At 44.9% G+C, this 69,672-nt stretch overlaps 5 protein-coding genes and 1 long non-coding RNA gene across 8 annotated transcripts in view; 2 read left to right on the top strand and 4 right to left on the bottom strand.

The window, feature by feature from the left end:
* Positions 1 to 13,281: 13,281 nt before the first annotated feature.
* Positions 13,282 to 22,305, bottom strand: LOC310644010. Its single transcript, XR_014493209.1, has 4 exons — positions 22,123 to 22,305; positions 20,631 to 20,755; positions 18,199 to 18,295; positions 13,282 to 14,943 (listed from the first exon to the last, which is right to left on the bottom strand). It is a non-coding gene; the product is annotated as an uncharacterized lncRNA (long non-coding RNA).
* A 120-nt stretch (positions 22,306 to 22,425) lies between these two features.
* On the top strand, positions 22,426 to 23,788 carry LOC310644008 (pre-rRNA-processing protein TSR1 homolog). Its single transcript, XM_083368759.1, has 3 exons — positions 22,426 to 22,647; positions 23,084 to 23,187; positions 23,286 to 23,788. The coding sequence occupies exons 1-3, from the start codon at positions 22,545 to 22,547 to the stop codon at positions 23,313 to 23,315; spliced, it is 237 nt and encodes a 78-aa protein (XP_083224885.1). The 5' UTR covers positions 22,426 to 22,544; the 3' UTR covers positions 23,316 to 23,788.
* A 7,662-nt stretch (positions 23,789 to 31,450) lies between these two features.
* Positions 31,451 to 35,510, bottom strand: LOC310643942 (uncharacterized protein; the record flags this gene model as incomplete). Its single annotated transcript, XM_083368642.1, has 3 exons — positions 31,451 to 31,765; positions 34,690 to 34,852; positions 35,071 to 35,510. 3 exons carry the CDS (start codon positions 35,508 to 35,510, stop codon positions 31,502 to 31,504), a joined length of 867 nt encoding a protein of 288 aa, XP_083224768.1. The 3' UTR covers positions 31,451 to 31,501.
* LOC310644002 (germ cell-less protein-like 1) lies at positions 35,483 to 53,177 on the bottom strand. Of its 3 annotated transcripts, none has more exons than XR_014493207.1 (15): positions 53,011 to 53,177; positions 51,697 to 51,820; positions 49,087 to 49,183; positions 46,887 to 46,984; positions 45,893 to 46,005; positions 44,892 to 44,957; positions 44,675 to 44,759; positions 42,919 to 43,009; positions 42,430 to 42,570; positions 41,823 to 41,892; positions 40,397 to 40,472; positions 39,938 to 40,083; positions 38,703 to 38,790; positions 37,205 to 37,485; positions 35,483 to 35,598 (listed from the first exon to the last, which is right to left on the bottom strand). XR_014493207.1 is itself a non-coding variant. In XM_083368751.1 (14 exons), the coding sequence occupies exons 1-14, from the start codon at positions 53,160 to 53,162 to the stop codon at positions 37,375 to 37,377; spliced, it is 1,458 nt and encodes a 485-aa protein (XP_083224877.1). In that variant the 5' UTR covers positions 53,163 to 53,177; the 3' UTR covers positions 37,091 to 37,374. The 3 variants fall into 3 exon arrangements, 1 of the variants encoding a protein (XP_083224877.1); XR_014493208.1 differs by having other exon boundaries at positions 35,506 to 35,598; positions 37,210 to 37,485; XM_083368751.1 differs by lacking the exon at positions 35,483 to 35,598 and having other exon boundaries at positions 37,091 to 37,485.
* Positions 53,178 to 53,313: 136 nt separating this feature from the next.
* On the top strand, positions 53,314 to 55,066 carry LOC310644007 (pre-rRNA-processing protein TSR1 homolog). The gene is made up of 3 exons (XM_083368758.1): positions 53,314 to 53,535; positions 53,972 to 54,075; positions 54,174 to 55,066. The coding sequence occupies exons 1-3, from the start codon at positions 53,433 to 53,435 to the stop codon at positions 54,201 to 54,203; spliced, it is 237 nt and encodes a 78-aa protein (XP_083224884.1). The 5' UTR covers positions 53,314 to 53,432; the 3' UTR covers positions 54,204 to 55,066.
* Positions 55,067 to 64,070: 9,004 nt separating this feature from the next.
* The window catches only part of LOC310644005 (pre-rRNA-processing protein TSR1 homolog), a 5,875-nt gene continuing 273 nt past the window's right edge, over positions 64,071 to 69,672 (bottom strand). The window contains exons 2-5 of the mRNA XM_083368756.1: positions 68,100 to 68,251; positions 67,733 to 67,926; positions 67,350 to 67,512; positions 64,071 to 64,325 (exon numbers count right to left, since the gene is read on the bottom strand). Of these exons, the coding sequence (XP_083224882.1) occupies positions 64,272 to 64,325; positions 67,350 to 67,512; positions 67,733 to 67,926; positions 68,100 to 68,120 (432 nt within the window). The 5' untranslated portion in view covers positions 68,121 to 68,251 and the 3' untranslated portion in view covers positions 64,071 to 64,271. The remainder of the gene's footprint in view (positions 64,326 to 67,349; positions 67,513 to 67,732; positions 67,927 to 68,099; positions 68,252 to 69,672) is intronic.

The raw sequence follows: 69,672 nt of genomic DNA on the forward strand, positions 1-69,672 counted from the left end.
TAATTGCCAATATGTTATTGAATCTTATTTATTTTTCTGCAGGGAGACCTTGGGAGGCTTTTGATGTGCAAGACATCTCCCAAGTCACCATATTTCATAATTGGGATTTCCAACTAGGAGAAAGACTATACCAAGACAATGGAGCCAGTCAGCAGTTTTTGGAATGGATCTCTGGAAAAATGGTGGAAACAGAAAATATTCCAAAGGAGAAACATCTACAAAACCATTAACATCAAGCACACCAATTCATCTTCAATTACTCTTTCCTGAAGGAAGTAGAGACGCATCACCAAGGATCAGGAAGCTCCAGAGCAGTGAAAACCCTAAGAACTTTAAGGATTTTATTATTTAACTGGTTTCTTTGTTGTATTTTTTAATTTTCCTTATTTGTGTTGCCCTTGGAGACTCTTAAAGCTGAGTAGACCAAGATTTTGCTCCAATGAAAAAATATTCTAAGTATGACAACAATTAGCTAATAACAGCAAGTATTATTGAATCATTTCCATTGGATAATTTACATCTTCCCTTCTTCTCTCTACTCTTATCCATTACAGAACTGAAAGAAACTACAGTTGTAAGAGGATTTGGGAGCTGCCTTGCAGTTTCAACCAAAATAATTACTTTCTTGGGATATACAGATAGTCCTTGACTCACAACCACAATTGAACCCAACATTTCTGTTTCTTAGTGAAACTTTTTTTAAGTGAGTTTGCTCCATTTTATGATCTTTCTTGCCACAGTTGTTAAGTGAATCACTGTAGCTGTTAAATTAGTCAAACTGTCAACTCTACAATGAGCCTAGCTGCAGCCATCTTTCTCTGTCTCATTCTAGATTGCCACATGCAAGGAGGAACTGGGGTTTCACACACTCTGCTAGTCTAAACAATATTCTGTCCCGTGGGAACCCAGGTCATCTCTTTCTCTCAGGACTAGGGACAGGGCAGTGTATTAGAAAGCCCACCATGTCATGGTTCTGACCGAGGCATTGTTTACCTTAAAGAATCTTTTATTCAGGAAACAAAGTATCGGCACTACATAGTTGAACCCAAAAACTAAATCCCCCCCGGATACAAAGTAACAAAGTACAATTCCCACCCCCAATAAACAGTCATAAAGCACATTCCCCAATTAGCTTGAAGCACAGGCTTTCTCCCCAGCTCTCCAGCCCACCAAAACGTTATCAACTCAGGACCCAGTTTGTCCTTGGATTCCCACGGCAAAATTATTATTATGACTAACTGAACTCTCATCCCAATCCCCCCTCCCAGCACCAACTAATTCTGAAAACATAGACAAAATGGCTGCATTTTCATTTGTTGTCGAAGCAAGAACATCCGATGTTAGCAGACACGCCAAACATTATTGGGAAACATAGTAAAATGCATATTCTTGAGGGTGGGACATTATACTTTGAAACTGAGTAATTTTTAGTTGGAAATTCAGACTTGGTTTCACCACGCTGATACTTTGTAACCAATAAACATGTTCTTTGAGGAATTCACAAGCCTTGGAGTTCTGCTTTTTTCATCTCTATCAGAACCATGCCAAAGACTATTTGCAGCTGAACCTATTCTCAAGCACCCTGATCCTGAAAAGCAGTTCATCATTCAGGCTGACGCAAGCAGTGTGGCTGTGTGTGCCATCCTCTTACAGAAAAATCACAGAGGGAACTTGCAACCCTGTGCCTACACCTCCAGGAAGTTGACAGAAATGGAGAGGAGATGGGCTGTCTGGGAGAAGGAGGCTTTTGCCATAAGATGGGTATTAGTAACATGGTGCCATTTCTTAGAAGGGGGAAAAATACCTTTTGAGGTGTGAACTGATCACAAAAATTTTGAGGAGTTGAACACACACACACCGTAAATTGTCCCCAAAACAGGTCTGGTGGGCTCAGTATTTCAACTGTTTTAATTTCACTTTAAAGTATTTCCCAGGCAGGATGAATTTTCTGGCTGATGCTTTGTCTAGAATGCCCCAGTTCAAAAGTCACCGAGAGGAAGTTATCAATTCCATCATTCCTTTACCACAATCAGTTTCTCAAATAACCATCAGGGCTCAGGCGCAAAGACAGTCTACCAGCACTGATGGATGTTTAAGGCAAATGCTAAAAAAACATTTGAAACTGACACCTGGTTCAAAGATAATCAATCTCTATTAACAATTCTGGATGGGCTAGCCGGTCACTTTTGGTCTCTGAAAACATTACATTTGGTGCAAAGACAGCTGAAAAAAGACATTGAGAGCTATGTGAAAAGTTGTACTACTTGTGCAACCATGAAAAGATGCCCTGGTAAAACCCCAGGTTTGTTGGAACAAATAGCTGACCCTTCCCAGCCTTGGGAGGAAATAGCTATGGATTTTATAATAGAGTTGCCCAGAAGCAAGGAAAATACTGTAATATAGACTGTAATTCATCTTTTTTCAAACAAGCTCATTTCATTGCTTTTGCAGGATTTCCTTCTGCCCAGAAATGAACCAAGTTGTTTCTGAAGCACACATATCGGCTCCACAGAGGTTCTAAGTGGATTATCTCAGACTGGGATAATCAATTCACTCAACTTATCAATTCAATTCACTACAAGGTTCTGGAGGGAGTTTATCAAGCTTTATTGGGACTATAAAGGGCCTTTCATTGGCTTTTCATCTGAATACTGATGGGGTGGCTGAACAAGCAAACTCGATGGTGTAGCAATACCTCCGGTGTTATGTCAACAATCAGCAGTTAGGCAAACCTTTTGCCTTTCGCTGAAGTAGCATATAATAATACTGTGCACAGTAGCACAGGTTTTACACCATTCAAAATAGCTACCAGACAAAATTTTGTTCCTATTCCTGAATACCCCCAGCAACCACCAACATCCCAAACTTTAGATCAGTGGGTGACTTCCTTTCAAAGTGTCTGGGCAAATGTGAAAAAAGCCTTAGCCCAAGCTACAAAACTTTACAAGGAACAAGCTGACAAAAGACGCTTTCCCCAGAGACAGTTTTACGTTGGGGAAAATGTTTTCCTTTCTACTAAATATTTAAGGTTAAAGTTACCCAGCAAAAAAATGGGTCCAAAATTCCTTGGTCCTTTTCCCATCGCCAAAATCATAAATCCTGTAACTGTTGAGTTGAAGCCTACCAAACATTTCTATTGGGAAATGTAGTAAAATGCATATTCTTGAGGGTGGGACTTTATACTTTGTAACTGGGTAATTTTTAGTTGGAAATTCAGACTTGGTTTCACTTTTGACCATGCCGATATTTTTTAACCAATAAACATGTTCTTTGAGGAATTTACAAGCCTCGGAGTTCTGCTTTATTCATCTCTGTCTGGAACCATGACACTGTTCTTAAGTAAATCTGGCTTCTCCCTTGACTTGTCAGAAGGTCACAAAAGGTGATCGATCATATGATCCCAGAACAGTGCAATCATCATAAATATGAGTCAATTGCCAAGCATCTGAATTTTGATCACATGATCATGGGGATGCTACAATGGTTGTAAGTGTGAAAACTGGTCATAAGTCCCTTTTTCAGTGTTGTTGTAACTTTGAACAGTTACTAAATGAACTGTTGTAAGTCAAAGACTACCTATACTTTTCATTTTTTTTATTGTTAGATTTAAAGTAACATCAAATTAAGAAAAATAGCCATAACCTGAAATAATTGTTTTCTGTATACAAAACCTCTTGCTGGGGACAAACTATGCATGCAAATATTACAAACTAGTTTTCCATTCTTTAGCTTCTTTAACCCAGAGCCAGATTCCTACTTCGGCTGTGCTGGATTTGGACTCAGGAATTCAAGCTGAAATTTCCACCCTCAGAAAATTTGCTGGGAAAAGAAGGCCTAGTTGCACTCTCTTATTGCACCCAACCTTATAGGGTTGTTTCCTGTGAGCTCCGTGACGAGCCTACACAATGGAAAGTCCGGGAGCTCACTTGTAGCCCAGCCGAGGTCTTCATTTGGACGGGGGGCTGGGAAACATCAGGCGAGCGTCGCTTTTGCGGTGTGGAGCCTCTCCCCCCCCCCGGAGGGCAGCAGCAACAACTGAGCGGCTTGTAATCTGCCGCCAATCCTCCGGCGCCCGAGATCAGCTGTCGGGTGCCGTTTCTGATCACTGTTGATTACGAGGAGCTCTGCGGGGCAACGGCAGCTTGGATGGCCTTTGAACCGGCTTTTGACTATTTGGCGCTTGATGCCAGCTGGTGGGCGCCGCTTCTCAGCTGCGCAGAGCCCTCTGTCTCTAGGATGCTATTCCCAGCCTTCTGGCCTGCAAAACGGCCACGGATCACCCGGTGCTGGAATCAGCTGGCGGGCGCCGTTGGCAACGTTTTTAACGTGCTTGGCTGTGGGAGGCTTCCTTTCCTTCTGGAAGACGACAGAGACCTGGCAGCATAACTGCTGTTACTGCTCATGGGGTTGGCGGCCCAAAGATCGGACGCGATTGCATTTAAATTACATTTAATGCTGGCTGGAGACTGATGCAGGGTTTGAATATCTTGATATTTACCTGCTCTCGTGACCTCCTTTTTGATACTCCGGAACGAACCCGGGACTGGACCGTAGTGAGAGAGCGGCCCTGGACTGGTCATCAACCTCCCCGCTGGTGTGAGAGGCTAGTTTTGGAGGTTCTACCTCGCAATGGTGTTTTCCCACCCCAGACTAGATCTCATAGATGAGCTCATTGTCTGGGCCGGCTCAGGTAAGAGCAGAGCCGGATTGATGGATGAAGATGTGTTCCGGACTTAACATCTTATAATATTTTATAACAACTGACTTTCCATTTGTGAAGAATGGTTTATATAGATTTACACTTTATGGCTCGTTTACAATATTCAAGATCGGACTTGTACACCCTCAGGGGGGTTTCTCCATCCTGGACACAACCAGCCTCTCTTTCTACCATCTCCATTGATGACGGGCCTTATTGCTGGGACCCCGAGAGGTGGTTGGGCTTACCTAGGGGCCTCTGGTGGAGATGCACTAAGAGGCCCCTTATACATTTTTTAGCCGGTTATTTTAAAAGGTTAGGGAGGGGGAGGAATAGTAGGGAGGGTATGGAATTTTCAACCGGCATTCAGTCCGGGCCCATTATGGGTTCCGGTAGGATGGGGTTTGGGGTGGATGCGGCTGGTTCTGCATGTGCTGGGTTGGGGTGTCAAATCCCCACGACAATAGGGAACGGCAGTAGGTGGTTGCACATCTACATCTGGGATCGCGCCCTCGCTATCTTCGAGCGGTGGCATGCTCCGACCCTCTGGTTAGCACCCTTTTGCCCAGGGATAAGGGTGATTAGGTCCCTGAGCTTAGACTGGTGTATTTTAATGCCAGATCCATTGTTAATAAGGCTCCCCTCGTTCGTGATTTGATTGAGGAGGAACACGCGGATCTGGCATGCATTACGGAAACCTGGATGGGCTCAGAGGGAGGGGTCCCTCTGACCGAATTATGCCCCCAGGTTTCTGTGTGCTACACCGGCCACGGGCTCAGGGTAGGGGTGGTGGGGTGGCGGTGGTTATTCGGGAGACTTTATGTCCGCGGGAGATCACCATTGTCCAGATAGGCAGGAGTGAGTCCCTCCTCCTGAGATGTGGCTCTCGGGTTCAGATGGGCTTGTTGCTCACATACCTGGCGCTCAGCTGTGTGGCAACAGCCCTGCCTGGGCTGCTCAACGCCCTCTCAGGGTTGGCGGTGGAGTTCCCCAGGCTTATAGTTCTGGGTGACTTCAACCTGCCTGCCCTGGGAGGGTCGTCGGAGTTAGCTCGGGAGTTCATGGCTTCCATGATGGCCATGGACCTGACCCAAGTAATTCATGGCCCGACTCATGTGGGGGGTCACACTCTCGACCTGGTGTGGTCTGAGCCACAGTCAGCTCCTGGTCTTGTTTTTACTGACTGTATAGAGCTTTTCCATCTTTGGCTGCAGAGCACATAGTCAATCTGATTTCTGTGTTGATCGTCTGGTGATGTCCATGTGTAGAGCTGTCTCTTGGGTTGTTGAAAAAGAGTGTTTGCAATGACCATCATATTCTCTTGACAAAATTCTGTCAGCCTGTGCCCTGCTTCATTTTGTACTCCAAGGCCAAACTTTCCTGTTATTCCAGTTATCTTTTGGCTTCCTACTTTAGCATTCCAATCCCCCATAATGATAAGGACATCATTTTTTGGTGTTAGTTCTATAAGGTGCTGTAGAGCTTCATAGAACTGGTCAATTTCATCCTCTTCAGCACTGGTGGTTGGGGCATAGACTTGGACTACTGTGATATTGAATGGTTTGCCTTCGATTCGAACTGAGATCATTCTGTCATTTTGTGGATTGTATCCCAGTATTGCTTTTCCTACTCTTTTATTGACTATGAAGGCTGCTCCATTTCTTCTGAGGGATCCTTTCACCAGCAGACACATCCACAGCTGAGCGTCCTTTCGGCTTTGGCCCAGTTGCTTCATTCTTTCTGGCGCTACTAGTACTAGCCTTCTGCTGTTCCCCAGTAGCATATTGGATGCCTTCTGACCTGAGGGGCTCATCTTCCAGCGTCATATTGTTTTGCCTTTTGGTACTGTCCATAGGGTTTTCATGGCAAAGATACTGGAGGGGGTTGCCATTTCCTTCTGCAGTAAATCACATTTTGTCAGAACTCTATGCCAGAGGTAGATGTGGAAAAAGGGGAAGTCACTACGCAAAGCCATATAAAGTTGCTGAGATACCTGGAAAAGCTCCAGAACCATGGATCCTCGAGAGGGCAAGATCTGCACCTCTGTGAATTGCAGCCCTTCCCACCTGACCACCTTGGAGTCTCCAATGTAACAGCTCAGACATAAGTAGTTGTCTCTCTGCTTCTGAAAGCGGCTGCATTGGTAGATGATAGGGGTCTGGGAGTTACTGGAGATGATTAGCCAGGGTTTCCCATCAACCTCCAGGTACTCCATATCTGTGTCATAGCATCAACTAACAATCAAGGGGAAAAATAAAGAGTAAAAAAAATAGGAATACAAATGTGTAAAAGCATAAAGAAAAAGAAATAGGAATACAAACCTATATACAAAACAATAACTTCCAAGTTGTCTACTGAAATGACCATGATCTGATCAATATGCTGAGGAAAGTAAGAGTTCCTTCACTGGTTTTTCTTTAATGGGGGCCAATTAACTGGCAACCGTTGCCAGTTCAGTCATCTTTACTAACCATCCCTCTATGTGCATCTCACAAGATCTTCTCCAATACTAAGGGTATAAAAGTTGTGCTACTATTATCATATACAACAATAAAGTATCGTGTGATTTTTCTAATATGTTATCCATATATCCTAACAGAAAGGTTTCTGGCCTAAATTGTACATTAATTTTCCAAACTTTTTGAGTTAGATTGCTAATTTCTATCCAATCTTGCTTAGCTCTTTTACAAGTCCACCAAAGGCGATGGAAGGTTCCCATTTGAATCTTGCCTTTCCAAAAAGCATTTATGATTGCAGGATACCCAACAGTTTGCTGAGACAAAAGGTGAGCCACTTTCAGGCTTCCATATTTCTCCCTCCTCCATATTTGCCCCTGCTCTGCTCTGCTTCCCTTCCACCCTTCCTTGCTGAGTAGTAGCCGAACTCAGTCAGCAGCTGATCCGGTACACCCAGTCAGGTTGGACTCATCTGCCAGGCTGAAAATGGGCCCCTGGTTCTCCAGGTTCTCTCCTGAAGTACCAGGAAGCACCCGGGGAGGCACCATCTTAACCCACTGTTTTCTGGTTCTTATGGCCTAGAAACACCTTGCCAAAAAGGTTGGCTGGTCAATTTGTGAATGGGTGCCACTGGGCCAGCTGACGGCATCAGGAATGTCATCCGTAAAACATAAGAAGAAGCAAGGTCATTATTCATTCATCTCTGGATCAGCCCTAACATGTTTAATAAACAGCCACGGCAGGTACAGAGCTGATACAGCTTGAAAAAGGGCATATTAAAGACCGATCATGAAACAAAATGTCTGGAAAACTCTTACCTTGGACAGCCGGTGTTTGACACCGTCGAAGATGGAATGGCCGCCATTCAGCTAGCCAGTGGCACGGTTCATTCACTTCATCTGAAAAGGCCATTAGTCATTCATAATTATTATGTTACTATTGCTGGAAAACCCCTTCAAAAAGGGGTGATGGACTTTGTCCATGGTTAAAGGGGTGCCATCCTGCCAGCTGAGTGGACAGTTCTTCCATATCCTCTGAAAGGCACAATAGAAAGGAGCAAGTCCGTTAGTCATCTCTGGATCAGCCCTAATAATTATTATTTTTTATCCAGTGTTCTTCTTACCTTCGGTGGCTTCATAGGAAAATGGCTGCCACTCAGCCAGCAGGAGGCACAATTCATTTACAACATCAGTAACACACAAAGAAAGAAGCAAGACCATTAATCCTTCATCTCCTGAGATGCCCTCATAATATACCTATCTAGTTATTTGATTCTGTGTGGAGGCCAAACATCAGCTATCCCTGAAAAATCTCAGTCAAGCATATTGTATAGGGATGATGGTCAAACAACACCTGGCATCCCTTTGGAAGTGTGTCGTACCTGTTACAAAATGACGAATGTGCCAAGCAAGGGATGGCTGATTGATCAGACAGGAGATCACATGGTTAAAGGCCTCTTGGTGAAATTGAATCTGGTCAGAGGACATATTTGGGTGGAGACCATAGCACACCACACCAGTCAGGGGGGTCCTCACTGTTAAGCTTCATCTACAAAGTCTGCAAGGACTTCTTGCTGCCAATTCACAGCCTGGAGAGGGGAAGGACTGCCCACTGGTGTCTTCATGGTCTGTTCACACATGAACATGTCACCTAACCCAAATAAAACGGAAAAGAATTTCATTAAAAAAAGTATTGGCAGAAATTTATAACACTTCCAAAAATATAAATCCATAGAAATGCTCTTCTCCAGAAATGTACCTGTAGATCTAGAAGTGGGGGTCTTGCTTTCTTTACCTACATCTGTATGTAGACACTTGATGGAAAAGGGGCAACTGATGATATAAGTCATCTTCTTAAAAAATATGCAAAAGGACTTTCTTCTGAGCAGGCTTGGACAGGATTTGATCCAGTTTCCACTTTCAATTCATGCTCAAAATGTCTTTTGTTTAGAAGTGGCACTTGGGGACCCTTTAATATTTTTAAAGAAGGCAGGAAAATGTAGCCCAAATTATCACTTTTTTAAAAAAAAAAACTGTTACTAAGATGGCATTTGGAAAGGTAATTGGGTAAGTTTTCTGAAATGAAAAGGGAAGATGACAGGACTCAAATCTTGGTTGGTATCAACACCACCCCCACACACCGTCCAAAACAGGCAGATGAATAAATGTGAATGCTTCATCCTGGCTGTCCTCCTTTAGCAACCACAAATGGGACCAGCAATTTAGTCTTTAAGCGAAGCAGTCACTAAGTGAAAGTTGACTTTTATGAAGTGTCTTCTCCATTGCATCCTGGATGTCCTCATTTAGCAATCACAAATGGGACCAGAAACTCAGTCTTTAAGTGAGCCAGCTGCTGGGTGAAAGTTGACTTTTATGGAGTATCTTCTCCATTGCCTCTGAAAAAAAACAGCTTAGAACTAGTGAAGGTGAAGGAAATATTGCAATGATTTTATCATGGCCGCATCAGAGCCCAGTTCAGAGGAGGAAGAGGAGGAGTTGGAACTGGGACCATTCGATGGGGATGGCATGTCTCCCTTGGAATGCTTGCAGAGGCCAGGTGCTGAGGACGAGGCTGTCCCAGGACTCTCAGATGTGAGGGAGGTGGTTGACCAGACGGAGAGCTGCCTGCGCTCACAGACACAGGGAAGGATTGGCTGCTGAATGGAAGTGGTGTAGATAGGCAGCAGATCCCCTCAGATGAGGAACAGCTGCCTCCCCCACTCAATCCAAGGGCACAGAGAGCTGAGCATAGGCCAGCTCAGAGAATGCTACTCACAAGGAACACCTGGGATGAACTGACTTAAGAAGATGTGGGGAGTTAGTCTTTGCCAGGAACGATTATTTATTTTCGCTTATGCTCACCCGGCTTTGACTCATTTCTTTTGCCTTTTGCCTTGCCTTGGCCTTGAGGATTGCAGTTTGCCTTGTGGACTTGCAGTCAGGTGGACTGGATTTGGGACCCTGGACCTGCCCTATGAGCATGCTCCTACTCTGAGGACTTTGTTATATATGGCTGTTGTTGAGGGACTGAGGGTGGCTGCCTGCAGGGTAGTGTGGAGTGGAGCCCTACTGGTTCTTGGAGAGCTGTTTGTTGGAACATTTACTGAGAACAAAAAAGGATCCTCTAGAGGCCTGCCTTGCCTTGACCACCTGGGTCATGAGATTTGATGAAAGTGACCGGAATGGCCTGTAAATACAAATAAACCAAATCTAACAATTTCAGATTAAAAGGTATGTGGAAGCTTCTTGTAATTATTCTGAAGGAAACCAATTGCTACCTAAGACTCCAATTCATGCAGTCTTTGAAGGAGCACCTCCAAAAGTCATTTTCATATGTCCAAAAGAATTTAATTAGCTATGAGGATATCCTAATGAAAATAGGCTATCATATGAAGATACATTAGTGTGTGTCTCTATAGGTAATTTATGTGCAACTCTTGTGGTCTCACACTTGGGCAACTAAATTTGGGCCTCACTGAAGAAATGTGTTTTCGTTGCATGGACCCAAAGGCAACCATTCCAGGGCTCTGGCAAGATAAGCCCAAGTTGACAAGATTCTTTCATATTCTTTTATGTTTACAAGGAACAGAAGGAACAGTCAGATGGGATGTAAAAGAGAGAGCCTCAGTCACCGTGTCCAAGTGATCACTCTGCTCCGTTGCCACTGAATGCTGCAAGGGCTTCAGCAGAAAAGGAGGGCTGGTGTGGTGCGTGTTGGGGATAAGTGGGGGGGAAATACTCATCCCTCCTACAGGCTGAGGTCTACGACAAGTAGTTGTCTCTCTTTATCTGGAAATGCTTGACCATCTGAACATCCAGCACGTCTGCCACATCACCCAAGTGAGCAAACTGCTTCTGAGAGCAGTTCCATTGGTAGATGATAGGGGCCTGGGAGCTGCTGGAGATGATCAGCCGGGGTTTCCCATCAACCTCCAGGTACTCCACGTCTGTGTCCCGATGCCACGAGTGCAGGTCCTGGTGGGAATAGAAGCCATTCTGGTTCCAATGATAGAGGCTGGTGGAGCCCGCCTTGGAGCTGTCAGCAATGACAAAGAACCACTCACCGTCAGTCTGGAAGGCCTCGAGGTCATTGGGCTTCCGGATCGTCTGGCTGTCTATATCTTGGATCTTAATGAACTTGTCAATGTTGGTGTCCCAGCGGTAAATATAAGAGCCTCCAAAAAGCTGAGCCACCACAATGTACAGCTGGGATTCTACAATTGGTTTGCAGTAAACAGCGGAGTGAGCTGCAAGAGAGAAATGAGAAAGCCAGAGCATAGGAACAGAAAACAGGCACTCGCCATGAGCGCCTCTGCATCGCAAGGACCAACCGTCTCTGAAGAGGGGAGCCAGCTGGTGAAAGACGATGGGAAACGGAACTGGGAAATCACTTTCACTGTCATGCAGGAGATGCCTACCTGGTTGAGTCCTCAGCCTGATGATTTGGTGATTATAACGCTGGCCTACATTTTAGGACTATCACAAGAGAACAATTAACAGTGAGAACAATTAATCGCTGGAACTCTGGAAGTTGTGGGTGCTTCATCACTGGAAGTTTTCAAGAGTCAGGAGAGCCATTTGTCCAGAATGGTAGAAGGTCTTGAGGAGGGGGTTAGACTAGAAGATCTCCAAGGTCCCTTTCAACCACCTTTTTACTCTGTATTCTATGTTCTATATTAGGCATTTGGGTGGGAAGCTGGAGTGTGCCTTTGTGCATGTGTATGTGTGTGTTTAGCCACATATACAGCCACCTAAAAATACAAAAGTAATCTGGAATTCCATTTTTTCCCCTTTTTTTGAATGATTATTCAGTTTGGGGGAGAGGGGTTAGTTTTTCAGTCCAATCAATAGGATTAATACAATTATTGAATATATTTATCTTCGTGGTTTGCACATAGCTTTGTGAAATGAGACTGCTTTTACAGTTTTATGGTTTAATTATTGACCCCTCAAATCATTCATAGTTTAGTTTAGTTTATTAGACTTATATACCGCCCTTCTCCCGTAGGACTCAAGGTGGTTCACAAGGTTTTTTAAAAGAAAACAATACTACAATTACAAAAATTAAAACAATTAAAAGGATTATATTAAACCTTGAATATAAAAATCCTAATTAAAAACCAATTAAAACCCCAATTAATACCCTCAGTCCAGGCCAGAAAGCTCAAAGAGCCAGGTCTTCATGTCCCGGCGGAATGAGCGAAGGTCAGGGGAAGTCCTAAGCTCTACAGGCAGCTGGTCCCAAAGGGCCGGCGCACCCACAGAGAAGGCCCTCCCGCTGGGTATTGTCCGCCGGCAATCTTTTACTGGCGGTACCCTGAGAAGACCCTCCCTGTGGGAGCGCACAGGATGAAGGGAGCTTGATGCCGGCAGCAGGTGCTCCCTCAAATATCCCGGACCCAAGCCATTTAGGGCTTTATAGGTCATCACCAGCACCTTGAATCTCACCCGGAGGGCAACCGGAAGCCAATGCAGCTCGCGGAGCAGAGGTGTTATGTGGGAGTATCGGGAAACCCCCATCACAACCCGCGCAGCTGCATTCTGCGCCAGCTGAAGCCTCAAGGGCAGCCCCATGTAGAGCGTTGCAGTAGTCCAATCGGGAGGTCACGAGCGCATGAGTGATGGTGCGCAGGGCATCTCGGTCCAGGTAGGGCCACAACTGGCGCACCAGGCGAACCTGGGCAAAGGCCCCCCTGGTCACGGCTCCTATATGGTCTTCAAAACTGAGCCGCGAATCCAGGACGCCCAAGTTGCATGCCCTATCGACGGGGGGCAACACCTCACTCCCCATCATTAAAGATGGAATAGGCTGGTTAGTCTGAGATGCCGGTATGCATAGCCACTCAGTCTTGGCAGGATTGAGACAAAGCCTGTTTCTTCCCATCCAGACCCGGACCGCCTCCAGGCAATGGGACATCTTGGCGAGGGCATCACTGGGTTGGTTTGGGGTGGAGAAAAAAGGGTGGGCCTCTTACCTGAGTAGGGTCTGGGGCAACCAGCCCCCAAAATGTTATGTACACTTTAATTACTCACTTGTAAACAAAAATGTGGTGCTAGAGGCATAGCTAGACTTCAGCTGCTCTGGCTGCTATTTGTGCAAAGACTCAGGAGAAGCAGCAGTTCAAATCACTGGGACCAGATGGATTACATCCAGGGCTCTGAAGGAGCTGGCAGATGTGATCTCGGAACCACGAAAACATATCTTTGGTTTCAAATAAATTTTATTGTATTTTACCGAAAGTATATAAACAGCATCAACTAACCACTGAATAAAGAGTAAAACAAGAATAGGAATGCAAATGTGTAAGAGTATAAAGAAAAAGAAAAATATACAAACATATATACAAATCAATAACTTCCAACTTGTATGCTGAAATATTTATATCCCAGGACTCTGAAAGAGCTGACAGACAGGATCTTGGAATCAGAGAACTGTATGTTTTGTTCCAAATAATGTTTACTACATTTTACAGAGCGTACACATAAAAGCAACATAAACTAACAAGCGCAGGAAAGAATGAGGAGTAAAAAAAGAGAATAGGGATAGAACAATGAAAACATTATCTCTTTCTCGATTAAAGCTTCATCATTTGGTAGTAACTTTTAGTTGCCTGAGATTGCACATCTGTGGACTGAAGAGATTTAAACAGGCAAAGTCTGGATTAGACCTAGGTGCTCGTCATGAAATGTCCCCAGAAGAGGCTAAACTTCTACTTCCCATCACCCAGAGCCCTTGTGGTGCAGTGGTTGGAATGAAGTATTGCCAGCTGACGCTGCCCACTGTCAGGAGTTCGATCTTGATGAGCTGAACGTTGATTCAGCCCTCCATCCTTCCCAGGTCAGTAAAATGAGGACCCAGATTGTTTTTTGGGGGGGCAATATACAAACATTATAAACTGCAGAGAGAGAGAGCCATAAAGCACTGTGAGGTGATATATACACCTAAGTGCTATCGCTCAGGGACAAGGCCATTCTCCCCAGCACACACGCTGGAGAATGAAAAAGAAAGAGGTTTGTTGGTAAGAAAGGACCATTTTTCTTCTTTTTACAATGTCCTTGGAAGTAGACGGGGGCTGAGGGTATCGTGCAGAATCCGTAAGATGTTTGAGAGATGTACCCTTGCCTGCTCCCTGCTCATTGGAGGCTTTTTCCAAAATGAAAATAGTTGGGCACTAAAATCCCCCGAGTTGACATTCCTCCTAAAATTTTAGAAGGACCCGAATCTCTTCCCCTGACCACAAAGAAATGAACCAAGGCTGTTCAGCTTATTTTCCTGCTTTGCGACTCATACCTCCTGCTAAACTGTAGATGTGATCAGGGAAGAGAATTAAAACTCTGTTTATAGAAAAAACATAATTTGACAAATATCCATTGAAAATATGAAAACCAAGTCAAGAATTTCTGAAAATTTAAAAATTGTCCTCCTGTTTTTATTAGGCATTTGGATGGGAGTTAAGTTGGAGTGTGTGCTCATGCGTGTGGCTGTACATCAATCCATATATCCACTCAAAAATAGTGACCCGAATTTCAGGTTTTCCTTCTTTTTGACCAGTTTTTGGAGGGGAAGGGTTAGTTTTTCTGCCCATCTTGAAATTATGGACAGGACTTTTCAATATATTTTTCTTTGTGCTTTCTGTGTAGGTACGCAAAAGAGATGAGGAAGAGACTGTTTTAATTGCATAATAAATAAGGTGCTCTTTATCCCAGTTATTGCAACAATCATCCTGTGGTTTATTTCTTTCCATTTCAGAGGAACGTCAAATTCAGGAATCTGAGAACGAGGAGAGATCTGAAATTGAGGGAGCAGAGAAACACAAATATTCTACATGCTCTTATTTCACTCATTTCCTTTTGCCATTGGTTTCTAACCTTCTAACCTTTTATTTTGCCTGTTCACAAAATGGTCAGCTTGTTCATTCACCCCAAAATATACTACATATAGTCCTCAACTTATGACCACCATTGAGCCCAACATAAGGTAAAGGTAAAGGTTCCCCCGCACATGCGTGCTAGTTGTTTCCGACTCTAGGGGCCGGTGCTCATCTCCGTTTCAAAGCCAAAGAGCCAGCGCTTGTCCGAGGACGTCTCCGTGGTCATGTGGCCGGCATGACTAGACGCCAAAGGCACACGGAACGCTGTTACCTTCCCACCGTAGTGGTCCCTATTTTTCTACTGGCATTTTTACGTGCTTTCGAACTGCTAGGTTGGCAGAAGCTGGGACGAGTCACAGGCGCTCACTCTGTTACGCGGCACTCGGGATTCGACCCGCCAAAATGCCGACCTTCTGATTGACAAGCTCAGCGTCCTAACCCACTGAGCCACCTCGTCCCTTCGTAAACATATAATGATGCAAAACAAATCCTTACTCCCAGGCCTAATGCTACAGATGATGCCCTCACCTCAAGCTAACTGGCAAAAATGCAAACAGTGATTATCTAGAGATATTTTGGCTTCTTCCGGACAGATAGGCATACTACCAGTCTCAACCATAATTATACAAAATGATACCCTATTTGTAACAGGAGAAATGAGAAGGACTGATACCCTGATTCTTAATTTTGAAGCTCAGAGGCCACATAAGAAGTCCCTGTGTAAGTGTGCTGGCTTGCAGCATCCATCCTTCATTTATATGCGCCCATCTAGAAAGGGGAGGAGGGGCAAGAGCTAGCGAGAAAACGACTTTCCCAGCTCTGTCAGGACTGCTAAGCATGTGCTTGAAAAAATGCCTCGAGGATAACGGAAGCCATGTGGCCATGACCATGTGCTCGTCCCTGGAATACAAATGAAGATGGGACTGAAAGCCCTGCACTTTGCCAAGCAAAGAGTTGGAAAAAATGGAGCCATTTCCACTTACCAGCTGTAACATGCTGGCAGCTGCCAGGAGGGCAATCACTCTACTAGGTTTTATTAACACTTTATCCCGGTAAAGTGAGCCAAAGGCAACCTGTAAGGCTAAAGAAAACCACATCCTAAGTCTCCTCATACATATAAGACAGGTTATACATTTATTTTTTTCCAATTCAGTGGGATTATTAAGAGTGATGTTCAAAAAATGTTATTTCTCAAATTATTTTATATATAGTGACAACAACAAGATGCCTAGAATATTGAGAGGGGGTAAATATTTAAAAAATATAAAACCCTAAGCGGGACAAATGGTTAAGTACCGAAGTCACCACATTTGGGGTCTAACGTAAGCACCTCTCACCCTAGAAAACTCCCATTCGCCTGCAGATTTCACCAGCTGAGATTATGGGACACCGCGCAAAACTTCAGAAGCTGATCAAAAAGTAGGCACTTCAAAATAAACTGTGTTACGTTTTGTATTTTCATTTAAAAACGCTGACAGTTTCAATCAGGTTGAAAAATGTGCATCCACAACAGGTACAATGACAAAAAAAGCATTGTTACAATGCGAGTCCTACTCCCTATATTGTGAAGTCACTCGCATGTAACCAAGGCTCCAAATTTGTAGCAGATTGCATTCCACATTTTGTTGAAAGAAGCAAGCTTCCGAAAGCAGCCATGGCAAGGGCTTAGTTCATAACAGCATCAATAATGCAGGCATGTGTGGCTCAAGATACTAATTCAATGCTTCAGGCAGAAGTATGCTCCACAATATCTAATCAATAATGGCAGTTTTATGTTTTTCCCATCAATTAAGCCAAATTCTCCTGTTTAATAGTATCACCTGCTTAATTACTAACATTAGTCACATAGTTGTTTGGAATTCAGTTGAGATGTTGACAGGCACATGCACAATGAGATTTAATGCCATTTTAAATATGATCTATTCACTTTATATCCTACTACGGGGTCCCCACCCCCCAGTCCGTGGACCAGTACTGGGCTGAGGCTTGCCAGCAACTGGTCCGCACAAGCAAGCAAAGCCCCATCCACGGGATGCAGGCAGCACACAAAACCACACATCCTCCGGTCCACGGAAAAACCTCTCTCCACAGAACCGGTCCCTGGTGCCCAAAAGGTTGAGGTCCTGTGTCATGATATCACTGTCTTTGGAGCACACCCCCCCACCCCTGGTATAACTCTCCCGTGGCTGGGTGGGCAGAGCTGCAAAGGTGGCCAAAAATGCCAGCCCAGGGACAATGCAGAGCGCCTACCATTGGCCTCCAGAGCTGCCGCCATTGAAGCCATAAAATACAGGCGGCAAACTGGCAGCAGGCAGCACGACGCAGTGCTGCAGGACCCAAGCTAGAGGTGGAGGAAGAGGTGGCGGCCACTGCTGGGTAGTTGATCCGCAGGGCAGGGCAGGGCCAGCGGGGACCAAAGAAAGCCCCTCCAGTGGGGGATGTGGCTGATGCGCAGCGGGGGCAGAGGACTTTCTCTGTCACTCCCCCCTGCCTCTGAAATGGTGCAGGGGGACCAGGTAAGGCAAGCGAGCTTCCCCCGCCCATCCTCCATATCATGGCAGTCTGGCTCGGAAGGGGAGTAAAAGGGAAGAGGCAGGCAGGCAGGCAGGCAGGCAGGAGGTTGCTGGGTGGAGTGGCCTGGCTGCGGGGGTCCTGAGATGTCGGTGCAGGGAGCAGCTCCACCCAACCCACTTGCCTCGCCTCATCAGACGGTGGGAAAGGCAGGCTCTTAACTAGGGCTTATTTTGGGGGTAGGGCTTATATTAGGTGCACACTAAAAATCATGCTAAAGCTTATTTTCTGGGTGGGCCTTATTTTCAGGGAATCACAGTAGTGACAAAGTATTAGGAGCTTTATCTCCCAGACCATAAAAATGTGATTTTTCATAATTTGCTGTTCATTTATAATAAAAACCATGAAAGAAGTACTGAATAGTTTAGATTTGTGTAGTTGGTTAATAGTCCCCAAAATGAGAAATCTGTTTTTCTGATGAATTATTTAGAAAAATGAGTTTTGCTAAAATGTATTTTGCAAAAATGAGATAAAATACTGGAAAGTCCTTCCAAAGATCATTTATAACTGGCCAGCTTTGTTCCAGAACACCTGATCCAAGTAATCTATTTCAATTTGAATCTTTTATGTTAGAAAAAGTTCAATGAGGATTCCTTTCTTACCTTCAACGTCAATATTCTGATCAGGAATTTCCAATTCTATTGTGTCCATTCCTGACTCCCTCCAAGACCCACTGAACATACTTGAAAAGTAGCCAGACTACAAACATAAAAGTCATGTTTTTAATAATTTTACAAACCTTGGAATTAAAGAATTTATATGATAAGGTATAAAACAATATAATTTTCATAGCAAGAGGAACTAAGAATTAAATTTGAATTAAATTTTCCATTTGTCACTCCTAATTCGAAGATATGTTTCTTAAATTTCAATCTTATATTTTCTGAACCAATTGATTCATTTGCCAGCCGACCCCTTTCATCTCCATGCACTGATTTTAATATTTCAATCTGAACAGAATAAATGGGTTTTCATTGGATCTAAAATAGGAAACGATGGAACAATTGCTCCAGGAAGTGAAACTAAGATCAAGCTGTGGTCTCAAATTTAGTTAGTAAACTAGTATTAAACCACCCTTTATCAACTTGGCTGTAACAGGGCACTGCAGCTTACTTAGACTGGAACTGAACTAGCATGCAAAGCAAAGAGAGAAGGGGCCAGGCCAAACCTGTGTTATAATTTATTTATACAAATGAACAGATTGCATCCTAGAAAGATAAGTGATCAGGGGAAAAATAACAGCATCCATACAATTATGGGGGGAGGGGCAGAGTATTATATTGTATATAAATTTCTATAAGCACACATACAGGTAGATAAATTAATACATACAGAGCCTTGGTGGAGCAGTGGGCTAATGCCTCCTTAAGTAACACCAGCTGCCTGCAATTAGTGCAGGTTCGAGTCCCACCAGGCTCAAGGTTGACTCAGCCTTCCATCCTTCCGAGGTAGGTAAAATGAGGACCCAGATTGTTGGGGGCAATTAAGCTGACTTTGTAATAATGCCGCTTGGGGGGGGGGCAAAAGCCCTAATAAGCAGGCATATACATCGAATGAAGGCTATTGCTAAGCACATTTGATTTGTGCTTAGATTGTAAGCCGCCCTGAGTCTTCGGAGAAGGGCGGGATATAAATGGGATTAAAATAAATAAAATAAAAATAAAAAATAAATAAATGTATACCTTTCCCTTAAAGTGCATTTCTTATAAAACTAGAAATAGCTAGTTTTGATCCAAAGAGGAGAAAAATACTGTTTAGTAGAAGTTCACATCAAAGCTGGAGGTGACCCATTATGAGCTGCTGTCACTCACTGATGTTTAGCCTGAGAGATGAAACTATACTATTGGGACAAGAATTTCCTTCATAAGTCAGTATGGTCATAAAAGCAAGTCATCACATGACCGGACCAGATTTTGGCTGGGAAGGTCACAAATGGTGATCACATGACCATAAGAAGCTTTAAATGTTATAAATGTGAGACAGTTGCCAAGCACCCAAATTGCAATTGTGATCTTGGGGATGGTGCCACAGTCATAACTTTGGGGATAGGTAATAAGTCACATTTTTCAAGACCCTCGTAATTTTAAACCACCATGGAAAGATCGTATATTGAGCATTACCTGTAATACTCATACAATACACCTAAACGTGGTTTGCTTAAGCACCATTATTAAATATTATAAAGTTGGATGAATTTATAAATTGTAGGTTTGAAAGGCCTGCGAATGGCAGAGAAACAAACTATCTTTTGGGTTACAAGTGTATGGACTGAATCTCAAGGAGAACCATACATTGTGTTTCCCTGAAAATAGGACCTACGCCTGGGCCAAATATAAGCCCTATGCCGAAAGTAAGCTTTACTTGTGTGTGTGCAGCCGCCCGCTCTGCCTGCTTGCTGATGACATGAGGTGGTGGGCGGGTGTCGCACACAAAGTGAGGCGGTGGGGAGGTGGAGGACAAAGCAAGGTGGTGGGGGGGTGGAGGATGAAGCTTTTCCTCCTTATTTGCCACGGGAACGAAGTAGGAGACTTAGCGATGCACTGGTGCCATGGCCACTAAGCGAGGCGGAAAGGGGGGGTTGAGGACAAAGCAAGGTGGGAGGAGTGGAGGACAAAGCTTCTTCTCCTTACTTGCCAATGCTACAAAGCAGGAGGCTGAGCGATGCACCGGTGCCATGGTTGGGGTGGTGGAGGACGAAAGCCCAACAGTATCCTTGGCCACCCAGCCTGCAGAGCCCTGATGCTAGCGGAGTGAGGCAGTTGGGCGGCCAAGGATACTGTTGGGGCTTCGTCCTCCACCAGCCCCCACTGCCTTGCTTAGTGGCCGCAGCACCAGTGCATCGCTTTGTCCTCCCCCTCTCCTTCATCTGACTTCATCCTCCACCCACCCTGTCTTGCCTCCTGCTCTGTTATGGCCACAAAAAATCAGGACCACATTCAGGGCAGCAGTGCTGAATTTGAGTATTAAACAAAAAGGTCTGAAGCCTGCTTCCTAATGATACTGGAGATCCAAGAAACAAAAAGGCAATTTTTACCTGACAGAGGTATATTTTGTGCAAGTTCCATTCTTCTCCCAGGGCACATATTTTAACATCACTCTGTTCGCCATTGAGAAACAGAGTTCTCATAAATATACCTTGAAGTGCTTTTGATTTTTTTCCTGAGTTAGAAAAAACACACACGTAAGTATTGAACGTATATGATATAAATGCCAGTAGAAGAAAACACCTGTGCACTGTGGAGTTCTTTACTCTCCTACCATCCTGTAGGAGATATAGGAGTATAGCCAGACGTACCAACAGGCTGAAAAGTAGCTTTTATCCGTGGGCTGTTAGGCTTTTAAATGGGACATAATCTCTGTGAACTTATGCAGAATTGACTTGGGAGGCCGGTGTGTGGTGTAGTTGGTTCACACGGTGTGGTGGGATGGAGGGTTTGTTGTCACTGTGTGTCGGGGGGAGAGAGCACGGGGGAGGCTCAGCTAATCTCAATGTACACATATTACACTTTGACAATAAAGGTTTATTATTATTATTATTATTATTATTATTATTATTATTATTATTATTATTATTATTATTTATTATTATTATTAGAGGCCCTCTCAGCTCGGTGGTTTCCTTGCAGATGTTTCATTACCCAATTGCTTAACATAATCAGTTTGTGTGTGGGTTTTTTTTTTCTTTTCCTGCCGGTTGTTATATAGTAGCTTGCCCTGCCAGTTTATGAAGAGGTCTGGGAAGCTCCTCTCCTGAGGTTTCATTCAAAGGCGGAAAGGGAGTTAGTGGGTGCTTACTTTATGGCGGGCCCTTTCAGAAAACTGGACCTCAACAGGGCCAGTTCGGCTGGCTTCTTAAAAGGCACCGGGGGAGAAGACAAGTGAGGACTAGTCCCCATTTATGGCTGAATGACAGCTGGGAGACCTTGGGCCAATGGCTCTCGGTCCCTTCGCAGGGTTGTTGTGGGGAAACGGGAGGAGGAAGAAAGAGTTTCTAGGTCTGTTCTCCGCCTCGAGTTATTTACGAAACTAATAAAGGCGGGAGAAAAAGCGTCTGCATCCATTAAGCCAGGGACAGGCAACCTCGGCTCCTTTAGGACTCGTGGACTTCAACTCCCAGAATTCCTGAGTCAGCATGGCTCAGCTTGGAAACCTCTCCCTTTCCCCTCAGGGTGGCTGGCTCAGGAATTCTGGGAGTTGAAGTCCACGAGTCATAAAGCGGCCTAGGACTAGGCCAGGGACAGGCAACCTCGGCTCCTTTAGGACTCGTGGACTTCAACTCCCAGAATTCCTGAGTCAGCACAGCTGAGGAATTCTGGGAGTTGAAGTCCACGAGTCCTAAAAGGGCCGAGGTCGCCTAGCCCTGCATTAAGCAAAGGCGGCAGCTCCCGGGAAGAGGCGGGAAACCTGAGGGAAAGCTGAGCGAAGCGGGGCGGGGCGGTCAGCGGCCTCCCTCCGCCGAAGAGCAGCGCCGCTGCCTCGGCCGACAGCCCTCCAGGCCCGGGGGCTTCCCGGAGCTGCGGCCGTACCTCCTGGGGGTGCTGAGCAGCCGCTCCTCGCCCTCCTCGCCGCTCTCCTCGCCGCTCTCGCTCAGGCCCTCGCCGCGCTTCCGCTTGGGGAAGAAGGCCCCCTCGGCCACCCCGGCCCTGGGCCCCCACACGCGGCTGCTCCACGAGCCCATCGTCGCCCGTCCGGCCGCCGCCGCTTTTTCCTCACGAAGAAAGCTACGGTTGGGAAGCTACGGTTGGCAAGCCGCCGAGGCGTCCGCTGCGCATGCGCCCCCCTTGGGAATGGCGGTTAGAGACGGACGCGACCGCCTCCTACGCATGCGCCAGCGTCTGGCCGGGCGTCCGGGGCAACAGGAGACGCGGCGGCCCGAGAGACGCGCGTCCTAGAGCGACAGAGCCCGGAAGTCCGGTGGCATCACTTCCGGCGCGAGAGCTGCGTGGCCATGGCGAAGGAGGCGGCCGTCCACCGCGCTGGCTCCTTCAAGCAGCAGAACAAGCCGCACAAGGCCGGGAGGCACCGCGTGAGCAGTGCGCGGAGGCAGGGAGGTGAGCGCGCCTAGGGGCTCCTTTTTCCCGCAGTAAGGTCGCCGCGGAAGCAGGGAGTCCCCTTGATCGGTGTGCCACTAGGAAAAAGCCTCCCGCCCAGGAGCAGTCTATCCCACCCGGCCCGTCCCCCAGGGCCGAAACGGCGTCTGCCCAGAGGCGCGTGGCCTCAGCGTCTCTCTAGTCTGAATGACTTCAAGGTTCAGGCATTCTGGGAGTTTCAAGACCAAAGTGGCCGAGAGGGAGAAACGCCGGTGTAGTCCACGGCTCTCCAGCCTTGGCAACTCTCAAGACGTGCGGAACCTCCCAGAATCCACCTGAGGAATTCTGGGAGTTGAAGTCCACAAGTCTTCAAAGTTGCCAGGTTAAAATCCGGCTCTATCAAAAGGAGCAGGCAGGAAACCAGCAAAGCTGCCATTTTCCCCTCTTCCTTCTCCAGGTCGGGTCCCGGTCAAGACCCTCACTCGGCAGGTGCAACGCAACTGGTCAAAGCAGGACCGCAGGCACCGGGCTTGGCAGCTCCGCCGGCAACCCCAGCAGGCTGTGAGTGAGCAGCAGAAAGCAGAGCAGGGAAGCTGAATCTGGGCAGCTTGGTTGGAGAGAGGAGGAATCTCACCTATCTTTGCTTTCCCCGTCTGCAGGTGTTGGAAGAAAAGCGGAATACTTATTAAACTGTGACTTTAAAGTGGTTGGCAGAGAAAGGAAAACTTGGATTTTGGGTTATCATGGAACATCAGAGGTCTGCAGAAAAAACATCAAGAAAAAACAAATACTTTCCAGGAGGAAATGTGTGTTTTCTTACAATAAATACAAATGACATTAAGTTCAAACCATGAGGAAATTAAAAATAACTTTGAAAACTGAAATGATCATATTCTCAATTTAATGTCACAACAAACATGATTAGAAAACAAAAAGAGAGATCAAGTAAAGCAGATAACTGAATATAAACTAGAGGAAAGAAACTTAGAGGTGGAATTTAATAATGGAAGGAGTTGTGATTTAATCCAGATGGAGAAAAGCTTGCAGGAAATACTGGACACGGAAAAGATAACTAATACTTCAAGATTCCAAGAACTTGAGAGAAAAAAGGAGATGGGAGAAACTAAGAAAGAAAGAAAAAGATTTCTGAGGAATACTTCTATACCTTCTATACCTCTTTCCTTTCACCTGGTTGTCTTGAAAATTGCTGGGGAGAAGCTACAGGTATGCCAACCAGCCTCTGAACACAATCTTGGCAATGGCATCAAACACGATAGGGAAGTGCCACTTTTCTAGGAGAGATGCCAGCATCCATCTTGTATGCCTGAACTGCCTGGATTTTCAGAACCCCAAAGAAAAGTGTAATCCAGTAGCCAGATGTTACTAGCAGTTGCTCCATTTGCAAAAGGTCCAATTTTTACAAACAGCAGATAGCCTCTGACAACTCCACGTACCTATGCAAAGGTATTCAGGTGCAGCCCAGAGCCAGGGACTTACTTTTCAGGGTGTGTGCAAGGCTACACCAGATCAGTTTGAAACTTTCAGCTGCAGTCATCATTTTCTGTATCTTCAGTGCCTCTGTCGGGTCATGTTAAGCCTTGTTTCCACATCTGGAATACAGCATCCAGTTTTGGTCACCACTACAAAAAAGATGTTGAGACTTTGGAAAAAGTTCAGAGAAGAGCAACTAAGTCGATCAAAGGCTTAGAGAAAAACATGTGAAGAACGGTTGCAGGATTTGAGTTTGGCTAGTCTAGAGAAAGGAAGGACTGGGGTGACATGATAGCAATATTCCAGTGAGGCTGCCACAAGAATGAGGGGTTCAATTTATTTTCCAAAGCACCAGAAGGCAAGACAAGAAATGATGGAAACTTTCCTAACATTGAGGACAATTAACCAGTGGAACAGCTGGCCTCCAGAAATTGTGGGTGCTTCATCACTGGAGGTTTTTAAGAAAAGACTGGACAGTCACTTGTCTGAAATGGGCTTCCTACTTGAGCAGAGGGTTGGACTAGAAGACCTCCAAGGTCCCTTCCAGTTACTCTGATGTCCCCTCCAAAATCTGCAGAGTCAAGAGTCACACAGAATTCCAGGAAGATAAGTTGAAAACTGAAGGATCATCCACAGTCCAAACATTTTCTGAAAAATTTAGAAAATGGTGAAGACAAATTAGAAATTTGATGCCTCTGAGGCTGATGGTCATGAAATACAATAGAAGCTCCATAGACTGTGGAGCAGTTCTTTAGGGAAGAATCTGAACTCTATGTGACCCCACCATATTAAAAGAAGCACTCTGGAATGATCCAATTCTGGACCATGTAGATAAGCTGTCCAGAGACGTATTAGGGTAGATTGATATTGAAATACACTGCAAAGCTGTGAAAAAAGCCCAACAGAGATCTACTGTATTCGTTCTTTCCCTGTCACAGCAAATTCTTTGTGATACCTCAGGTTGTTCTTTGTATTTTCATCAAATCTAAGGGCCTGATTGGGTTAATACTATCAGCATTTCCTGAACAGACTGTCAAATGTTCCAAAATGCACCTGGAATCCGAAGGGGACTTTCAGTCTCTCCAGGGCCTGAACACTTAACTCTACTTGATGAAGGGCCCAATTGTTGGAACCCTGAGAGATGGCTGGGCAGGGATAGGGGCCTCGGTTACAAACCTAATAAGAGGCCCCTGGTTAATTTTTTGGCTAAATTTTTTGTGGGGTTAGGGAGAGGGGAGGGATTAGGGTTTCAGTCAGATACTGGAAGGTATCCACCAACCATTACTCAGGCCAGGCCTGAGATTGATCACGCCGAAAGGGAGCTTGAACTAACTACCCCCGGGGCCCCAAGGCGGAGTGTGGGATTACCTATTCCAATGACAGTAGGGAATGGCAGTAGGTGTACGAACAGAGGACCGCATCAACATCCGGGAGTGCGTCCCCACTATCTTCAAGCGGTGATGCGCTCCGACCCTCTGATTTCGGTCCGTGGTGCCGGGAGCAAAGATAAACAACCACCTGAGCTCAGGCTTGCATATCTTAATGCCAGATCCATAATCAATAAAGCTCCTCTCATCCGAGATTTGGTTGAGAGAGAACATGCGGATCTGGCTTGCATTACGGAAACCTGGTTAGGACCTGAGGGTGGTGTCCCTTTGGTGGATCTTTGCCCACCAGGTTTCCGGGTGCTACACAGGCCTCGGGCTCGGGGGAGTGGCGGTAGCGGTGAGGGAGAACCTATATCCGCGGGAGGCCACTGTTGTCCAAATAGCCGGGTGTGAGTCTCTCCTCCTAAGATGTGGCCCTAAGGCTCAGTTGGGCTTGCTGCTAGTGTACCTTTCACCTAGACGCGTAGCGGCAGCCCTGCCCGAGCTTCTTGTCATCCTCTCGAGACTGGTGATTGAGTTCCCCAAGATTATGATCTTGGGTGACTTCAACCTACCATCCCTGGGGGGATCATCTGAGTTGGCTCGGGAGTTCATGGCTTCCATGACGGCCATGGACCTGACGCAGGTAATCCAGGGCCCGACTCATGTAGGAGGTCACATGCTCGATTTGATTTTCCTATCTGAACGGTGGTTGGATGATCTGGGTGGGGGTTCCCCAATTGTTACACCCCTGTCATGGACAGATCATCATCTCCTGCGGCTGGCCTTCCGCTTTGCCACTCCCCGTCGTGGGGTTACTGAACCAACGAAATGGTACCGCCCCAGGCGGCTAATGGACCCTGGACGGTTCCAAACAGCGCTTGGTCCCCCACCTGCCTCCTTTGCTCATAGCTCGGCCAATGCCATGGTGGAAGCCTGGGAAAAGGCAGCCACAGAAGCACTCGACCGAGTTGTACCCATGCGGCCCCTGTGGGCTCCATGGTTTTCTACGGAGCTCCGGGAGATGAAACGTCAGAGACGGAGCCTAGAGAGCTGTTGGAGATCCAGCTGATCCGAATCCGACCGATCGCGACTAAGGTCCTTTACGAGGTCTTATCTCGCGGCACTGAGGACGGCAAGGTCTAATTACTTTGCTACCATTATTGCGTCCGCAGATAATCGCCCGACCGCCCTGTTTAGGGTGACCCGCTCCCTCCTTAATCTAGAGGTGAAGGAGGATCCCTTACAGGGTCGTGCCGAGGAATTTAGCCAACATCTGCTGGACAAAATCGCTCGGATCCGGACCAGTCTAAATTCCGACTGGGCAGAATCTGACGATGAGAACATGGACAGTCTTGTTGATGTTATCTGGGAAGAGTTCGATCCTGTGACTCTGGACGAGGTAGATAAGATCATGAGGAAGCTGAGGTCCACTACATCCTTATTGGACCCGTGCCCCTCCTGGCTCGAGGTTTATGCGGCTCGAGATGGGACACAAGGCTGGATCCATGCAGTGATAACTGCTTCATTGAAAGAGGGCAGTTTTCCCGCCGCCTTGAAAGAAGCGGTGGCGAGACCCCTCCTCAAAAAGCCTTCGCTGGACCCAGCTGTTTTAAACAACTTTCGCCCGGTCTCCAACCTTCGCTTTCTTGCGAAGGTTGTTGAGAGCGTAGTGGCGCATCAGCTTCCTCTGTTCCTTGAAGATACTGATTATCTAGACCCGTACCAATCGGGTTTCAGGCCCGGACACAGCACGGAGACGGCATTGGTCGCTCTGATGAATGATCTCTGGCGAGCTCGGGACAGGGGTTATTCCTCTGTCTTGGTCCTATTAGACCTCTCTGCGGCTTTTGATACCATCGACCATGGTACCTTACTGCGGCGTCTCAGAAGATTGGGAGTGGGAGGCACTGTTCTCCAGTGGTTCTCCTCCTACCTTCTGGAACGTTCACAGTGGGTGTTGGCGGGTGGGCAGAGATCGACCCCGAGGCCTCTCATTTATGGAGTTCCTCAGGGGTCGGTCCTCTCACCTCTCCTGTTTAACAACTATATGAAGCCGCTAGGTGAGATCATCCGTGGTTTTGGAGTGGGATATCATCAGTATGCTGATGACACCCAGCTTTTCATCTCGACCCCAAACCACACCAGTGATGCCCTCGACGTGATGTCCCGTTGCCTGGAAGCGGTCCGGGAATGGATGGGGAGGAACAGGCTTCAACTCAACCCGGACAAGACTGAATGGCTGTACATACCGGCATGTCAGGAAATTCAGATTATTCCATCTCTTAATATTGGGGGCGAGTTATTATCCCCCGTAGATAAGGCTCGCAATCTGGGTGTCCTCTTAGATTCACAGCTCTCCTTAGATCATATAGGAGCTGTGACTAGAGGGGCCTTCGCCCAGGTTCGTCTGGTGTGCCAGTTGCGACCCTATCTGGACCTGGATGCCTTACGTACAGTCACCCATGCACTTGTGACCTCTCGTCTAGACTACTGCAACGCTCTTTACATGGGGCTGCCCTTGAGAACCACTCGGAAGCTTCAGCTGGTACAGAGTGCAGCTGCACGAGTTCTTTTGGGGGTCTCCCAATACTCCCATATTACACCTCTGCTCCGTGAGCTGCAATGGCTTCCAGTTACCTTCCGAGTGAAATTCAAGGTGCTGGTAATGACATACAAAGCCCTACATGGCATGGGTCCGGATTACCTACGGGAGCACCTACTGCCGGCGTCATCGTCCCTCCGTCCTATACGTTCCCACAGAGAGGGCCTCCTCAGGGTACCACCGGTCAGAGAATGTTGGCTGGTGACCCCCAGGGGGAGAGCATTCTCGGTGGGTGCTCCAATCCTTTGGAACCGCTTACCAGCTGAACTCCGGATGGCCCCCGACCTTCGCTCCTTCAGGCGTGATCTAAAAACTTATCTATTCCAACAAGCCGGCCTGGCCTGATGGATTTGGGTTTTAAAATTATTTATCTAATGTATTCTCCAAAATTTCTAGGCACAAGAAGGAATGATGTTCGTAAGAATATCACTTGTGGGCAACAAGCAATTGCAACAGGCAGCCAATTCCTTTCATTGTGTTCAGGCACTTAAACCTTCGAGAAATACTGATTTGAAGTCTCCTGATATAAATGAAAACTGACGGGATAAGCTGGCCACTTCAGCGGTTGCTGTTCGGGTGGATGGTGCTGGAAAGGTCTAGAAAAATGCAACTAGAGAAAATATTTAGAGAAATAACGGTTTTCTCCTTTTGTATGGATTCAGCTGATGGATGCTTGATTGAAAATTGCCTCTGAAGTTACACGAGTAGGTTAAAAAATTACTTTCAGAATTTCTAGCGTTTTCTCTAATCCTTTCTGCAGGGTTTCTGAAAGCATTTTTATGTTCAGTCTGATACCTGTTTATTTGCTTTTTAGGAACAAGTAGTGATGAATTTGGACAGTAGACTGCTAGTCTTCCCTCTATATATCTGCTGCAACTTCCTGTATACTTCCTCAGAGAAGAGAAGAGATAACAATGGACAGTGAATAACGCAGCCAGCTGAGATTGACTTTTGAAATGTCTTTGGGTTGTCCTGATGCCATGAAAGAAACATCATGAAATAGTCTTATGGAAGAAAAAGAGAGAGGGACTTGGTACCCTGCGATTGCCAGGATACAAGCCCCGGCAGCTCCACCTGGCATGACTAACTGGTGAGGTATGTTGGAAGCTACAGTTTTGTGGAATTGTGAGCCACAGGCTCCCCTCTCCTGCTTTAGCAAATAAATGTAACTCCCACCTCATCTCTCAACATTCCTACGCACATCTGAATAGCTGAATACTTACGATGACCTCGTTTTCTCCTGAGAATTCTCAGCTCTAGCAAACGATACCAGTCTCCTGAACAGTACAGAAAGACTTAGTTCATTAACTGGGCCTGCTTAATTAAAGGGAGTAGGATGATATATCTATAAAGCCCACATTAATTTTAATAGAACACACTTTTTATGCTCTCTTGATTTGTTCTTCTGGTCAAGCCCTTAATTTTTAAGAGTCTGTTACTGGTTTGGTGAATATCTGGATTGTTTTAAATTTTTTAAGAGTCACTTTGTAGAATCCAGCTGCCTCAATTCAGCATTTTTAATTCATCAGAACTCAGACCATTGTTTTATTCTTGGATATACTCAGTGGGTTAGGATGCTGAGCTTGTCGATCAGAAGGTCAGCAGTTTGGCGGGTCGAATCCTGAGTGCCGCGTAACAGAGTGAGCGCCTGTTACTCGTCCCAGCTTCTGCCAACCTAGCAGTTCGAAAGCACGAAAAAACGCAAGTAGAAAAATAGGGACCGCTACGGTGGGAAGGTAACAGCGTTCTGTGCGCCTGTGGCGTCTAGTCATGCCGGCCACGTGACCACGGAGACGTCCTCAGACGAGTGCTGGCTCTTCGGCTTTGAAACGGAGATGAGCACCGGCCCCTAGAGTCAGAAACGACTAGCACGCATGTGCGGGGGAACCTTTACCTTTTATATACTTTTTTACTTTGGGGTTTTTGACTTGAAGCAAAAAAGCACTCCCAAGCCCCGAAGCAAGTAGGTCAGCCTCTGCTAGTCAGGAGGCCACGTCCTGATTCAGGAATTCTGGGAGTTGAAGTCCACGAGTCCTAAAGGAGCCGAGGTTGCCTGTCCCTGGTTTAATGGATGCAGACGCTTTTTCTCCCGCCTTTATTAGTTTCGTAAATAACTCAAGGCGGAGAACAGACCTAGAAACTCTTTCTTCCTCCTCCCGTTTCCCCACAACAACCCTGCGAAGGGACCGAGAGCCATTGGCCCAAGGTCTCCCAGCTGTCATTCAGCCATAAATGGGGACTAGTCCTCACTTGTCTTCTCCCCCGGTGCCTTTTAATAAGCCAGCCGAACTGGCCCTGTTGAGGTCCAGTTTTCTGAAAGGGCCCGCCATAAAGTAAGCACCCACTAACTCCCTTTCCGCCTTTGAATGAAACCTCAGGAGAGGAGCTTCCCAGACCTCTTCATAAACTGGCAGGGCAAGCTACTATATATCAACCGGCAGGAAAAGAAAAAAAAAACCCACACACAAACTGATTATGCTAAGCAATTGGGTAATGAAACATCTGCAAGGAAACCACCGAGCTGAGAGGGCCTCAATAATAATAATGATTATGATAATGATAATAATATAATAAACTTTTTTGTCAAAGTGTAACAAGTGTACATTGAGATTAGCTGAGCCTCCCATGTGCTCTCACCCCCTCCAACACACAGTGACAACAAACCCTCCATCCCACCACACCGTGTGAACCAACTACACCTCACACCGGCCTCCCGTCAATTCTGCATAAGTTCACAGAGATTATGTCCCATTTAAAAGCCTAACAGCCCACGGATAAAAGCTACTTTTCAGCCTGTCTGGCTATACTCCTATATCTCCTACCGGATGGTAGGAGAGTAAAGAACTCCACAGTGCACAGGTGTTTTCTTCGACTGGCATTTATATCATATACGTTCAATACCTACGTGTGTGTTTTTTCTAACTCAGGAAAAAAATCAAAAGCACTTCGAGCTATATTTTTCAGACTCTGTTTCTCAATGGCGAACAGAGTGATGTTAAAATATGTGCCCTGGGAGAAGAATGGAACTTGCACAAGATATACCTCTGTCAGGTAAAAATTGCCTTTTTGTTTCTTGGATCTCCAGTATCATTAGGAAGCAGGTTTCAGACCTTTTTGTTTAATACTCAAATTCAGCACTGCTGCCCTGAACGTGGTCCTGAAAACACAGGCACTACCGTGTTTCTCCAAGACCCAGTCTTATATATATATATATATATATATATATATATATATATATATATATATATATATATATATATATATATATATATATATATATATATATATATATATATATATATATATATATATATATATATATATATATATATATATATATATATATATATATATATATATATATATATATTTCGTTGCCAAAATAAGCACCAGGGCTTATTTTTCAAGTAGGTCAGCCTCTGCTATTCAGGAGGCCACGTCCAGCCCAGGGGAAATGGGGCTGCAGCTGAGAATTGCCTTTTGACCCCCAGGTCTCTCTGAAGGCTTCCGCTCTGTGGCCAGAAGGCACCCTGTGGGAAATCCTGGATCCTGTGTAGTTTTCAAGGCAGCCAAATTCCATGAGTCTGCAGATACACGGAGCAGAGCAACAGGTCTCAGGACTGCAAGAAGCCAAATGGTCACTATATACGAGCATTGGAAAGCGTTCTTCTCTCTTCTTGAAGAATGGAGTCGGAACGGATGAAAAAAAAGAAAAACAGAGGATTAAAAACAGCAAAGTTGAAAGCTTCCCTGGCATCAAAGATTAGAAGAAGACCTATCAGTAAGTACATATTAAAACATGTAAGCATTAATGCTGAGGTATGCACGCTGCAGCTCAATGCAGTTTTCCCAACCCTCGGTGACCTCTTAAGTCATTACAGCAAAAAAGTGACAAGTTTCTTGACATTTTGAGGTGAAAGCAAATTAAATACTTCATAAGACATGGCATTTTACTCCTTGGGTTCTTCACTTTCTCAGGGATTTGATTGATTTTGAATAGCACCTTTCTCCAAGAGAAATGCTGCAGAAGAATCAGTGACAATTGATTGGGCTAATGATGTGGGGCATAACATTACGATGGAGGACTGGGAGAGGATGTGGAAAAAGGGTATTAAGTTTACATTTATATCATATACGTTCAATACTTACGTGTGTGTTTTTTCTAACTCAGGAAAAAACTAAAAAGCACTTCAAAGTATATTTATCAGACTCTGTTTCTGAATGGGGAACAGAGTGATGTTAAAATATGTGCCCTGGGAGAAGAATGGAACTTGCACAAGATATACCTCTGTCAGGTAAAAATTGCCTTTTTGTTTCTTGGATCTCCAGTATCATTAGGTTTCCTGAATGCTGGAAATGTAAAGCTGTAGAAGGAACCTTTTACCACATGTGGTGGACTTGCCCCATAGTAAAATTCTTCTGGGAAAAGATTTATAATGAATTAAAGGAAGTTTTGAAAAACACATTTATTAAGAAACCAGAAGCCTTCTTATTGGGTATAGTCGGAAAAGAAATTCCCCAAAACGATGTTACTTTCTTTCTGTATGCCACAACAGCGGTGAGAATTTTGATAGCCAAGAATTGGAAGACACAAGAAATACCAACGGTGGAAGAATGGCAGATGAAAATGATGGACTACATGGAACTCGCTGAGCTGACCGGGAGAATCCGTGACCAGGGTGAAGAGTCGGTGGAAGAAGGTCTGAAGAAATTCAAGGACTACTTGAAGAAATACTGTTATATTAACTAGTTTGAAATGGACTTGGAAGTGCTTATAGGTTGTAGTTTTAGAGTTTAATGTTTAGTATTAAGGATAATATGAAAGAATGATTGTTAAATGATAAGAAATTAAAATTATGAAATAGAATTTGCTAATGATGATTTACGATGAAACGCAGATAGAGGGGACTTGAGGAAGTCACCTGAATATGATTAGAAAGATTAGGAATGACGGAAGTTAAGTACTCTTTTTGTATTTTTGTTGATTGTATTGTTTATGTTATGTCTTGTTTTTATATGTATTTTTTGTTGTTTAAATATATGTTTTCATAACAGCAATAAAAAAGAGAAATGCTGCAGAAGCAAATATGTCTGGGAATATTGGGGCAGGACAATGGTGCACATGCTTGCCACCCCATGTAGCCTTAAATATTTTATTTTGGCTCTTGGTATAAACAGAATCTTTATGTATGACTTTATGTGACTGACCTGAGCAGAGAGACTAAAATGCATGTCTGGGATATGAAATATTACTTCCACCTAAGTCACGTTTATCATAAATTCCGTATAATCCAGCTATAATTGATCAAGGTCCTGTAAAGGTTTCTGAGAGCGAATACCTTTTGGGCACTTGGTTTGAAAGAATACTGGAGAGATTTCACTTCACTACAGTATATCTGAAGCAGCCACAAAGTGGACCAAGAGGAAAACTCGCTGATAGGAAGGAAAACTGGCAAATTTAACCATTTTGGGCTCAGTTGTGGTCATAAGTTGAGGACTACCTTATCAGAATAGCTAATTCGTATGTTGGGTTAATAAAGTATGAGTCAAACTTCATACATTCTCTGAACTTCTTAAACATTTCAAGCTTTTCCATTTCTTCTTTTTTTGTCCATATTTAGAATATTGGCCTTGGTCCTGTATGGTCTTCTCTTGGACTGCTGGAACTGCTGTCACTAAGCAATAGGATGGCATGACATCATGCTTTACAACTGCAATTCCAGTCCCAATTACCACTGAGAACCAAGAACTATCTGTAGTTCAACATATCAACACAGCATCTGGATTTCTGATATGTAGTTGTGCAAACAGAAACTTTCTGAAAACAAATTTTGGAAATAGGCAGAGTATTAGCACTACTCCATCAACGTTCATAAGTTATACTAAGGATATTATAATTATGAATTGTTATCTTCAACAGTTGGGGAATGCAGATCCTTCTGGTCTCAGGTCTGTATCAGCCCCTTTCCAGATCAACATGAACAGAGAGAATCAGGAATAACAGTCTTTGCAACCATGGAAATTCAGGGGACATTCAAGCTTGGTTTTGAAACCAGAGGCAGCTGAATTCTACGCTCAAATTGGGTGCATCGTACTGAAATTAGGCTAACATCATCCTAACCAGTCACCCAACTATTAACTTAAACGTATGATTGCTTTCTTCTAAGTAGAGAGGCCTTCAGCTTTTTTTGAATTGACCTTTCACCTGCAGATGCCTTTGAATAATAGGCTTCATTTATTTTTTTCCCCTCTAGAAATTAAACCAAGCCGATCACTAGAGGCAACTCCCAAATGCTTTGATACAACTCGGAAGATTGAACTCTAAGGAGTCAGACAAGGCTCTTGGATTAGACCTTGGATGTTCCACAGAGATCTGAGCAGCTGATCAACAATAAAAGCAGAGGTGTCAGGTGTGGCTGAGGAATCCTGGGAGTTGAGGTCCACAAGTCTTAAAGTTGCTAAGGTTGGACACTCCTGAAGTAAAGCGTAACTCTAAAAGTATGGAAAAAATAACACTTGCAAAAGTACAACTATCATTCTTTCAAAAATGAAAAAATGAAAAACCAACAATTGTTGAGTGAGACCGGAGAAAGGGCCAACCTGAGCTCCATCTGTTTCCTCCTTTTCCAACTGCCGGAAGACGTGTTTCCTCGTCCGCCAAAAGTCCTGGAACTGGAAGATCCGGGCATAGTCCCTGGGCAGGTTCTCCTTGGGATCCCAGGGAGATGTTCGGAAGCTCTTTAGTCCCCTGAACTTCTGGAACCTGAGGGAGGCAGCGGGATCACTCTCTTGCCTCTTCTTCAACCCTTCGGCCTACTGCCCTCTCCCGCTAACCCAGCACAGCCTCCAGCTTAAAGCAGCCTCCCAGGGCTGGCAAACGGGTCACCTGGGCAGTCAGGCCAGGCCTTGCCTCAGCCTCCCCCGATCCCACCAGAACTGTGCCAAGACCTCCCGTGGCCCTGGCCATCCGCCGAGGCTCACCGGACCCGGGCTGGCACATCCCGGGGGGTGTCCACCTCATCTGGAAACATTTCTTCTCCTCGCTCCTGTCGGTATTTCTCCAGCATTGCGGCTTCTTCCTCCATCTCCTCCTCGGCCTGCTCAGTTGTAGGCAATGTCATGCTTTCACAGTCCTCCTCCTCCGAAGCAATTTCCTCTGCACTGCTGCTCCCGTCCTGGCAGAGCAAAAGCAGCCCGGGCAGAGCACTGAGTGGGAGAGCGCGAGGAGGCCCTCCCCACCCCGTGGTCCTCAGTGCCTGCCCTGTCCTAATTCTGCCTTCAGAGCCCCTGGCCTCAGTGGGCCTGCAGACCCTCCACCAGGTGACCACCAAAAGGCCAGCTCCCTTACCTGGGCCATGGCTTCTTCCATAATCTCCTCCTGCTCCTCCTCCTCCTCCTCCTCCTCGCTGCCATTTCCCCATTCGTCCTTGTCCAGGATCCAGGCTGCCTGATAGGCAGATGTGCCTTTGGGGACCCTCTTGACAACCTTCTTGCTCTGCTTAAGAGATTCTGTGCAAAGTTGGGGAAGAGTTACTGCCGGAGGATCTCTCAGCATAACAAGAGAAGAAAAATACGGCATTCCTCCTGTCGGTGTAAAGCCACGATTATCGGGGCACGTCCCACTTCAACACAGAGCAGGGATTTTTTATGTGCTCCCTTTAAGGTAACAAAAGCAGGGGACTGTCCGTGAAGGCCGCCCACTTGGAGACCAGCAGGTTTCCTCGGGTATCTCTGGGCTGGCCAAGGACAGCAGACTGTGGGATGGTTAGGCCAGGAGTCTGATCCGGCAGAGCACAGCTTATGTACAGATCAAGAATCTGAAAAACTGAGAATGTTTCTTTTTGGGGGGAGAGCAAACCAAGCCACCCAAACGTACACTTGAAAAAAATTAAGCCCTTCAAAGATTTTTATCCTTAAAGCTTTATCTTAATCATCAAAGTATTAACGCCTCTTGCCAATACTATGTAAATACCAAAATAGATTCTGTATTTTATAATACAATAAGCCAGTAATAATAACGATTGAGCTCTTGAAGAAATGATTGAGACAGATATACATTGCCTCAACTCCTTCAATGGAACTGTGGTTTAAAGATGGCTGGCCCTGTTGAGGGAGGCTAGGCAACATCTACACATCAGAGTTAAGTATAATCTGGTTTCTTATAGTTCCATCTTAGCCTGCGCGAATTGAACCACTGTAATTAAAGGCTAAGGCTAACAGTACAGAGACTAGCAGAGGCTGACCTACTTGCTTCGGGGCTTGGGAGTGCTTTTTTGCTTCAAGTCAAAAACCCCAAAGTAAAAAAGTATATAAAAGGTAAAGGTTCCCCCGCACATGCGTGCTAGTCGTTTCTGACTCTAGGGGCCGGTGCTCATCACCGTTTCAAAGCCGAAGAGCCAGCACTCGCCCGAGGACGTCTCTGTGGTCACGTGGCCGGCATGACTAGACGCCACAGGCGCACAGAACGCTGTTACCTTCCCACCGTAGCGGTCCCTATTTTTCTACTTGCGCTTTTTCGTGCTTTTAAACTGCTAGGTGGGCAGAAGCTGGGACGAGTAACAGGCGCTCACTCTGTTACGCGGCACTCGGGATTCGACCCGCCAAACTGCCGACCTTCTGATCGACAAGCTCAGCATCCTAACCCACTGAGTATATCCAAGAATAAAACAATGGTCTGAGTTCTGATGAATTAAAAATGCTGAATTGAGGCAGCTGGATTCTACAAAGTGACTCTTAAAAAATTTAAAACAATCCAGATATTCACCAAACCAGTAACAGACTCTTAAAAATTAAGGGCTTGACCAGAAGAACAAATCAAGAGAGCATAAAAAGTGTGTTCTATTAAAATTAATGTGGGCTTTATAGATATATCATCCTACTCCCTTTAATTAAGCAGGCCCAGTTAATGAACTAAGTCTTTCTGTACTGTTCAGGAGACTGGTATCGTTTGCTAGAGCTGAGAATTCTCAGGAGAAAACGAGGTCATCGTAAGTATTCAGCTATTCAGATGTGCGTAGGAATGTTGAGAGATGAGGTGGGAGTTACATTTATTTGCTAAAGCAGGAGAGGGGAGCCTGTGGCTCACAATTCCACAAAACTGTAGCTTCCAACATACCTCACCAGTTAGTCATGCCAGGTGGAGCTGCCGGGGCTTGTATCCTGGCAATCGCAGGGTACCAAGTCCCTCTCTCTTTTTCTTCCATAAGACTATTTCATGATGTTTCTTTCATGGCATCAGGACAACCCAAAGACATTTCAAAAGTCAATCTCAGCTGGCTGCGTTATTCACTGTCCATTGTTATCTCTTCTCTTCTCTGAGGAAGTATACAGGAAGTTGCAGCAGATATACAGAGGGAAGACTAGCAGTCTACTGTCCAAATTCATCACTACTTGTTCCTAAAAAGCAAATAAACAGGTATCAGACTGAACATAAAAATGCTTTCAGAAACCCTGCAGAAAGGATTAGAGAAAACGCTAGAAATTCTGAAAGTAATTTTTTAACCTACTCATGTAACTTCAGAGGCAATTTTCAATCAAGCATCCATCAGCTGAATCCATACAAAAGGAGAAAACCGTTATTTCTCTAAATATTTTCTCTAGTTGCATTTTTCTAGACCTTTCCGCACCATCCACCCGAACAGCAACCGCTGAAGTGGCCAGCTTATCCCGTCAGTTTTCATTTATATCAGGAGACTTCAAATCAGTATTTCTCGAAGGTTTAAGTGCCTGAACACAATGAAAGGAATTGGCTGCCTGTTGCAATTGCTTGTTGCCCACAAGTGATATTCTTACGAACATCATTCCTTCTTGTGCCTAGAAATTTTGGAGTTTGCGAGGAAAGGAATTCTCTCCAATCATTTGATGAGAGCTGTAAGAAATACTGCTTTTCACCTGACTTTCATCTCAGTGCTCCACAGGAAGGAAGGAGCAATCTGATGCTATTCTCTTTTGTAGGGAGAAAGGGGGGCGGGGGGGAGGTAGCCTTCTAGCTTTGAGCATGTGACACATTCTTGACTTATCCCAGACAGAGTTAAGTGTTCAGGGCCTGGAGAGACTGAAAGTCCCCTTCGGATTCCAGGTGCATTTTGGAACATTTGACAGTCTGTTCAGGAAATGCTGATACTATTAACCCAATCAGGCCCTTAGATTTGATGAAAATACAAAGAACAACCTGAGGTATCACAAAGAATTTGCTGTGACAGGGATGGGGTGGTTTTTGACTCATTTAGGGTCCCCAAACAGAAAGAAATGAGCCGTAGGGTGAGGAGCCCAGCAATCCCTCGGCTGTTGCACTAACTGCGCAAAACCGGAAGCCCGCTTCCAATTTAAATTTTAATGTGAGGAGTCCACTACTTGCTACTTAGGCTGTCCCCGTGGAAATCTGGCCCTCTAAACAGGAAATCTCAGTTAATTCTCAGTTGAGCTGAAGCAATCAGAAGCCCTGTGAGAGGGTAGTCTTTCAAATACTGTGTCACAGGACAACATAATTTCAGCGTAGTCAATGGTGGAACCCAGTTCATTTCTGTTCAACTCTCCTGCTTCTTATGAGAATCCTACTCTTTCTTCTCTGACACTGCTAGCTAAAATGAACCAAAAGCTTTGCACATACAAACCTGATCTTTTTCAAGGGTTAGCATCTGATATCCTGCAGTTCTGCTACAAATAAGCTTTCCACTGCTATGAAAAGAAGCCAGTCGCAGCCTAAGGACAGAAGAGAAATTACACTAAGCAAGCTCCCTCTGGAATCCAGATGGGCAGTTTCAAAATTTGATAAATATATGAAATAAAATCAATGGAAAGGAGGTGGTGATTGTTAAGAGAGGGTGAAATAATTGTTAGATATAATATGGGCAGCAAATAAATTTTGCTTTATGTATATATATATATGTTAAATGCTTGTTAACTATTTAGATTACCTTGCTAGGCCCCAAACATGGGACAAATCTTTATTTCCTGTTTCGGCCTAACCGAAGGCCATCCACAGGCAGTAGTCACAACAGTGACAGCTCATATTTGTGTAAATTTTAGACTGCTAACAAAGAATTAAAGGGAGACTGATATGCATTTCAAACTTGTTTTCATCAGTCAACCATACCCTTCTGAGATTCGAATACATACATACATACACACACACGTATACGTATATGCATGTTAATATATTTATAATTTATTTATAATTTATTCTTTGTTGTTACCTTCCCACTATTTATCTACTCGCATTTGCATGCTTTGGAACTGCTAGGTTGACAGGAGCTGAGGCAAGAACAGGAGCTCACCACATTGCATGGCACTCAGCTCTCAAACCTGGGCTGTCGACTTTCCATTTGACAAGCTCGGTGTCTTTAACTGCTGAGCCATTCACTTAGTGGTGGGATTCAGCCAGTTCGCACCACTTCGGCATAACCGGTAGCTAATTTTTTGTTGCTCAGGCCCAGAATTGACTTCCGGAAGTGGCATCAACACAGAGAACCAGTTGTTCACATATTTGAATCCCACCACTGCATCCACTGCCCTTGTTTGGCAAAATGGATGACACATCTTTGTGCTTGGGAAGAAGACCTACCCATTACTTTTATGGGTAATGGTGACAGGCTAATGTCTGTCATTATCCTTAAGACAAACCTCCGTAAATCTGCAGAGATTTGAATGTTATGAATCTGGCAAGTACCTTCGGTATTTTCCCCCCCTCTTACCTATTGTTTCCCTGATTCCAACGAGCAAATGATACTGACCTGCTTCCCTCCAATGACTGCTGATGAACTCCGAAGTCTACAAGAAGAGCGAGTGCCGATGTGATCCTTTTAACTTCTAGCAATGGAGAACCAGCCCAAAAAGAGAGGGAACCCACCTGAAAGCAATAGTTCTCTGGGGCTGCAAACTGACAGAGCCACTGCAGGGCTGATTTAGTGTGTTGCGTTTGAAGATAATGTGACGGCTGGTGTATGTGACCAGCAGATCAAAGCCAAAATTAAAGCCTGTCCATCGCCAGCAATACTTGCAAGAAAGAAAAAAAGATAATTGAAGAAATAGTTGTATTCTAAGAGTGGCTTTAAATTCTGAACTTAACTTGCAAAGGACCTCTGCTTGACACCTTGTATATTTTGCATCACCTCAGGAAAGTCAAGGTTGGTGGTTTAAGAAAGCTATACGAGCATTGTTATCATTTTTATATTTTCCAATAAGAAAGTATTTAACCTTGTAAAATAATTTAGCTAAGAAAACACTGTTTTGGGGAAACAAACAGCTTACAAAAACTGTAAATAAATTACACGTTTTTAAAAGGACATGGAAAAATATTTGTGCTTACATCACCATCTTTGGCAAGTTTTCTGCCACACCGCATACTGTTTGCTTCTAGTTCCTCTTTATTAATCTCTTGAGGCCTTGAACATACAAAATAACTTTCTATAAAATGGCATTCTATCAAAGGAAAGCACAAGAAAAGTATTCTAACTGGTTGCACACAGATCTTAACGCCTGAATAAATTCATTTTCACCCAGAAACCTATCTTGTTAAGTGTCCTGAAATTCTTTCCCGGCCAATGCATCAAAGAGTTATCTTCCTGGGCTGTGCTAAAATGACCACCCAAGTACATCATGGTGGGGTAGCCAGCACCCCGGCAGGACATGGCAATCCCTTGCACACACTCCCAAAGCAGGGAGAACAAATATTGTGGTTTATGATGTTCAAATGAGAAAAAGAGCCACATTTCTGAACTCTATGCTCTCCCTTAAGCTACAAAGGTGAGCAAGAAGTACTTTCCATGCACTGAAAGTCTCCTGGCAAAGGACTTATACCTGCCCCTCAATACATAGGTTGCCGAACTTTAACCCAAGGCTAAAATGCCATAATGTGAATACCCGAAGAGAACTTATTGTGACTCACAGAACAGCACCAGGAGTACAACTACCAAAAATTAAGTTATCAGCTAGAAGAGGAATCTGCCCATTAAATTTAAAGAGACACCACACAATACAACCGTAATATCCCTTGAAAATTCCTGTTCTAATAGACTGTGCCTTAGCTCATCACTTCATTAGAAGAAATGTGGTCATCTTTACAGCATTGCTTAGGTTTTGTTATATTCTGAATAATTGGGAATAATCCTGGATTACTTTCCATAATTCAGATGCAAGCTGTAGATAATTTAGAAGTATCTATTCTCTCTTAGATTTTGGAATCCTGTGTTATTTTGTCAAAGTGCTTTAGGATACCCGATACTATTCTCATTTAAGCTTACTGGCTACAAAATGCATTTTCTAGGGAAACACTGCCAAAAATATCAATGAACACAATTCTTTTTTAATGTTTGGGAAGATTTGTTTTTATAATTAACATGAAACCATAAACAACCTCTAGCATTTTTTCCATATGAATGGCAAACTTGAAATTCAAGAATATCAAGACTGCAGACTGCAAACCCTGAACTTTTTTCAACTATGTTTTATATAGTGTGGACAAGAATTTTTTGCATGAACAAAGCGCTGATAAATCTGTTAACAAAACTGTTCAAGCACATCCAAAGAAACAACTTTCCTTATTTTATTAAATAAAACCCCAGTCATGTTACCTATTCACAAAACCAGCTCCATCCAGCAGGATGCTGGTGAACAAGCTTGTTAGCTTTCTAAGGTGAAAGCAGTTAGCATACGGAAACTTAAATTTGTTTTCTCTTTATAGGAACATTGCAAGATGTGTTTCTCAGTTACAGAGAAAGAGGCATTATACATACCCAATGTCATTGTCTTGTTCTGTTCTAAGCATGGCAAACCACTGCTGTTTGTAAACAGAGAACAGCCAGTCTAAAATTTAGAAAGACCAAAGTGGGCCTTTTATAAACAAGGCAAAGAAAGTTAAGCAGCACTTAATATTTTTACAAGGCTTTTACACTGTCCCCATCAAAACTGACTCTTAGCAGTTTATTTACCCCATGTATGCAAAAGTTAAAAAAACAGAGTCTAAAAATAAATACTGTAGCAACAAATTCAAATCATGTTATTGTGGTCATTAACCAGCAGACCCTGTAGCAACAAGTTTAGAGAAGGAAATGGGGGGGCAAGAGAAAAGGCTATGACCTCCTTTACTCTTTTCCCACACAGTGGGATGTAAGAGAAGTAGAGAAATAGCTTAAACCTAACCACAAACTAGTTTATGTGCCTGAAACTGGATTCAATGATTCGCCAATTTTACTCCCCAGGCCATGTCCACTTGCTAGTGGCACACAGGTTTTTATATGCTGTATGTGGGGACTCTTTCAAAGACCCATAAACTCAATTCTGATTTCCCTTTCTCAAGCCTATGGCATGAGAAAGAAAGAAAACAAGCGATTCCATTCTTACCTGCAGGGATCAGCCTGTCTCGTTCAACAATTCTTGCTGATGTCAGATCACTGATTATATACTGCAGCCTCAGATGTTTGAACACTGGCATAAATACACGTCCTTGTTCAGTTTCCAAGAATGAGATGCCTTCCTCAAAATCTGAAAAATTAAAGCAGATTCTTAAGAGTTCAAATATATTTTTACTATTAAGTAAAAAGCAGCACTGCAGTCTGTGAGCAGTTTATCAATCCCAGCAGAGAAAGCAATTCAGATAAGGTTTAACAGGATTATCCTGATTTGCTTTTAAAAGCAAAAATGGCTCACTAGTGGAAGGTGGATTTTCCCCCCCAAAAAGATTGTGGTTTACAGGTTTCCCATCTCGCACAAAAGGAATGCATGTTGGGCCAATAGGGAACAACCCATAATGAAGAGAGACCTAAAGATACTGTAAATCCTGCTTCAAAGGTTTCCAACATCCAAACTATTCGCAAAGCATTTCATAAAGACCTTTCCTGCGCTTGGAAAACCAGGCATCTGCTTCACTTAAAAGCTGTTTCAATGATCCATTCCAAGAAGGCACCATCTGAAGGAACATCCACTACATAAAATAAAGAAACAGCTGTAAGGTTCACTTGAGGTATACACTGAATAACTAAAGCTTGAGGAGCACAGTAGCTCACAAGGTTATGATGCTGGGCTGACTGTCGGCAAGCTTGCATTTGAGACCTGGTTGCTGCTGCGGAACAGGGCGAGTTCCCATCACACCCTCCAGCTCATGCCTTCAGACCAGCAGTTTGAAAGCGGGCAGTTGCAAATAGATAAATGGGTGCCACCTCGGTGGGCAACTTAAAACATGAAAGGAGCCCCCAACAGGGTGTTCCCCAGGCAACAGTGATGTCATCATTGAAACCTTACGATCAGTAAGCACGATCCAAACATGTAGTAGTAACTAAAGCTTTACACAAACACGTACATATGCTGTTTCTACAAAAAATTGTTTACAGATAGTGAGTTGTATTTGGGAATAAAAACATCACAGTACCACTTTAACTGATTTTTTATGAAATGAGTTTGTTCTTCTGTTAGAATGCAATTAAAGGGGTAACTGGCTGCGTCCTTATAAGGAAAGCAAGCAACAAAGAAAACAGAAAAGAAAGAGGCAGCTGACAGTTTTTACAGAGTAAAAAGGGAAAGAAGATAACCAAAGAAATAGTTATTCTGTATGCACAAACCTTTTTTATACTTTAAGTATTCTGTGCTATCTTGTAATCCAGTGTTATTCTTAGATCAGTTTTAATGGTCATTAATAAATTAGTACTCTAAATACCGTATTTTTCGGACCATAAGACACACCCAGTTTTTAGAGCAGGAAAACAAGAAAAAAAATTCTTTCTCCTCCTCTCTCTTTCTCTCCCTCCCTCTCCCATTGTCCCTTCCTTCCTTCCTTCCTTCCTTCCTTCCCTCCCTCCCTCTTTGTCCTTCCCTCTCTGCATTAGAGCAGTACCCGCGGAGGCGGCCCTGCAGCCCGGCTTTCTCTTGCAGAAAGCAAGCTGAAACGGAGAGAGGGAGATTGCCAGAAATGCAAATCCGCCGATCTCGCGCTCCTGCAAACTCCCTCGCTCGCTTTCAGCTTCCCTTGCTACAAGAGAAAGCAGGCTGAAACGAGGCAGATTGCAGCAGCGCGAGATCAGCCGATTCGCATTCCAGGCAATCTCCCTCACTCCGTTTCAGCCTGCTTTCTCTTGTAGCAAGGGAAGCTGAAACCGAGCGAGGGAGAGTGCAGGAGCGTGAGATCGGCCTTTCTCAGCACGTGCCGATTCGTGCTCCTGGCACTCTCCCTTGCTTTCCACTTGCGGAGGATGGGGCTGGCCATACAGATCACCTTCGGACCATAAGACGCACCCTCGTTTTCCCCCCCACTTTGGAAAAAAAAAGTGTGTCTTATGGTCCGAAAAATACGGTAATCAAACAAAGACTATGACTACCTATCAAAGATACCAAACCATGCTGCATCACGTGACGTGTCACGATGTATCACAACTTTTTTCACATTGCTGAAGCTGAGGCAGGTGCGGCCTCCGCATGATGCAACCGGCCTATGGACCGGCAGTTTGACACCCCTGTACTAAACTATCAGGAAAGAAGAGGCAGGAGAGGTGACATCGGTCTGTGAGAATACTGTCAATTTGGAAGAAATGGCAGTGCGGTTATTTCCACATCAAAACAAAACCTGGATCAAACTGATGTTATTAAATGTTGGTACCTTCTTTAGAGCAGTATATATGTCCATCTCCACTTGCATGACAAACAGGTTAGAGGAACTAATCAGCTGTTTCATGAGGTTTATGCTGAAACAAACAATATGACCTCTGAATTGCAAAGGGCATGAATTCTGTTCAGTTCAACGGATTATCTGAATTCCATTTTATTATGCTAAACGTCTTCCCATAGTATCTGGGTTAATCTCAAAAGCTCAATACCTGAGTTCTTTGAGGAGTTCCACACTCTGGTGGGTCATCAGGTTATTCAAGAGCCACTCAAGACACCTAGATTTAAAATAGGTAAGGTAAATGCAATGAGATGCAATGCACGTTTCTAATAAGCTGCTGAGCACTTTCCCCCAGATGTTATAGTAAAATAGGGACCCCACAGCCATCATACTCCAAAGCCCATCCAATCAACTATGACCCTCTTCAGACCATAAGGGACTACACACTGCTTCTGCTCTATTTTTAACTTTTCACTTCCTATAATTGCTTCCAATGTTCTGTCAGAATGAGAGAACATGAAAATCCCATTAGCAGCTCCTGATAAATAAAAAGCCCAAATACTCAGGAGAAACAACCAGTTCTTCAAGAAGATGATTATTTCACACAGAAGGATCAACAAGAAACAAAATTCATGTCTGTTTCCTCTGCTGCTGCTTTCTTTCTTCAGCAGAAAAAACACACTGGTTGTCTTTGTATTTTTATTTATCTGGACTGCTAGTATTGATTTTGGATGTCTGTCCTATTCGAACTACAATCTCTTTCATTTATTATTTAATTGTGGCTGCCCTATAATATTTAATTAAAAGCTACCTCTGAGAACAAGGAGTGAAATTCCCCCTTTTCCTTCCAGGTTATTTACTGCAAAGACAAAAAGAAACTTGCAAATTGGGAAAAGGAATCCGTAAGAATTTCAGTTCTGTCTCCAGGATTCTAAGTGTTTGTGTCTTACGCTGAACACACAGCTCTAGGTTCTACTAATACCTAATATTATTTCATGTCAGCCACAGAATATTAACTATTGCACAAGCTGAAAATATTATGCTTCTAAAATTAAACACATTTTTATATTTGAAGGGAGAAATAAGCAGAAAGGTTTCTGCTGGAAAACATCACACGAGATGCTTCTCAAAGCCACATCACATTAGAAAATCAAGGGGGAGATCATAAAAATGTTCTTCTTCAACAAAATCTTTCTTAGTGCCAATACTTACTTTTTTTTCAAAGAATCTAATCCATATGTTCCCGCAGAATTATAGTAACTACACACGGTTTTTGCATTAATTGTTTCCTTCATTGTTTCGCCACACTGCTGTATTAAGCCATCCTGTAAACATAAGGTAAAAAGGTAAAGGTTCCCCCGCACACACGTGCTAGTCGTTTCCGACTCTAGGGGCCGGTGCTCATCTCCGTTTCAAAGCCGAAGAGCCAGCGCTCGTCCGAGGACGTCTCCGTGGTCATGTGGCCGGCATGACTAGACGCCAAAGGCGCACGGAACGCTGTTACCTTCCCACCGTAGTGGTCCCTATTTTTCTACTGGCATTTTTACGTGCTTTCGAACTGCTAGGTTGGCAGAAGCTGGGACGAGTCACAGGCGCTCACTCTGTTACGCGGTACTCGGGATTCGACCCGCCAAAATGCCGACCTTCTGATTGACAAGCTCAGCGTCCTAACCCACTGAGCCACCTCGTCCCTTCGTAAACATATAATGATGCAAAACAAATCCTCACTCCCAGGCCTAATGCTACAGATGATGCCCTCACCTCAAGCTAACTGGCAAAAATGCAAACAGTGATTATCTAGAGATATTTTGGCTTCTTCTGGACAGATAGGCATACTACCAGTCTCAACCATAATTATACAAAATGATACCCTATTTGTAACAGGAGAAAAGATACCCTGATTCTTAATTTTGAAGCTCAGAGGCCACATAAGAAGTCCCTGTGTAAGTGTGCTGGCTTGCAGCATCCATCCTTCATTTATATGCTCCCATCTAGAAAGGGGAGGAGGGGCAAGAGCTAGCGAGAAAACGACTTTCCCAGCTCTGTCAGGACTGCTAAGCATGTGTTTGAAAAAACGCCTCGAGGATAACGGAAGCCATGTGGCCATGACCATGTGCTCGTCCCTGGAATACAAATGAAGATGGGACTGAAAGCCCTGCACTTTGCCAAGCAAAGATTTGGAAAAAATGGAGCCATTTCCACTTACCAGCTGTAACATGCTGGCAGCTGCCAGGAGGGCAATCACTCTACTAGTGTTTATTAACACTTCATCCCGGTAAAGTGAGCCAAAGGCAACCTGTAAGGCTAAAGAAAACCACATCCTAAGTCTCCTCATACATATAAGACAGGTTATACATTTATTTTTTTCCAATTCCGTAGGATTATTAAGAGTGATATTCAAAAAATGTTATTTCTCAAATTATTTTATATATAGTGACAACAACAAGATGCCTAGAATATTGAGAGGGGGTAAATCAGATGCCATTTAAAAAATATAAAATCCTAAGCGGGACAAATGGTTAAGTACCGAAGTCACCACATTTGGGGTCTAACGTAAGCACCTCTCACCCTAGAAAACTCCCATTCGCCTGCAGATTTCACCAGCTGAGATTATGGGACACCGCGCAAAACTTCAGAAGCTGATCAAAAAGTAGGCACTTCAAAATAAACTGAGTGTTACGTTTTGTATTTTCATTTAAAAACGCTGACAGTTTCAATCAGGTTGAAAAATGTGCATCCACAACAGGTACAATGACAAAAAAAGCATTGTTACAATGCGAGTCCTACTCCCTATATTGTGAAGTCACTCGCATGTAACCAAGGCTCCAAATTTGTAGCAGATTGCATTCCACATTTTGTTGAAAGAAGCAAGCTTCCGAAAGCAGCCATGGCAAGGGCTTAGTTCATAACAGCATCAATAATGCAGGCATGTGTGGCTCAAGATACTAATTCAATGCTTCAGGCAGAAGTATGCTCCACAATATCTAATCAATAATGGCAGTTTTATGTTTTTCCCATCAATTAAGCCAAATTCTCCTGTTTAATAGTATCACCTGCTTAATTACTAACATTAGTCACATAGTTGTTTGGAATTCAGTTGAGATGTTGACAGGCACATGCACAATGAGATTTAATGCCATTTTAAATATGATCTATTCACTTTATATCCTACTACGGGGTCCCCACCCCCCAGTCCGTGGACCAGTACTGGGCTGAGGCTTGCCAGCAACTGGTCCGCACAAGCAAGCAAAGCCCCATCCACGGGATGCAGGCAGCACACAAAACCACACATCCTCCGGTCCACGGAAAAACCTCTCTCCACAGAACCGGTCCCTGGTGCCCAAAAGGTTGAGGTCCTGTGTCATGATATCACTGTCTTTGGAGCACACCCCCCCACCCCTGGTATAACTCTCCCGTGGCTGGGTGGGCAGAGCTGCAAAGGTGGCCAAAAATGCCAGCCCAGGGACAATGCAGAGCGCCTACCATTGGCCTCCAGAGCTGCCGCCATTGAAGCCATAAAATACAGGCGGCAAACTGGCAGCAGGCAGCACGACGCAGTGCTGCAGGACCCAAGCTAGAGGTGGAGGAAGAGGTGGCGGCCACTGCTGGGTAGTTGATCCGCAGGGCAGGGCAGGGCCAGCGGGGACCAAAGAAAGCCCCTCCAGTGGGGGATGTGGCTGATGCGCAGCGGGGGCAGAGGACTTTCTCTGTCACTCCCCCCTGCCTCTGAAATGGTGCAGGGGGACCAGGTAAGGCAAGCGAGCTTCCCCCGCCCATCCTCCATATCATGGCAGTCTGGCTCGGAAGGGGAGTAAAAGGGAAGAGGCAGGCAGGCAGGCAGGCAGGCAGGAGGTTGCTGGGTGGAGTGGCCTGGCTGCGGGGGTCCTGAGATGTCGGTGCAGGGAGCAGCTCCACCCAACCCACTTGCCTCGCCTCATCAGACGGTGGGAAAGGCAGGCTCTTAACTAGGGCTTATTTTGGGGGTAGGGCTTATATTAGGTGCACACTAAAAATCATGCTAAAGCTTATTTTCTGGGTGGGCCTTATTTTCAGGGAATCACAGTAGTGACAAAGTATTAGGAGCTTTATCTCCCAGACCATAAAAATGTGATTTTTCATAATTTGCTGTTCATTTATAATAAAAACCATGAAAGAAGTACTGAATAGTTTAGATTTGTGTAGTTGGTTAATAGTCCCCAAAATGAGATATCTGTTTTTCTGATGAATTATTTAGAAAAATGAGTTTTGCTAAAATGTATTTTGCAAAAATGAGATAAAATACTGGAAAGTCCTTCCAAAGATCATTTATAACTGGCCAGCTTTGTTCCAGAACACCTGATCCAAGTAATCTATTTCAATTTGAATCTTTTATGTTAGAAAAAGTTCAATGAGGATTCCTTTCTTACCTTCAACGTCAATATTCTGATCAGGAATTTCCAATTCTATTGTGTCCATTCCTGACTCCCTCCAAGACCCACTGAACATACTTGAAAAGTAGCCAGACTACAAACATAAAAGTCATGTTTTTAATAATTTTACAAACCTTGGAATTAAAGAATTTATATGATAAGGTATAACACAATATTATTTTCATAGCAAGAGGAACCAAGAATTAAATTTGAATTAAATTTTCCATTTGTCACTCCTAATTCATGCACTGATTTTAATATTTCAATCTGAACAGAATAAATGGGTTTTCACTGTATCTAAAATAGGAAACGATGGAACAATTGCTCCAGGAAGTGAAACTAAGATCAAGCTGTGGTCTCAAATTTAGTTAGTAAACTAGTATTAAGCCACCCTTTATCAACTTGGCTGTAACAGAGCACTGCAGCTTACTTAGACTGGAACTGAACTAGCATGCAAAGCAAAGAGAGAAGGGGCCAGGCCAAACCTGTGTTATAATTTATTTATACAAATGAACAGATTGCATCCTAGAAAGATAAGTGATCAGGGGAAAAAATAACAGCATCCATACAATTATGGGGGGAGGGGCAGAATATTATATTGTATATAAATTTCTATAAGCACACATACAGGTAGATAAATTAATACATACAGAGCCTTGGTGGAGCAGTGGGCTAATGCCTCCTTAAGTAACACCAGCTGCCTGCAATTAGTGCAGGTTCGAGTCCCACCAGGCTCAAGGTTGACTCAGCCTTCCATCCTTCCGAGGTAGGTAAAATGAGGACCCAGATTGTTGGGGGCAATAAGCTGACTTTGTAATAATGCCGCTTGGGGGGGGGCGAAAGCCCTAATATGCAGGCATATTTATTTATTTATTTATTTTAATTCCATTAAAATAAAGCCCTTCTCAGAAGACTCAGGGCGGCTTACAATGAAGGCTATTGCTAAGCACATTTGATTTGTGCTTAGATTGTAAGCCGCCCTGAGTCTTCGGAGAAGGGCGGGATACAAATGGGATTAAAATAAATAAAATAAAAATAAAAAATAAATAAATGTATACCTTTCCCTTAAAGTGCATTTCTTATAAAACTAGAAATAGCTAGTTTTGATCCAAAGAGGAGAAAAATACTGTTTAGTAGAAGTTCACATCAAAGCTGGAGGTGACTCATTATGAGCTGCTGTCACTCACTGATGTTTAGCCTGAGAGATGAAACTATACTATTGGGACAAGAATTTCCTTCATAAGTCAGTATGGTCATAAAAGCAAGTCATCACATGACCGGACCAGATTTTGGCTGGGAAGGTCACAAATGGTGATCACATGACCATAAGAAGCTTTAAATGTTATAAATGTGAGACAGTTGCCAAGCACCCAAATTGCAATTGTGATCTTGGGGATGGTGCCACAGTCATAACTTTGGGGATAGGTAATAAGTCACATTTTTCAAGACCCTCGTAATTTTAAACCACCATGGAAAGATCATATATTGAGCATTACCTGTAATACTCATACAATACACCTAAACGTGGTTTGCTTAAGCACCATTATTAAATATTATAAAGTTGGATGAATTTATAAATTGTAGGTTTGAAAGGCCTGCGAATGGCAGAGAAACAAACTATCTTTTGGGTTACAAGTGTATGGACTGAATCTCAAGGAGAACCATACATTGTGTTTCCCTGAAAATAGGACCTACGCCTGGGCCAAATATAAGCCCTATGCCGAAAGTAAGCTTTACTTGTGTGTGTGCAGCCGCCCGCTCTGCCTGCTTGCTGATGACATGAGGTGGTGGGCGGGTGTCGCACACAAAGTGAGGCGGTGGGGAGGTGGAGGACAAAGCGAGGTGGTGGGGGGTGGTGGAGGATGAAGCTTTTCCTCCTTATTTGCCACGGGAACGAAGTAGGAGACTTAGCGATGCACTGGTGCCATGGCCACTAAGCGAGGCGGAAAGGGGGGGTTGAGGACAAAGCAAGGTGGGAGGAGTGGAGGACAAAACTTCTCCTTACTTGCCAATGCTACAAAGCAGGAGGCTGAGCAATGCACCGGTGCCACGGTTGGGGTGGTGGAGGACGAAAGCCCAACAATATCCTTGGCCACCCAGCCTGCAGAGCCCTGATGCTAGCGGAGTGAGGCAGTTGGGCGGCCAAGGATACTGTTGGGGCTTCGTCCTCCACCAGCCCCCACTGCCTTGCTTAGTGGCCGTGGCACCGGTGCATCGTTCAGCCTCCTGCTTCGTTATGGCGCCAAGTAAGGAGAAGCTTCATACGCCATCCCCCACTGCCTTGCTTAGTGGCCGCGGCACCAGTGCATCGCTTTGTCCTCCACCTCTCCTTTATCTGACTTCATCCTCCACCCACCCTGTCTTGCCTCCTGCTCTTTTGTGGCCACAAAAAATTAAGACCTACCCTGAAAAATAAGCCCTGGTGCTTATTTTGGCAACCAAATATATATATATATATAAGACTGGGTCTTGGAGAAACACGGTAGTGCCTGTGTTTTCAGGACCACATTCAGGGCAGCAGTGCTGAATTTGAGTATTAAACAAAAAGGCCTGAAACCTGCTTCCTAATGATACTGGAGATCCAAGAAACAAAAAGGCAATTTTTACCTGACAGAGGTATATTTTGTGCAAGTTCCATTCTTCTCCCAGGGCACATATTTTAACATCACTCTGTTCGCCATTGAGAAACAGAGTCTGAAAAATATAGCTCGAAGTGCTTTTGATTTTTTTCCTGAGTTAGAAAAAACACACACGTAAGTATTGAACGTATATGATATAAATGCCAGTAGAAGAAAACACCTGTGCACTGTGGAGTTCTTTACTTTCCTACCATCCTGTAGGAGATATAGGAGTATAGCCAGACGTACCAACAGGCTGAAAAGTAGCTTTTATCCGTGGGCTGTTAGGCTTTTAAATGGGACATAATCTCTGTGAACTTATGCAGAATTGACTTGGGAGGCCGGTGTGGGGTGTAGTTGGTTCACACGGTGTGGTGGGATGGAGGGTTTGTTGTCACTGTGTGTTGGGGGGAGAGAGCACAGGGGAGGCTCAGCTAATCTCAATGTACACTTGTTACACTTTGACAATAAAGGTTTATTATTATTATTATTATTATTATTATTATATTTATTATTATTATATTTATTATTATTATTGAGGCCCTCTCAGCTCGGTGGTTTCCTTGCAGATGTTTCATTACCCAATTGCTTAACATAATCAGTTTGTGTGTGGGTTTTTTTTTTCTTTTCCTGCCGGTTGTTATATAGTAGCTTGCCCTGCCAGTTTATGAAGAGGTCTGGGAAGCTCCTCTCCTGAGGTTTCATTCAAAGGCGGAAAGGGAGTTAGTGGGTGCTTACTTTATGGCGGGCCCTTTCAGAAAACTGGACCTCAACAGGGCCAGTTCGGCTGGCTTCTTAAAAGGCACCGGGGGAGAAGACAAGTGAGGACTAGTCCCCATTTATGGCTGAATGACAGCTGGGAGACCTTGGGCCAATGGCTCTCGGTCCCTTCGCAGGGTTGTTGTGGGGAAACGGGAGGAGGAAGAAAGAGTTTCTAGGTCTGTTCTCCGCCTCGAGTTATTTACGAAACTAATAAAGGCGGGAGAAAAAGCGTCTGCATCCATTAAGCCAGGGACAGGCAACCTCGGCTCCTTTAGGACTCGTGGACTTCAACTCCCAGAATTCCTGAGTCAGCACAGCTGAGGAATTCTGGGAGTTGAAGTCCACGAGTCCTAAAAGGGCCGAGGTCGCCTAGCCCTGCATTAAGCAAAGGCGGCAGCTCCCGGGAAGAGGCGGGAAACCTGAGGGAAAGCTGAGCGAAGCGGGGCGGGGCGGTCAGCGGCCTCCCTCCGCCGAAGAGCAGCGCCGCTGCCTCGGCCGACAGCCCTCCAGGCCCGGGGGCTTCCCGGAGCTGCGGCCGTACCTCCTGGGGGTGCTGAGCAGCCGCTCCTCGCCCTCCTCGCCGCTCTCCTCGCCGCTCTCGCTCAGGCCCTCGCCGCGCTTCCGCTTGGGGAAGAAGGCCCCCTCGGCCACCCCGGCCCTGGGCCCCCACACGCGGCTGCTCCACGAGCCCATCGTCGCCCGTCCGGCCGCCGCCGCTTTTTCCTCACGAAGAAAGCTACGGTTGGGAAGCTACGGTTGGCAAGCCGCCGAGGCGTCCGCTGCGCATGCGCCCCCCTTGGGAATGGCGGTTAGAGACGGACGCGACCGCCTCCTACGCATGCGCCAGCGTCTGGCCGGGCGTCCGGGGCAACAGGAGACGCGGCGGCCCGAGAGACGCGCGTCCTAGAGCGACAGAGCCCGGAAGTCCGGTGGCATCACTTCCGGCGCGAGAGCTGCGTGGCCATGGCGAAGGAGGCGGCCGTCCACCGCGCTGGCTCCTTCAAGCAGCAGAACAAGCCGCACAAGGCCGGGAGGCACCGCGTGAGCAGTGCGCGGAGGCAGGGAGGTGAGCGCGCCTAGGGGCTCCTTTTTCCCGCAGTAAGGTCGCCGCGGAAGCAGGGAGTCCCCTTGATCGGTGTGCCACTAGGAAAAAGCCTCCCGCCCAGGAGCAGTCTATCCCACCCGGCCCGTCCCCCAGGGCCGAAACGGCCTCTGCCCAGAGGCGCGTGGCCTCAGCGTCTCTCTAGTCTGAATGACTTCAAGGTTCAGGCATTCTGGGAGTTTCAAGACCAAAGTGGCCGAGAGGGAGAAACGCCGGTGTAGTCCACGGCTCTCCAGCCTTGGCAACTCTCAAGACGTGCGGAACCTCCCAGAATCCACCTGAGGAATTCTGGGAGTTGAAGTCCACAAGTCTTCAAAGTTGCCAGGTTAAAATCCGGCTCTATCAAAAGGAGCAGGCAGGAAACCAGCAAAGCTGCCATTTTCCCCTCTTCCTTCTCCAGGTCGGGTCCCGGTCAAGACCCTCACTCGGCAGGTGCAACGCAACTGGTCAAAGCAGGACCGCAGGCACCGGGCTTGGCAGCTCCGCCGGCAACCCCAGCAGGCTGTGAGTGAGCAGCAGAAAGCAGAGCAGGGAAGCTGAATCTGGGCAGCTTGGTTGGAGAGAGGAGGAATCTCACCTATCTTTGCTTTCTCCGTCTGCAGGTGTTGGAAGAAAAGCGGAATACTTATTAAACTGTGACTTTAAAGTGGTTGGCAGAGAAAGGAAAACTTGGATTTTGGGTTATCATGGAACATCAGAGGTCTGCAGAAAAAACATCAAGAAAAAACAAATACTTTCCAGGAGGAAATGTGTGTTTTCTTACAATAAATACAAATGACATTAACTTCAAACCATGAGGAAATTAAAAATAACTTTGAAAACTTAAATGATCATATTCTCAATTTAATGTCACAACAAACATGATTAGAAAACAAAAGGAGAGATCAAGTAAAGCAGATAACTGAATATAAACTAGAGGAAAGAAACTTAGAGGTGGAATTTAATAATGGAAGGAGTTGTGATTTAATCCAGATGGAGAAAAGCTTGCAGGAAATACTGGACACGGAAAAGATAACTAATACTTCAAGATTCCAAGAACTTGAGAGAAAAAAGGAGATGGGAGAAACTAAGAAAGAAAGAAAAAGATTTCTGAGGAATACTTCTATACCTTACTTGACTCATCTTTTGTACCAAAAGAATATCTACAAACCATGGGAAGATCTTTGGACTCAATGGAACATACTGATTAGGAAAGATGTTTGGCAAAAAAGGGCTAAAGCCAGAATTAAGAAATGAGTTGGACTCATTTGATGGAATACTTAAAGATTAAGCACTTGTTTGAATAAGGTTAAAGAAATAAAATTTTGAATACAAACGAATCTTAGCTTAGGAGGGATAAGCTTCTTAAGCAATACAATATTTTTTGTTTATGGTATGAGAAACATAAAAATGTTTGGGATGATTTATATGAGGGAAATGTACTAGATACTTAAATGGATTTTGAAGACTTGAATATGCTTATAAAGAATAAAACATTGAATATAAATGTATTTTAGCTTAAGAGGGATATGACTTTTAAAAAAAACGGTATATTATTTATGTTTCAAGATATAAAAAATGTATGTTGGGATGGTTCATGTGAGGAAAAAGATTTAATCAAGTGTAAGAAAATTTTAACAGGTAAAATGTGAGGAAAATAAATTTAAATGAGAACTCTAAAAAGAGGATCTATGACAAGGTGATTGAGATGATTAACTAGAAAAGCTTAATGAGGTGGAGGTTACTTGTAGATATTTAATTTTATCTTTTAAAATTATCAAGAAATATACTAATTCAAGGTTGATAAAAGAATATTATTGGAAGAAGAGAAAATCAAGGAAAGCTACTATGTGGAATATGGAATTATAGAAACTAGTTGTTATTATTTGTAAATACAAACCCAGACAACACGCTGTTTGCCAAATATTGATGGTGACATGTAAAAAAAATCAATAAAACATTTTTTTAAAAAAATAAATTGGAAGCCATTAAATTGGTTATGTGCCTTAAGTTGATGTCAACTCTTAGCAACTACTTAGCTAGATTTTCTCCAAGCAGAACTGTCGTCCTCTTGGTCTTCCAGCAGGGCACCCATTGCTTGCTGTGAGTCTGTCCACCTTAACTGCTGACCACCCTCTTCTCTTTCCTTTCACCTGGTTGTCTTGAAAATTGCTGGGGAGAAGCTACAGGTATGCCAACCAGCCTCTGAACACAATCTTGGCAATGGCATCAAACACGATAGGGAAATGCCAGTTTTCTAGGAGAGATGCCAGCATCCATCTTGTATGCCTGAACTGCCTGGATTTTCAGAACCCCAAAGAAAAGTGTAATCCAGTAGCCAGATGTTACTAGCAGTTGCTCCATTTGCAAAAGGTCCAATTTTTACAAACAGCAGATAGCCTCTGACAACTCCACGTACCTATGCAAAGGTATTCCAGCCCAGAGCCAGGGACTTACTTTTCAGGGTGTGTGCAAGGCTACACCAGATCAGTTTGAAACTTTCAGCTGCAGTCATCATTTTCTGTATCTTCAGTGCCTCTGTCGGGTCATGTTAAGCCTTGTTTCCACATCTGGAATACAGCATCCAGTTTTGGTCACCACTACAAAAAAGATGTTGAGACTTTGGAAAAAGTTCAGAGAAGAGCAACTAAGTCGATCAAAGGCTTAGAGAAAAACATGTGAAGAACGGTTGCAGGATTTGAGTTTGGCTAGTCTAGAGAAAGGAAGGACTGGGGTGACATGATAGCAATATTCCAGTGAGGCTGCCACAAGAATGAGGGGTTCAATTTATTTTCCAAAGCACCAGAAGGCAAGACAAGAAATGATGGAAACTTTCCTAACATTGAGGACAATTAACCAGTGGAACAGCTGGCCTCCAGAAATTGTGGGTGCTTCATCACTGGAGGTTTTTAAGAAAAGACTGGACAGTCACTTGTCTGAAATGGGCTTCCTACTTGAGCAGAGGGTTGGACTAGAAGACCTCCAAGGTCCCTTCCAGTTACTCTGATGTCCCCTCCAAAATCTGCAGAGTCAAGAGTCACACAGAATTCCAGGAAGATAAGTTGAAAACTGAAGGATCATCCACAGTCCAAACATTTTCTGAAAAATTTAGAAAATGGTGAAGACAAATTAGAAATTTGATGCCTCTGAGGCTGATGGTCATGAAATACAATAGAAGCTCCATAGACTGTGGAGCAGTTCTTTAGGGAAGAATCTGAACTCTATGTGACCCCACCATATTAAAAGAAGCACTCTGGAATGATCCAATTCTGGACCATGTAGATAAGCTGTCCAGAGACGTATTAGGGTAGATTGATATTGAAATACACTGCAAAGCTGTGAAAAAAGCCCAACAGAGATCTACTGTATTCGTTCTTTCCCTGTCACAGCAAATTCTTTGTGATACCTCAGGTTGTTCTTTGTATTTTCATCAAATCTAAGGGCCTGATTGGGTTAATACTATCAGCATTTCCTGAACAGACTGTCAAATGTTCCAAAATGCACCTGGAATCCGAAGGGGACTTTCAGTCTCTCCAGGGCCTGAACACTTAACTCTACTTGATGAAGGGCCCAATTGTTGGAACCCTGAGAGATGGCTGGGCAGGGATAGGGGCCTCGGTTACAAACCTAATAAGAGGCCCCTGGTTAATTTTTTGGCTAAATTTTTTGTGGGGTTAGGGAGAGGGGAGGGATTAGGGTTTCAGTCAGATACTGGAAGGTATCCACCAACCATTACTCAGGCCAGGCCTGAGATTGATCACGCCGAAAGGGAGCTTGAACTAACTACCCCCGGGGCCCCAAGGCGGAGTGTGGGATTACCTATTCCAATGACAGTAGGGAATGGCAGTAGGTGTACGAACAGAGGACCGCATCAACATCCGGGAGTGCGTCCCCACTATCTTCAAGCGGTGATGCGCTCCGACCCTCTGATTTCGGTCCGTGGTGCCGGGAGCAAAGATAAACAACCACCTGAGCTCAGGCTTGCATATCTTAATGCCAGATCCATAATCAATAAAGCTCCTCTCATCCGAGATTTGGTTGAGAGAGAACATGCGGATCTGGCTTGCATTACGGAAACCTGGTTAGGACCTGAGGGTGGTGTCCCTTTGGTGGATCTTTGCCCACCAGGTTTCCGGGTGCTACACAGGCCTCGGGCTCGGGGGAGTGGCGGTAGCGGTGAGGGAGAACCTATATCCGCGGGAGGCCACTGTTGTCCAAATAGCCGGGTGTGAGTCTCTCCTCCTAAGATGTGGCCCTAAGGCTCAGTTGGGCTTGCTGCTAGTGTACCTTTCACCTAGACGCGTAGCGGCAGCCCTGCCCGAGCTTCTTGTCATCCTCTCGGGACTGGTGATTGAGTTCCCCAAGATTATGATCTTGGGTGACTTCAACCTACCATCCCTGGGGGGATCATCTGAGTTGGCTCGGGAGTTCATGGCTTCCATGACGGCCATGGACCTGACGCAGGTAATCCAGGGCCCGACTCATGTAGGAGGTCACATGCTTGATTTGATTTTCCTATCTGAACGGTGGTTAGATGATCTGGGTGGGGGTTCCCCAATTGTTACACCCCTGTCATGGACAGATCATCATCTCCTGCGGCTGGCCTTCCGCTTTGCCACTCCCCGTCGTGGGGTTACTGAACCAACGAAATGGTACCGCCCCAGGCGGCTAATGGACCCTGGACGGTTCCAAACAGCGCTTGGTCCCCCACCTGCCTCCTTTGCTCATAGCTCGGCCAATGCCATGGTGGAAGCCTGGGAAAAGGCAGCCACAGAAGCACTCGACCGAGTTGTACCCATGCGGCCCCTGTGGGCTCCATGGTTTTCTACGGAGCTCCGGGAGATGAAATGTCAGAGACGGGGCCTAGAGAGCTGTTGGAGATCCAGCCGATCCGAATCCGACCGATCGCGACTAAGGTCCTTTACGAGGTCTTATCTCGCGGCGCTGAGGACGGCAAGGTCTAATTACTTTGCTACCCTTATCGCGTCCGCAGATAATCGCCCGACCGCCCTGTTTAGGGTGACCCGCTCCCTCCTTAATCTAGAGGTGAAGGAGGATCCCTTACAGCAGACATGTCAAACACAAGGCCCGGGGGCCAGATCCGGCCCACGAAGTGGTTTCATGTGGCCCGCGAAGCCATCCTGGAAACAGTGAGGGAACGGCCCCCACTGCCTTGGCCCTGGCCCAGAGACCCTCCTCCTGCCAGAGACCCTCAGATCTGTCCCACTCCTGCCCAGGCCCCCCCATAGGCACCCTTGATGTAAATGATGTAGAGCTGGCCACGCCCACCCAGTAGGCCATACGCACTCTAGCCACGCCCACCCAGTAGGCCACGCCCACCCTGGCCATACCACCCGGCCCCCTGAGGGCAACCGCAATGCTGATGCGGCCCTCAATGAAATTGAGTTTGACACCCCTGCCTTACAGGGTCGTGCCGAGGAATTTAGCCAACATCTGCTGGACAAAATCGCTCGGATCCGGACCAGTCTAAATTCCGACTGGGCAGAATCTGACGATGAGAACATGGACAGTCTTGTTGATGTTATCTGGGAAGAGTTTGATCCTGTGACTCTGGACGAGGTAGACAAGATCATGAGGAAGCTGAGCTCCACTACATCCTTATTGGACCCGTGCCCCTCCTGGCTCAAGGTTTATGCGGCTCGAGATGGGACACAAGGCTGGATCCATGCAGTGATAACTGCTTCATTGAAAGAGGGCAGTTTTCCCGCCGGCTTGAAAGAAGTGGTGGTGAGACCCCTCCTCAAAAAGCCTTCGCTGGACCCAGCTGTTTTGAACAACTTTCGCCCGGTCTCCAACCTTCGCTTTCTTGCGAAGGTTGTTGAGAGCGTAGTGGCGCATCAGCTTCCTCTGTTCCTCGAAGATACTGATTATCTAGACCCGTACCAATCGGGTTTCAGGCCCGGACACAGCACGGAGACGGCATTGGTCGCTCTAATGAATGATCTCTGGCGAGCTCGGGACAGGGGTTATTCCTCTGTCTTGGTCCTATTAGACCTCTCTGCGGCTTTTGATACCATCGACCATGGTACCTTACTGTGGCGTCTCAGAAGATTGGGAGTGGGAGGCACTGTTCTCCAGTGGTTCTCCTCCTACCTTCTGGAACGTTCACAGTGGGTGTTGGCGGGTGGGCAGAGATCGACCCTGAGGCCTCTCATTTATGGAGTTCCTCAGGGGTCGGTCCTCTCACCTCTCCTGTTTAACATCTATATGAAGCCGCTAGGTGAGATCATCCGTGGTTTTGGAGTGGGATATCATCAGTATGCTGATGACACCCAGCTTTTCATCTCGACCCCAAACCACACCAGTGATGCCCTCGACGTGATGTCCCGTTGCCTGGAAGCGGTCCGGGAATGGATGGGGAGGAACAGGCTTCAACTCAACCCGGACAAGACTGAATGGCTGTACATACCGGCATGTCAGGAAATTCAGATTATTCCATCTCTTAATATTGGGGGCGAGTTATTACCCCCCGTAGATAAGGCTCGCAATCTGGGTGTCCTCTTAGATTCACAGCTCTCCTTAGATCATATAGGAGCTGTGACTAGAGGGGCCTTCGCCCAGGTTCGTCTGGTGTGCCAGTTGCGACCCTATCTGGACCTGGATGCCTTACGTACAGTCACCCATGCACTTGTGACCTCTCGTCTAGACTACTGCAACGCTCTTTACATGGGGCTGCCCTTGAGAACCACTCGGAAGCTTCAGCTGGTACAGAGTGCAGCTGCACGAGTTCTTTTGGGGGTCTCCCAATACTCCCATATTACACCTCTGCTCCGTGAGCTGCACTGGCTTCCAGTTACCTTCCGAGTGAAATTCAAGGTGCTGGTAATGACATACAAAGACCTACATGGCATGGGTCCGGATTACCTACGGGAGCACCTACTGCCGGCGTCATCGTCCCTCCGTCCTATACGTTCCCACAGAGAGGGCCTCCTCAGGGTACCACCGGTCAGAGAATGTTGGCTGGTGACCCCCAGGGGGAAAGCATTCTCGGTGGGTGCTCCAATCCTTTGGAACCGCTTACCAGCTGAACTCCGGATGGCCCCCGACCTTCGCTCCTTCCGGCGTGATCTAAAAACTTATCTATTCGAACAAGCCGGCCTGGCCTGATGGATTTGGGTTTTAAAATTATTTATCTAATGTATTCTCCAAAATTTCTAGGCACAAGAAGCAATGATGTTCGTAAGAATATCACTTGTGGGCAACAAGCAATTGCAACAGACAGCCAATTCCTTTCATTGTGTTCAGGCACTTAAACCTTCGAGAAATACTGATTTGAAGTCTCCTGATATAAATGAAAACTGACGGGATAAGCTGGCCACTTCAGCGGTTGCTGTTCGGGTGGATGGTGCTGGAAAGGTCTAGAAAAATGCAACTAGAGAAAATATTTAGAGAAATAACGGTTTTCTCCTTTTGTATGGATTCAGCTGATGGATGCTTGATTGAAAATTGCCTCTGAAGTTACACGAGTAGGTTAAAAAATTACTTTCAGAATTTCTAGCGTTTTCTCTAATCCTTTCTGCAGGGTTTCTGAAAGCATTTTTATGTTCAGTCTGATACCTGTTTATTTGCTTTTTAGGAACAAGTAGTGATGAATTTGGACAGTAGACTGCTAGTCTTCCCTCTGTATATCTGCTGCAACTTCCTGTATACTTCCTCAGAGAAGAGGAGAGATAACAATGGACAGTGAATAACGCAGCCAGCTGAGATTGACTTTTGAAATGTCTTTGGGTTGTCCTGATGCCATGAAAGAAACATCATGAAATAGTCTTATGGAAGAAAAAGAGAGAGGGACTTGGTACCCTGCGATTGCCAGGATACAAGCCCCGGCAGCTCCACCTGGCATGACTAACTGGTGAGGTATGTTGGAAGCTACAGTTTTGTGGAATTGTGAGCCACAGGCTCCCCTCTCCTGCTTTAGCAAATAAATGTAACTCCCACCTTATCTCTCAACATTCCTACGCACATCTGAATAGCTGAATACTTACGATGACCTCGTTTTCTCCTGAGAATTCTCAGCTCTAGCAAACGATACCAGTCTCCTGAACAGTACAGAAAGACTTAGTTCATTAACTGGGCCTGCTTAATTAAAGGGAGTAGGATGATATATCTATAAAGCCCACATTAATTTTAATAGAACACACTTTTTATGCTCTCTTGATTTGTTCTTCTGGTCAAGCCCTTAATTTTTAAGAGTCTGTTACTGGTTTGGTGAATATCTGGATTGTTTTAAATTTTTTAAGAGTCACTTTGTAGAATCCAGCTGCCTCAATTCAGCATTTTTAATTCATCAGAACTCAGACCATTGTTTTATTCTTGGATATACTCAGTGGGTTAGGATGCTGAGCTTGTCGATCAGAAGGTCGGCAGTTTGGCGGGTCGAATCCCGAGTGCCGCGTAACAGAGTGAGCGCCTGTTACTCGTCCCAGCTTCTGCCCACCTAGCAGTTTAAAAGCACGAAAAAGCGCGAGTAGAAAAATAGGGACCGCTACGGTGGGAAGGTAACAGCGTTCTGTGCGCCTGTGGCGTCTAGTCATGCCGGCCACGTGACCACAGAGACGTCCTCGGGCGAGTGCTGGCTCTTCGGCTTTGAAACGGAGATGAGCACCGGCCCCTAGAGTCAGAAACGACTAGCACGCATGTGCGGGGGAACCTTTACCTTTTATATACTTTTTTACTTTGGGGTTTTTGACTTGAAGCAAAAAAGCACTCCCAAGCCCCGAAGCAAGTAGGTCAGCCTCTGCTAGTCAGGAGGCCATGTCCTGACTCAGGAATTCTGGGAGTTGAAGTCCACGAGTCCTAAAGGAGCCGAGGTTGCCTGTCCCTGGCTTAATGGATGCAGACGCTTTTTCTCCCGCCTTTATTAGTTTCGTAAATAACTCGAGGCGGAGAACAGACCTAGAAACTCTTTCTTCCTCCTCCCGTTTCCCCACAACAACCCTGCGAAGGGACCGAGAGCCATTGGCCCAAGGTCTCCCAGCTGTCATTCAGCCATAAATGGGGACTAGTCCTCACTTGTCTTCTCCCCCGGTGCCTTTTAAGAAGCCAGCCGAACTGGCCCTGTTGAGGTCCAGTTTTCTGAAAGGGCCCGCCATAAAGTAAGCACCCACTAACTCCCTTTCCGCCTTTGAATGAAACCTCAGGAGAGGAGCTTCCCAGACCTCTTCATAAACTGGCAGGGCAAGCTACTATATATCAACCGGCAGGAAAAGAAAAAAAAACCCCACACACAAACTGATTATGTTAAGCAATTGGGTAATGAAACATCTGCAAGGAAACCACCGAGCTGAGAGGGCCTCAATAATAATAAACTTTATTGTCAAAGTGTAACAAGTGTACATTGAGATTAGCTGAGCCTCCCCTGTGCTCTCACCCCCTCCAACACACAGTGACAACAAACCCTCCATCCCACCACACCGTGTGAACCAACAATACCACACACCGGCCTCCCGTCAATTCTGCATAAGTTCACAGAGATTATGTCCCATTTAAAAGCCTAACAGCCCACGGATAAAAGCTACTTTTCAGCCTGTTGGTACGTCTGGCTATACTCCTATATCTCCTACCGGATGGTAGGAAAGTAAAGAACTCCACAGTGCACAGGTGTTTTCTTCGACTGGCATTTATATCATATACGTTCAATACTTACATGTGTGTTTTTTCTAACTCAGGAAAAAAATCAAAAGCACGTCAAGGTATATTTTCCAGACTCTGTTTCTCAATGGGGAACAGAGTGATGTTAAAATATGTGCCCTGGGAGAAGAATGGAACTTGCACAAGATATAGCTCTGTCAGGTAAAAATTGCCTTTTTGTTTCTTGGATCTCCAGTATCATTAGGAAGCAGGTTTCAGGCCTTTTTGTTTAATACTCAAATTCAGCACTGCTGCCCTGAACGTGGTCCTGAAAACACAGGCACTACCGTGTTTCTCCAAGACCCCGTCTTATATATATATATATATTTGGTTGCCAAAATAAGCACTAGGGCTTATTTTTCAAGTAGGTCAGCCTCTGCTATTCAGGAGGCCACGTCCAGCCCAGGGGAAATGGGGCTGCAGCTGAGAATTGCCTTTTGACCCCCAGGTCTCTCTGAAGGCTTCCGCTCTGTGGCCAGAAGGCACCCTGTGGGAAATCCTGGATCCTGTGTAGTTTTCAAGGCAGCCAAATTCCATGAGTCTGCAGATACACGGAGCAGAGCAACAGGCCTCAGGACTGCAAGAAGCCAAATGGTCACTATATACGAGCATTGGAAAGCGTTCTTCTCTCTTTTTTTTTTACTGAAATCAGACTCGGGGCTGAATATAAATCCCTTCTTTAGGAATTTAGAACTTTTGAGTTGTATTTTTTATTTGAACACTTCCTTTACCTTGCATAAGATAAGATTGCTATTTCAAACATTGTCTATCCTTAAACAAATGTTTAATTCAAAATATACCTTTCATAAGTTTATGGCTGGTTCAGGACAGTGTATCAATGACAGATTGAAAATAAACTTATCTGTTCATTTAGAATTCTTAATTGTTTATTTTGTTTTGGGGAAGATTCATTAAAAACAATTGTTAATCCTGGCTTCTTTTATATGCAGCTTTGTAACCAGGATGAAGTCAGATGTCTAACTCTGAGTGGATACGTGTGACACACTTGTTCTTGCTTGTTACATTTAAAGAAACAAAACACAAAACAAAACAAAAATAAGGTTTGTAGACTAGAAAAAGAAGATGCTGTCTGATATCTCTGTTTCTCTATGCACTTGGCAGGACTGTTAGAAAAAAATGTTCCCGGAACACACATTCTTGAAGAATGGAGTCGGAACGGATGAAAAAAAAGAAAAAGAAAAACAGAGGATTAAAAAGAGCAAAGTTGAAAGCTTCCCTGGCATCAAAGATTAGAAGAAGACCTATCAGTAAGTACATATTAAAACATGTAAGCATTAATGCAGAGGTATGCACGCTGCAGCTCAATGCAGTTTTCCCAACCCTCGGTGACCTCTTAAGTCATTACAGCAAAAAAGTGACAGTTTCTTGACATTTTGAGGTGAAAGCAAATTAAATACTTCATAAGACATGGCATTTTACTCCTTGGGTTCTTCACTTTCTCAGGGATTTGATTGATTTTGAATAGCACCTTTCTCCAAGAGAAATGCTGCAGAAGAATCAGTGACGATTGATTGGGCTAATGATGTGGGGCATAACATTACGATGGAGGACTGGGAGAGGATGTGGAAAAAGGGTATTAAGTTTACATTTATATCATATACGTTCAATACTTACGTGTGTGTTTTTTCTAACTCAGGAAAAAACTAAAAAGCACTTCAAAGTATATTTATCAGACTCTGTTTCTGAATGGGGAACAGAGTGATGTTAAAATATGTGCCCTGGGAGAAGAATGGAACTTGCACAAGATATACCTCTGTCAGGTAAAAATTGCCTTTTTGTTTCTTGGATCTCCAGTATCATTAGGAAGCAGGTTTCAGACCTTTTTGTTTAATACTCAAATTCAGCACTGCTGCCCTGAATGCTGGAAATGTAAAGCTGTAGAAGGAACCTTTTACCACATGTGGTGGACTTGCCCCATAGTAAAAGACTTCTGGGAAAAGATTTATAATGAATTAAAGGAAGTTTTGAAAAACACATTTATTAAGAAACCAGAAGCCTTCTTATTGGGTATAGTCGGAAAAGAAATTCCCCAAAACGATGTTACTTTCTTTCTGTATGCCACAACAGCGGCGAGAATTTTGATAGCCAAGAATTGGAAGACACAAGAAATACCAACGGTGGAAGAATGGCAGATGAAAATGATGGACTATATGGAACTCGCTGAGCTGACCGGGAGAATCCGTGACCAGGGTGAAGAGTCGGTGGAAGAAGGTCTGAAGAAATTCAAGGACTACTTGAAGAAATACTGTTATATTAACTAGTTTGAAATGGACTTGGAAGTGCTTATAGGTTGTAGTTTTAGAGTTTAATGTTTAGTATTAAGGATAATATGAAAGAATGATTGTTAAATGATAAGAAATTAAAATTATGAAATGGAATTTGCTAATGATGATTTACAATGAAACGCAGATAGAGGGGACTTGAGGAAGTCACCTGAATATGATTAGAAAGATTAGGAATGACGGAAGTTAAGTACTCTTTTTGTATTTTTGTTGATTGTATTGTTTATGTTATGTCTTGTTTTTATATGTATTTTTTGTTGTTTAAATATATGTTTTCATAAGAGCAATAAAAAAAGAGAAATGCTGCAGAAGCAAATATGTCTGGGAATATTGGGGCAGGACAATGGTGCACATGCTTGCCACCCCATGTAGCCTTAAATATTTTATTTTGGCTCTTGGTATAAACAGAATCTTTATGTATGACTTTATGTGACTGACTTGAGCAGAGAGACTAAAATGCATGTCTGGGATATGAAATATTACTTCCACCTAAGTCACGTTTATCATAAATTCCGTATAATCCAGCTATAATTGATCAAGGTCCTGTAAAGGTTTCTGAGAGCGAATACCTTTTGGGCACTTGGTTTGAAAGAATACTGGAGAGATTTCACTTCACTCCAGTATATCTGAAGCAGCCACAAAGTGGACCAAAAGGAAAACTCGCTGATAGGAAGGAAAACTGGCAAATTTAACCATTTTGGGCTCAGTTGTGGTCATAGGTTGAGGACTACCTTATCAGAATAGCTAATTCATATGTTGGGTTAATAAAGTATGAGTCAAACTTCATACATTCTCTGAACTTCTTAAACATTTCAAGCTTTTCCATTTCTTCTTTTTTTGTCCATATTTAGAATATTGGCCTTGGTCATGTATGGTCTTCTCTTGGACTGCTGGAACTGCTGTCACTAAGCAATAGGATGGCATGACATCATGCTTTACAACTGCAATTCCAGTCCCAATTACCACTGAGAACCAAGAACTATCTGTAGTTCAACATATCAACACAGCATCTGGATTTCTGATATGTAGTTGTGCAAACAGAAACTTTCTGAAAACAAATTTTGGAAATAGGCAGAGTATTAGCACTACTCCATCAACGTTCATAAGTTATACTAAGGATATTATAATTATGAATTGTTATCTTCAACAGTTGGGGAATGCAGATCCTTCTGGTCTCAGGTCTGTATCAGCCCCTTTCCAGATCAACATGAACAGAGAGAATCAGGAATAACAGAGTCTTTGCAACCATGAAAATTCAAGATACATTTTCAGGGGACATTCAAGCTTGGTTTTGAAACCAGAGGCAGCTGAATTCTACGCCCAAATTGGGTGCATCGTACTGAAATTAGGCTAACATCATCCTAACCAGTCACCCAACTATTAAGTTAAACGTATGATTGCTTTCTTCTAAGTAGAGAGGCCTTCAGCTTTTTTTGAATTGACCTTTCACCTGCAGATGCCTTTGAATAATAGGCTTCATTTATTTTTTTCCCCTCTAGAAATTAAACCAAGCCGATCACTAGAGGCAACTCCCAAATGCTTTGATACAACTCGGAAGATTGAACTCTAAGGAGTCAGACAAGGCTCTCGGATTAGACCTTGGATGTTCCACAGAGATCTGAGCAGCTGATCAACAATAAAAGCAGAGGTGTCAGGTGTGGCTGAGGAATCCTGGGAGTTGAGGTCCACAAGTCTTAAAGTTGCTAAGGTTGGACACTCCTGAAGTAAAGCATAACTCTAAAAGTATGGAAAAAATAACACTTGCAAAAGTACAACTATCATTCTTTCAAAAATGAAAAAATGAAAAACCAACAATTGTTGAGTGAGACCGGAGAAAGGGCCAACCTGAGCTCCATCTGTTTCCTCCTTTGCCAACTGCCGGAAGACGTGTTTCCTCGTCCGCCAAAAGTCCTGGAACTGGAAGATCCGGGCATAGTCCCTGGGCAGGTTCTCCTTGGGATCCCAGGGAGATGTTCGGAAGCTCTTTAGTCCCCTGAACTTCTGGAACCTGAGGGAGGCAGCGGGATCACTCTCTTGCCTCTTCTTCAACCCTTCGGCCTACTGCCCTCTCCCGCTAACCCAGCACAGCCTCCAGCTTAAAGCAGCCTCCCAGGGCTGGCAAACGGGTCACCTGGGCAGTCAGGCCAGGCCTTGCCTCAGCCTCCCCTGATCCCACCAGAACTGTGCCAAGACCTCCCGTGGCCCTGGCCATCTGCCGAGGCTCTCACCGGACCCGGGCTGGCACATCCCGGGGGGTGTCCACCTCATCTGGAAACATTTCTTCTTCTCGCTCCTGTCGGTATTTCTCCAGCATTGCGGCTTCTTCCTCTATCTCCTCCTCGGCCTGCTCAGTTGTAGGCAATGTCATGCTTTCACAGTCCTCCTCCTCCGAAGCAATTTCCTCTGCACTGCTGCTCCCGTCCTGGCAGAGCAAAAGCAGCCCGGGCAGAGCACTGAGTGGGAGAGCGCGAGGAGGCCCTCCCCACCCCGTGGTCCTCAGTGCCTGCCCTGTCCTAATTCTGCCTTCAGAGCCCCTGGCCTCAGTGGGCCTGCAGATCCTCCACCAGGTGACCACCAAAAGGCCAGCTCCCTTACCTGGGCCATGGCTTCTTCCATAATCTCCTCCTCCTCCTCCTCCTCCTCGCTGCCATTTCCCCATTCGTCTTTGTCCAGGATCCAGGCTGCCTGATAGGCAGATGTGCCTTTGGGGACCCTCTTGACAACCTTCTTGCTCTGCTTAAGAGATTCTGTGCAAAGTTGGGGAAGAGTTACTGCCGGAGAATCTCCCAGCATAACAAGAGAAGAAAAATACGGCATTCCTCCTGTCGGTGTAAAGCCACGATTATCGGGGCAAGTCCCACTTCAACACAGAGCAGGGATTTTTTATGTGCTCCCTTTAAGGTAACAAAAGCAGGGGACTGTCCGTGAAGGCCGCCCGCTTGGAGACCAGCAGGTTTCCTCGGGCATCTCTGGGCTGGCCAAGGACAGCAGACTGTGGGATGGTTAGGCCAGGAGTCTGATCCGGCAGAGCACAGCTTATGTACAGATCAAGAATCTGAAAAACTGAGAATGTTTCTTTTTGGGGGGAGAGCAAACCAAGCCACCCAAACGTACACTTGAAAAAAATTAAGCCCTTCAAAGATTTTTATCCTTAAAGCTTTATCTTAATCATCAAAGTATTAACGCCTCTTGCCAATACTATGTAAATACCAAAATAGATTCTGTATTTTATAATACAATAAGCCAGTAATAATAATGATTGAGCTCTTGAAGAAATGATTGAGACAGATATACATTGCCTCAACTCCTTCAATGGAACTGTGGTTTAAAGATGGCTGGCCCTGTTGAGGGAGGCTACGCAACATCTACACATCAGAGTTAAGTATAATCTGGTTTCTTATAGTTCCATCTTAGCCTGCGCGAATTGAACCACTGTAATTAAAGGCTAAGGCTAAGAGTACAGAGCCTAGCAGAGGCTGACCTACTTGCTTCGGGGCTTGGGAGTGCTTTTTTGCTTCAAGTCAAAAACCCCAAAGTGAAAAAGTATATAAAAGGTAAAGGTTCCCCCGCACATGCGTGCTAGTCGTTTCTGACTCTAGAGGGTGCTCATCTCCGTTTCAAAGCCGAAGAGCCAGCACTCGTCCGAGGACGTCTCTGTGGTCATGTGGCCGGCATGACTAGATGCCAAAGGCGCACGGAACGCTGTTACCTTCCCACCGGAGTGGTCTCTATTTTCCTACTTGCGTTTTTTCGTGCTTTCGAACTGCTAGGTTGGCAGAAGCTGGGACGAGTAACAGGCGCTCACTCTGTTACGCGGCACTCGGGATTCGACCCGCCAAACTGCCGAGCTTCTGATCGACAAGCTCAGCATCCTAACCCACTGAGTATATCCAAGAATAAAACAATGGTCTGGGTTCTGATGAATTAAAAATGCTGAATTGAGGCAGCTGGATTCTACAAAGTGACTCTTAAAAAATTTAAAACAATCCAGATATTCACCAAACCAGTAACAGACTCTTAAAAATTAAGGGCTTGACCAGAAGAACAAATCAAGAGAGCATAAAAAGTGTGTTCTATTAAAATTAATGTGGGCTTTATAGATATATCATCCTACTCCCTTTAATTAAGCAGGCCCAGTTAATGAACTAAGTCTTTCTGTACTGTTCAG

This window comes from Vipera ursinii, assembly GCF_947247035.1.
Source record: "Vipera ursinii genome assembly, chromosome: 8".
Classification (NCBI taxonomy): Eukaryota; Metazoa; Chordata; class Lepidosauria; order Squamata; family Viperidae; genus Vipera; species Vipera ursinii.

Coding starts and splice junctions, on each gene's coding strand:
- LOC310644007 (XM_083368758.1), top strand. CDS start 53,433: ATGGCGAAGGAGGCGGCCGTCCACCGCGCTGGCTCCTTCAAGCAGCAG. Junction 53,536..53,971: donor CAGTGCGCGGAGGCAGGGAG/GTGAGCGCGCCT, acceptor TTCCTTCTCCAG/GTCGGGTCCCGGTCAAGACC. Junction 54,076..54,173: donor GCCGGCAACCCCAGCAGGCT/GTGAGTGAGCAG, acceptor CTCCGTCTGCAG/GTGTTGGAAGAAAAGCGGAA.
- LOC310644008 (XM_083368759.1), top strand. CDS start 22,545: ATGGCGAAGGAGGCGGCCGTCCACCGCGCTGGCTCCTTCAAGCAGCAG. Junction 22,648..23,083: donor CAGTGCGCGGAGGCAGGGAG/GTGAGCGCGCCT, acceptor TTCCTTCTCCAG/GTCGGGTCCCGGTCAAGACC. Junction 23,188..23,285: donor GCCGGCAACCCCAGCAGGCT/GTGAGTGAGCAG, acceptor CCCCGTCTGCAG/GTGTTGGAAGAAAAGCGGAA.
- LOC310644002 (XM_083368751.1), bottom strand. CDS start 53,162: ATGGGCTCGTGGAGCAGCCGCGTGTGGGGGCCCAGGGCCGGGGTGGCC. Junction 49,184..51,696: donor ACAAAATATACCTCTGTCAG/GTAAAAATTGCC, acceptor TTATGTTTGTAG/TCTGGCTACTTTTCAAGTAT. Junction 46,006..46,886: donor CTGCCAGCATGTTACAGCTG/GTAAGTGGAAAT, acceptor TTATGTTTACAG/GATGGCTTAATACAGCAGTG.